This window comes from Sinohyriopsis cumingii, chromosome 15 (assembly GCF_028554795.1).
Source record: "Sinohyriopsis cumingii isolate HCF-2022 chromosome 15, ASM2855479v2, whole genome shotgun sequence".
In the NCBI taxonomy this organism is placed as follows: Eukaryota; Metazoa; Mollusca; class Bivalvia; order Unionida; family Unionidae; genus Sinohyriopsis; species Sinohyriopsis cumingii.
The window spans coordinates 120,358,368-120,430,456 of record NC_142975.1 but is presented as its reverse complement, the minus strand read 5'-3'; the positions used below and the strand labels follow the sequence as shown (position 1 = coordinate 120,430,456).

The 72,089-nt window shown below is 36.2% G+C and overlaps 1 protein-coding gene and 1 long non-coding RNA gene across 2 annotated transcripts; one reads left to right on the top strand and one right to left on the bottom strand.

Moving 5' to 3' along the window:
- Positions 1-15,122: 15,122 nt before the first annotated feature.
- On the bottom strand, positions 15,123-19,944 carry LOC149782602 (uncharacterized). The gene is made up of 2 exons (XR_016414413.1): positions 18,311-19,944; positions 15,123-18,205 (listed from the first exon to the last, which is right to left on the bottom strand). It is a non-coding gene; the product is annotated as an uncharacterized LOC149782602 (long non-coding RNA).
- A 15,194-nt stretch (positions 19,945-35,138) lies between these two features.
- On the top strand, positions 35,139-60,687 carry LOC149782601 (translocon-associated protein subunit alpha-like). Its single transcript, XM_089934079.1, has 9 exons — positions 35,139-35,331; positions 39,517-39,659; positions 41,880-41,970; positions 43,225-43,352; positions 46,701-46,832; positions 48,811-48,890; positions 55,687-55,765; positions 56,476-56,581; positions 57,030-60,687. The coding sequence occupies exons 1-9, from the start codon at positions 35,253-35,255 to the stop codon at positions 57,107-57,109; spliced, it is 918 nt and encodes a 305-aa protein (XP_089790205.1). The 5' UTR covers positions 35,139-35,252; the 3' UTR covers positions 57,110-60,687.
- The last annotated feature ends 11,402 nt before the right edge of the window (positions 60,688-72,089 follow it).

Here is a 72,089-nt window from a genome sequence, read left to right as displayed (position 1 = left end):
GCTAACCATTGAGCCACCACAACTCTGGATATGAGTACCGTCTTACATGGAGATCTGAAGGAGACCATTAAGCGGTCATTTTCGGTTGACCTTGTGGTTCACCAAATCACAACTTTCAAATTTCTCAAAGTGAAATTCATCATTCAGAACAAACTGTTACAAACATTAAACTCTACCTAACACAAATTTGCAGAACTTTACCTAATAGGCTACTAAAAAATAACTCAACTGTGAATTCCAAAAGTTATAAAATTATGAACATTTATCAGTGTCTGTCAGATCTCCATGTAGCAGCCGTGCAGACATTTTGTCAAAATCAAGTTCTCAACAGATAAGTTAATTAAAAAGTTTACTTGTCCATATAGAAGATCCACAGCTCTGTATCTTCATAGCTAAAAAAAATAGTGGATCACAGGACAGTTAAAATGTTTACATTTAATAAACTGCACCATTTAAATGCATGCAGTATGATCTGTGACATGTAAAACATATTGGATATTTCAACTTGTGTTATTCTGTACTGTTATGGACAGGAGTCTACAAAACTAACAATACTGCATTCTTGGTTTATAAATGTTGAATGGGTACTAGCATCTGAAAAGACAGATATGAATTTAGCTCCAGATATTTAATCATTGACATTAGATATAATGTTTATGAAATCTATGCATGCAGTTCTGTTGATGTGTTCAGTTCCAAGTTCAACTCCATTTTTTATTTGAACCATACAAAGAATTCATGGTGGACAAAGATTTTCTCTGCTTTGCTTTGGTCTATGCTGTGTTCAATAGCTTCTTGTAATGCTTGGTTTGGCTCACACTGATCTTATTGACCACACTGTCTTATTCCCTCACAACTTCTTTTTTCTCAGATTTCGCCTTTTCATTATAAAACTGTAACAGACATAATACTGTGCTTTGTACATTCCTGGTGTGTTGAGGGGAATCTCTTACAAACATACATTATGCAAGATTCAATTGTTTAATCTTTGTTGGAGTTGAGACAAGGAAACCCCTGCAGATTAGGGATCTTTGAACTCCCTTTTCATTTTTCTTTTTTTATCATATTCCGGCCATAGTCACGTTTAGTTTTAGCCTGTTTTGTTGGTTGTTCATTCAACTTTATAGCATTTAACCCCAGATTTATAAGAAAATTATCCATCCAGATACATTTCTGTGAAAATTCATCATAATGGTTTTAAAGAGTTCAGTGATTGGTTCAAAGCAACAGATTCCTTAGGGAAGACCTATCCTCCATCCAATTAAATTTGTTCTGATGTAACCATTAAAAGATACCAACTAAACCAATGAAGTCTTTCTTCTTCCATTGGTTGTATCAATAAAAGCTACTGATGGCTTCAGTCCTAATTGATAAATTTCAGCATATGTTATGTAAATATACAATGCACTCACTTGGTATTCACTGGTAAGAATGAATGGCAATTATATAAACATTGCTCAGACAGAACCGAACTACTGCCCTTTCAAGTTAGAGGCCAAAATTGACTTGTCCACAGAGAGGTAATCTTGCAAAAGTTGCTCCTATGTGAGAAACAATACTGACAATGGATTTCTGTACCTCTGTGAAGGACTGCATAGATCTGTTTTTAATCAGATTATCATCTACTCACCCTAATAAAATGTTTTTCTTTTGCAAAATATGATACTACCTCTCAATTCATGCATGTGGCATTCACATTACAATGAAATGTTCACATTACCTATACAAATGTGATCTCTAACTCCCAACTCCTCCTCCCCTGGGGCCTTAATCCAGACCTCTAACTCCCAACTCCCCTGGGGCCTTAATCCAGAATCTGAAAACTAATTTACCATCTATTCACCATACATAAATATGATCAACGTCTCTCAAAAAGTGGCGATGGAAATCAAGCTAAAAGGACAATAGTGACAGACAGACAGATGGATGCACACAACTAATAATAATCATACAAAAGTGTGGATAAAATAATGTCCCATAGAAAAACATATGAAGGACAAAACTAAATTTAATACTGTAGATTGATATATAAACATATAAAAAGATGATCACCAATTCACTTAACAACTTTAAAGTCAAAGTGGATAATTTTAAAAAAGTTTCACTTCTTAATTTCATCAACAAAAAGAAACTACCTTGGCAGAAATCCCCATGCTAAGGTTATTACATAAACCTTTGCATTCCAAACCTATTTTAAAGGACACCTGTCCATATAAGACAAATTTTATGGCACGCCATCAGTGTCCTTTTACAGGCTATTTTCAGCAGTGTACCAGTTAATCGACTCCTGAAAAGAGTCTTTGATGAACTAATTACCTGTACGACATCCAAACATCGTCAGATCATGCATGATCAATTATTATTGATCTCTTTTTTACACTTCTGTCGTGTAACCTATCACAACACCATTATGTGTCCTGATTTTTCATTCAGACCGAACAGCTCATTGTGATGATTGCATAATAGGGCTATATACAAAGTTTGTAAGGACCTATTTTGGTATAGAATCCCATTTCTACAAGAAAATGATTCAACTGATAAAACAACTTCATTGATTTTACATTGACGTGAAGCAAGGAAAATATTTTTAGCTGGGATCCAATTAGTTTTATGACCCAATACAAAGATTGGTTTGGATGCTCCTTTCCATAGTAGATCTTCTAGGCTGATCTCTAAAGTGTGATTGATGTTAATAATAGACACATGTGGGCGGATGTGGTACAGAGAATTGATTGCATGTATTATCACATCTATTACACTATTTACGCAAACATTAAGTATGCTGATCGACTGCCTAGTAACCCTGTCCAAATATAGAAAACTACGTAATACTATTCACAAAATTGTTTGATACAGGAAACTGCTTGTGGAAGCATGCACATTAAACTCCTCAATAAACTCTTCTGGACTCTCCAATTTCCAGAATTAAATTTAACGATGAAGAAACGTAACCACTTTAAAACTTTAAGGGACAGAAATAGTTACTAGATCTTATGGTGTGTCCTTGTAGGTATTACAGTGCTATTGGTAGATGTAATAGGAACAACACATTAATATTGTGACAATAATGCCAAGCAGACTCAGTACAGCTGCAGTAGCAAGTTAAAGTTGAGGTCATATCATTTTCATGTAATAGTCAAATATGGTAGGATGATCTGAACTATAATGCATTAGAGTTAATAATGGTAGTAACAGAAGTGGTAGTATTAGTAGCAGTAGTAGTGACAGTGATAGTAGTAGTAGTAGTAACAGTGGTAGTGGTAGTAGGGTAGTATTTGTGGTAGTAACAGTGGTATTTGTGATAACTTCAACGTTTTGTACCTTTGGATAAGAAAGCATTCTGCCAGTCATGGTCTTTTTCTGCCCCCACCGACATGAAAATCATATAATTGTAAATCATATTTTCACAGATGTATTCCCATTAAGGTTCAAACACTGATAAGCTCAAGTACAAATACTAATAAAACACTACTGCTCCTACTAATATGGCAAACTGTAACCCCTCCAACATTTTCCAACTTTGAATAAAAAATTATTTAAAGCACCTCTGTACAAATGAAAGACTCAATAAATAGCATATTAGCATATAAATACTTCCCTTATAGGTCACCTACTTTTTCATAAACTAATCTACAATTGATAATTGTAAAGTACAACTGATGACTGATATTCTCAGCGACATAAAAAAACACCAACATCTCCAACATTTTATAACTCAGGATAAGAGACCATCTGTGGTTATTTCTGTACACATACACCTCATCCCCAACTTAATAAATGTCACGTTTTTACACCTCATAAAGCTCAGCACTTGTTAAGATCCAAAGCTATATTCAAGGCAAATGTAACATAACATCCATGATTGTCTGCATCATTTTCTGTTCATCAACAAGAACATAAGAGTGTCACTCTCAAATGATATAAAACAAATGTACAATATGGTGGATAAGGAACACAATCACTGAGATGCTATTTGTTAAAATAGAAATTACTTGTTGGAGGTTCAAATGTTTCAAATTTCCAGTTTGAAAATAAAAAAGGATGCATTATGTCTCTAAGTACTGGGGAAGGGTCACAACGAAGTTAAGGTTTTGAATGGGTTAATTACTTCAATTTATACAGCCAAGAACAAGATGTCTGATGCTACTGTTAATATATATCTCAAAACATGTCAACATCAGATAGAGGGGCCCTGAGTGGCCGAGTGGTCTAAAGCGCTTTCCGTTACGGATCACTGCCATCTCACCTCTATCTGCGTAGGTTCAAGTCTCGGATTCAGCCAATGTAAGCAACGTTCCCTCTAAGCTGCGCGCGCGCGCGTGGCCATGTAGTTGCTCAGGCATCCCCACGCAGCTGATTTGTTCTCCGCACAGCAGATCAAAATTATCAAATATTCAATCCAACATTGATACTCAAGTCACCGTAATGCTAGCACAATGCAGCAAGCATAGCGTGCACATCTACCATTTGCTTAGAGGGAATGTTGAATGTGGGTATGTGAGAAAGCTTGCCAGTAGCTTCTCGTGGGTCGGTGGTTCTTTCCGGGGTTTTCCCGGGTTCTTCCTCCACCATTAATACTGGCCGCCATGTATAGCCTATCGTGTGCTGAAAAATGGCATCAAACCCTACAACAACAGTCAACATCAGATAGAGACCAGAACATTTTCTAGCACAGTAACTAGAGAAAAACTAAACATACATGGTCCAAACAAAACATACAAACCAGAGAATGTAATTTATCTCATCACATGTAAGATCTGTAGCCTTCAGTATGTCAGAGAAACTAAAAAGCTATACAAAAGGATCAACCTTCACAGATCTGATTGGATGACAAAGAAACTGTACAGAAGCCGGGTCGCAGAACCCTTCTCCTCCCCATGCCACACGTTCAATGATATAACACTTATTGCAGTTGCTCACAACCCCAACTGGAGTTCCAAAACCAGGAAAGAAAAGAATCTTACTGGATATGCCACCTTAGAACATTGAAGCCAAGCAGTTTAAACCAAGAAGACTGGAAAAAGACAGCCATGCACAAATAAAATTATCTTTTGCAGCTGACACATTTTCTTTTAAATAATTCTCTAAATTTGCCTAATAACCTATTGTTACTATTACAACATTGAAATATCCGGGATATAATTTGACCTTAAATAAATTTACATAAAACAAAAGATGCCATTATGACTATTGATTTCTAGTTCAATAAAAATATTTTCCAACATCTGCACCAAGTTGATATAAACAAGTTGAAAAATAATATATTTAAAGGTTTAATTCCTGTAGAAACAGCCATTTAAAGTTTTGCAAACACAACGGTTTTTGTGTTTTATTTGTTTGCCTTGTCGATGTTTTATATTTGCCTTTGAATAAGACTCGTTGAGTCAAGAGCCCTTTGGCTAATTAGATACTAGTTTAGAACTGTTCTTTGTCAGCTTATTGCATATCTATCTATCTATAGAATATTAGAACCAGTAAGGGACCGTCCATAAATGACATCACGCACCTGGGGGGAGGAATTTGTTCAGAAAATGTGTGACGATGGGGGGGGGGGGGAGGGATTGGTAAAAAATCGGCCAAAATCATGTGATGTCATTTATGGATAGCCCCTAAGGCATACAAAGATCAAGTGACATTAGGTAGCAGGGGCCAGTTCCATGAACTGGCTCCTGGCAAATTTCTTAACTTAAGGCTATGGTGTAACTTTTTCAGCTCTTTATTGTTTAATAATTAATGATATGGGTATATTTGTAAACTAGGGTTTTCGAACTTGTGTTATTCTTGAAACTGATGTCAGGCATGAAATACCAATAGTCAGCTAGGAAAAAAAAGATCGAGCTTCCCATTGCAGTTAACATGTGCATTTCAGGCAAGTAGAATTTCTCAAAAACTATTTTCAATTGCATCAGCCTGTTTAGTACACATTGTTTTACAAAATTATTGTCTAGGAAAAGGGCTTGTGTTTGCAATGGTGTCAAAAATGTCCTTCGGCCATGAAAATTGTAGATATAAATGTGGGGGTGGGGTGCATAAACTTCTTTTGCTATGAACCGCCACTGACCTTTCTAGTCAAGTGGATAATATTTTTATACTTAATGTTTTATATAGGTATGCAAAAATATGGACCCTTTTGACCTCAACTGTGTATTTCATTAAAAAAATTCTTATACTAGGCAAGTGATTGAGGCATTAAATTTGTGCATAAAAACTGACCCCTGTCACTTAAGCAAAGTGCTATCAAGATATTGTCTTAGCCAATTAGTCTCGAATGTGAGCTGTGAGAATGAAAACCAGGAACCAGTTCTGAAAGTGAGCTGTGAGAATGACAACCAGGAACCAGTCCTGAATGAGAATGACAACCAGGAGCCAGTCTTGAAAGTGAACTGTGAGAATGACAACACTGACAACATTAAGGTACCAGTCAATAGCATGATGTATGCCAAAGAGACCAAGATCTCAACTCAAGGCATTCGCTAAGCACTAACTGCAGGTATTTTCCCCAACCTAAATCTGCCTCAGCAACCACCTACTCCCCCCCCCCCATGCTCCTATTAGGGAAGAAACCTAAAAGTCGTTACTCTAAAGTCTTTACCAATCACTTCCGATTTTGTAGAATGCAAACCACTTCCAATTTTGTAGAATGCCAACCAATTTCAATTTCGTAGAATGCAAACCACTTCCAATTTTGTAGAATGCCAAAACACTTCCAATTTTGAAGAATGCCAAAATGCTTCCAACTTTGAAGAATGCCAACCACTACCCATTTTGCAGACTGTCAACCACTTCCAATTTTCAAGAACGCCAAACACTTCCAATTTTGTAGAATGCCATGCCATTGGCCAGCATTCCTGCTGCAATAACTTTGAAACAACTGGTCCTGCAAATGATTCACTGGTCCTCTTGCACAATTAGGTTTAGGTATGTTATGAACTAGAGTCATTAATAAGAACTCAACTGTACTTATAAAAACAAAGTAATTAAAATTACAATAGAAAAATTAGTTTGTACCTAAAATTCAAAAATGTTCCAGTGACACACTACTATTTCACAACCAATCAATTAAATGCAAATTTGAGATAAATGACTGGTCCTTGTTCATTTTATGTTTATACACGAAAGCTCAGAAAATGGTGAATATTGGTAATGGAGGGTGCTTTTCACAAATTGTACTGGTTCTGAATGAATTCATCTGAACAGTTTTAAAACTGACAAAGTTGTAAAATTACTTGTCATATGAAACAACATTCCTCATCAATCAATAGGCTTCCATATATGTCCAACTGAAAGCTGGTTAAATAAATAAATAAATAAATTTAAAATAATAATAATAATGATAATAATAACAATAATAACTACTTTATTTAAACTGGGTGACACATTTAGTTCCATGAAACTAGTCCTCCCATGTTACCCCAAATAGTCTTCACATGGCTGTATCTAGCTTTTGTAATATAAAAACCTATGTTTAGTTGATAGATATGGTCTTATCTTGCTTAAAAACCCAGACAAGAGTTCACTTTTATAACATTTGATTTGAATATGTTCATTCCATTACAGAATGTTGTCAACCATCACTCCAAGGATTTTGTCACAGTTAGCCACTGCAGATAAATTTTATTCAACTTAAGATTCAAATGGTTAATTTCCAAATTTGCACTCTTTTCTTGGGTAGTAATCATTGTTTAATTTCATGCCATTTTCCTTACACCAGGAATCTTTCTAAGCGCAACTGTCTGAAAGAAGACCCGAAGGTCTGTTTTTACTGTTTGAAATACAGCAGTGATGTCATCTGCATTTAGGTCGGTAGATGAAATACAGTTGCCTATTTTGAGTGGCAGATCATTTATAAAATGAGAAAGAGGAATGGGCCAAGGATTGATCTCTGTGGTACTCCACATGTAACCAGGTCTTTAGATAAACTGCCATTTTTATGTTGATGCTGTTTCCTAATTAGATATTATGCAAATCAATCAATCATCGAACTGTCACACTGATAAATGTTCAGTTCATCCATAAGAATATCATGATGAACAACACCAAAAGCTTTCCTAGCATCGACTACAATGGATCCAAATGGTTTTCCTTGATCTACGGCAATAACCCATCTATCATGGAGACCAAGGCTACCTCACAAGAGTGGTTTTCCTTGGAACACTCATTGGCTTTGGTGAATTATGTCATAAGTTTTAGGTACACCAAAACATTTTTTCAATTAGTATAGACAGTGTTGGCAAGATAGATATGGGTCTGTAGTTACTGACATCTTCTTTGTAGCCTGATTTGTGAATTTCTTTGTTCACTGTGATTGGAATTTACAATGGATTCCATAATAATTAATTCTGGAAGCTATATTGCCAAAATAGTCAAAGAAAATATATTCAACATGCTCATCAATAATGTGGCCTTCCTGGTGAGTTTTCGGATTTTGGATGACTTGTGGAATATTTACCTGCACTTAGTTTGTTAAAAACTTTCCACATAGAATTATTACTGAAATATTTTTTTCTAATCTAAGTGATACTACAAGGCATTTCTTGTATGATCTATTGATCATTTACTTTATTTTATTTCTCCATGTTTTGCAATGAGCTTGTTGAGCAATCGATTTTGAAATAATCATGGGTTTCACAGTGTCCAGAATAACAGGAGTTAACAAATCAGGTTGGAAGTCCTTTTTTACTACACGTGTTTACAAAAGGTATGTATTTACCTAAAACTTATTTAAAAAGCTGGTCCTTATATCATGAGCATCATCCACATCCCAAAATAAAGATGCTACACTCCAAGGAACATTTTCTGAAATTTGATTTCATTATAATACTTACACGACTCATACGAGTTTGAATTCATTATAATACTTTTAGGACTCATATGAGTTTGATTTCATTATAACACTTATATGACTCGTATGAGTTTGAATTTTAAAGCTGTTGTTAACTCAAGATTTTCTGGTTAGAAAAATAGGAAAGTGATTACCAAAGACCTATCCAAGGAACATGTATTAGTTTCACATTACAATAAGACCTATCCAAGGAATATGTATTTGTTTCACATTACAATAAGACCTATCTAAGGAACATGTAACAGTATTTGTTTCACATTACAATAAGACCACTTTCCCATACAAGTCTACCCCTTCCTTATTTGGATTTTACAATATATGCCAGCACAATATTTATAGGTTACTGCATTTGTAAGGAAAAATATGAACGAGTTTTTCGGATGGAATACTGCATGACCTTGGGAGTGCAGGATATCCATCTGACAAAACGAGTTCATATTTTCCCAAACAAATGCAGTAACCTTTTTATTATATGCTCATTTTCTTATTCTACCTAAGGCTTAATTATATAAACAAAACACGCTACAAGAAACAAAGTAAATGAATGTATGCCGTATTCCAAACTAAATACACAGCACAGATTCATCATTACACAACATTATTAATGCACATGTAACTCCGAACAGATAAATTTGAACTTGTCGAGCACTAAAAAAAGTTTCGCAAGAAAATGGTATTTTGGCCTACTTAAAATTGCAACTTGGAGCCATATTGTGAATGAATGCGCATTGCAACAAGTTTTCCATTTGATCTGGAATGAATAGATTTTGGTATTTTTGTTGATTCTACAAACGTTCGTGATTATGGACTGGATTAATCTGTGCAAATTGTATATGAAATACATCGGACTGAAGCAGCAATTTTGGGAGAAGTGTGTTGACATCTGCAAGTGTGTTTCTTCTGTCAATGACTTCTTGAAATCATAATATGGGAAAAATATGAAGTCTTTAAATTGCAATTATCAAAAAGACGCTATTGAATTTAATGTTTATTTCATTTTGAGTGCAGTAAGGAGGATGTAATTGCACTTGGAATATATTTGAAATTACAGCACAATTTTGAAATGTATAATCAAGCTAGAGAATTCATGACACAGCTCATGTAATTCGGATTTGCAGAACTAAGAAAGTACATTTTGAGGAAATTCAGGATGTAAAACTAAGTATATTTTTGCCAATCTTATTACCAGCTAAAGAAGACATGTTTATGCCTTGTCATTTGCATGTTATTTGTAAGGACCCTGTCTGGTGTCTACTGTATAGCTAGCCTAAATCTGAAACATTGTATCAAAAAAGGTAATGTGGAATGTGCCAAAGCAGCTAGTATGTGGCAGTCCATGAAACATCTGCTTTAGTTCATTCAGAAACAAATTTCATCAACCAAAACATAAAGCACCTACTACATGAGTGTACATGACTTGTCTACAAATCAAAAGTGCTGGCATCTGCATCCATTGTTTGTTTACAATAGAAAGTAGTTCCTTTATGCACATGAATGCAATATGAAGGTGTGCAATATCGTAAAATACTGAACGATTTTGACAGTGTAAACAGATGAAAAAATGAGCATATAATAATGCTGTTTACTTAACAAGGAAATATGGAATGCAAAGCAAAAAAGATGAAAAATTACCAGTAATTGCAATAGTTTTATCAGTACATGCAAGAATCAAATGTGACTCTGGTTACCATGCCAAGCTCATGACCAAAAGGGTGCAGGTTCAAATCCCACCATTTGATCGGCCTGGGTTGGCTTACCAATGGGGTGTCCTTGGTAAGGCACCTTTCACAAGGATGCCTAGGAATGAAAATATCTGTACTGCTGTACTAAAATGTCAGCCAAGAGAATAACAAGTTGACTTCCCAGTGGGTCTGATGTGAAATTAACAGGCTCTGGACCCTTAGGCTGTCAGTAATTGTTCACCCTGGCAGCACTTGTAATTTTCAGATGTAATAAAAGTATATCTTGATTAACTCCCCAAGTTGGGGTCTCTAATTAGTAACTAATTAATACTGACATATATTTGGTTCAAGCTAGTGAAATAGAGCTGGAGGGAGGAGGAAAAGAATCTTCTGCCTGGTGATGTGTCTGGCTTAACTACATGAATCATTATATTAATGAAGACATTTACAGAGTCAAGAGACCATGACCTTTAAGTGCTACTACACAAGTATGATACAATAATTTGCTGTCACTTTTTATAAGCCATATATAGGTTAACTATTCCTTGTTGAGTCAGTGCATTGAAATAACTGAGCTTTTCCTGATGTAGATAACAACCAAATGTCCTTATTTATTACTGTATCTATTTTCCAGGAAATATATGTCACTATCAGAACCCACTTTGCTGTTTATCTACCTGTCCTGTTGAAAATATCTTCACATAAGGCAATGAACATTTAAGTGTTGGGGAGGGGACTGCAATTTTTTAACTGGTGTTTTTTTATTCTACTAAATAATATTTTTCCTGGGTTAGGGGCCTTGGGTGGCAGAGTTTTCTAAAGTGCTTGCTCTTACCAATCAATGCCATTTGACCGCTGTGGGTTCAAGACTCAGACTCAGCCAATATGAGTATATGAGATATTAAACAAGTGTCTGCTTATACTAGTTTGACTTAAAGTTCTGCTCACATTTTGTAAAAATAATAAAAAGGTTTAGATTGGAAATGGAATCTGTACTTCAAATTGGCCTAGGAGCCTAACAGCATGTGCATACACCATAAAAAAAACAAAATAATTACATATTTATAATGTTACATTAGGCTGCAATAGTAAATTATAAATAATTTCATATTCATGTTATAACAAGCTTCATAGTAAATTAAAAAAAATTACAAATTTACAATGTTACATTTGACTTTAAGATAATTAAAAATAATAACATATTATTAAACCTTACATTAGGCTTTCTAATAATTTAATATAATTACATATTCATAATGTTATTATAGGCTTCAGTGTAAATTAAAAATAATTACATATTTATGATGTTACATTAGGCTTTAAGTTAATTAACAATAATCACACCTCTATAATGTTACATTTGGCTTTATGGTAAAATCAAAATAATTATGCATTTATAATGTTACATTAAGCTTTATAGCAAATTAAAAATAATTACACATTTATCATGTTGCATTAAGCAGAGCTAATTTGTTAAAAAACCTGTTTAAAAACATAAATATATAAGTTTAATTACCAACATTGAGCAAATTCCACTCTAAAATGCAGTCTGCAATTTTACATACTGACAATCAGCTCAGATATGTGCAGATCTTGCTCACAATCAAATTCATGCATTAGATTATGCAATACTATTTTAAAAAATCATATAAATACATTTACTAAAGAAATCATATAAATACATTTACTAAAGAAAATCATATAAATATATTTCTAAAGAAATCATATAAATACATTTACTAGAGAGATGATAAGCTTAGCCAATCAGACATAAGAGCACCCCATTAATACGCATCAATCTTGCTCCTTATTAAACTTGCTACAGATCATGATGAGAAGTTCACATTCCAAGTTTTATCAAAATTAGATCAGAAATATTTCCTCCAGAGTGGTAAAATTCAGCCAATCAGCTCCTTGATCACATTACTAATATAGGTAGATATCATGCAACATCAAACTTGTCTCAGATCTCTATAACTCAAAACAAAAGCAAAAGAAATGAATCCCCATAAGTCTTTGTAACACCAAATTACATGATTTGCAAGTACAACTGGTGAAGATATATATTGTCTGAGAAGACCCATAACTCTGTTGGCATGGGCCTCTACTGGGAGAAAAGAACTTCAGGAATAAAAGACCATTTCTTCCTTTCAACCATCTATAAATTCTTCAGCAATAATAAGATTTTCAAATTACCATATATACTCGCATAAAAGCCGAATAATTTAGGGGAAAATAAAGGCCTGGAAAAACGGGGGAGGTTGGCTTATCTGCGGGCCAATGTCTAAACTTGACAGTTTTGGTCTTTTTGTTGACTAATGTAATGGCTGTAAATCTTGGGACATGAAACAATATTTTTTTCCGTGTCCTAAGACATATGCATGTAAAAAAGTAACTTTCGGTGACCTGACAATTATTAAACTGTTATAAAGTACTATGATGGATTCTGTTATTATTTTGCATGTGCATATTTTCTTATTTCTCCAACACAAAGTTAAATAATGGTAAATACAGACTTTATAATTTCACGGGCTGGTTGAGTTTACCATGGAGACCATGTAAACTATAATGTACAGTACTTACACAATGCAAGGCATCATTTAAACCCTTACTTATTCCCGAACATATTAGATGCAGATTTTACTTTATCCATTATTTCGACCAAATTACATTCTTCCAGATAACATTTCAGCTAGTCCTTAATAGCTGTTTCATTTACATTGAATCACATGCTCATGAGTTACTCATTTTCAATGATATAAGTGATCCTACAAAATGAGTTTCTTTTAAAAAAAGGTACGCACGTTTAATTGTACAAGGCACATAGCCATCGTAATTTACATATTCACAAAGACTGGTAATAATAAAGTCAAAAATTCTCATACAGATCAACTAAGATCAACATGAATCAGTTTTAGTTTTGTTTTGGCTGAACAAACATCATAACTTTCCACACAATGGAAAGCTTGATGTTTCAGCGTCTCCTATGTTGATAGTCGGCAAATTTGTCTTTCATTTTGCAACGGCAGTACAGGCCAGTTAATCATTAAAACCCTGAAACTGGATTGTGATACGAGGGAATTTTGACCGGTAACTATACCAGTACACTGATGTAAATTTTTGCCTTTTATTCCATAATATTAGCACAATTACCGTGGTTTTGTAAAACTGGGTGTAAGGCATACCTATGAACTTTTCAAAAGCCAAGTAGAGAGACTGAATTAAAAAAAATAGAGTGGGACCTAAAATCGGGAAGTTTTTCGTAGCATTTTTAAAGCATTGTTTTCACAAAATATTGATCAATCTTCCTGGTCCAATATGCATGAAATTCGCAAAAAGGCTCGCCATTTCTCCCTGTGACATGCCCTATTTTCCCCCAGGACGTGCCTATTTTCATATTCTGGTCAGTGTGGCCAAATTGTACAATAGCTAAAGATTAGTCTCTAATAAACAAACAAGAAAGCCAGCATGACTAATTAAAAGTTAATCCTTATCCATGCAACTATTTTGTTAAAATGATTGGCCCTCTGCCATAATTTAAAAAAAACACGTTCTACACTATTGTGTGTTATGCAAGCACCAGTAATTGCTTGGCAAATAAAGGATTCCCAATTCTGTTGAACTAAAGGTTCCAAAATTGCCAGCCTCATGGTACCGCACATGTGGCAACTATTTTCCCCTATTTGTAGATCCGACCATATTCCCTTATTATCAACTTGCAAAGCATTTGGTATTGCTTATTATAAAACATGTAGTCTGAATTAGTTTTTTAGGACACATTTGCTGTGTGGTAAGTATTTTCATTTCTACGGTATACAAATGCCAGGTGCTGACTCGTGTATGTTTCTTTTGTGGGAATGGCGCTATAGCATATGGAGTTACAGCATTTGTAATGATCATTCTTGGGATTAAAATTAATTGTGGACGATTTTCTTGTTGTGGTTTACGTTTTTGTTCTGGTTTATTCTTTTTATTTTTTTATTATTGTAGATGTAAAAAAATCATTCATTTATGTGAATAATGTTTAAACATAATATTCTATTTAGTGAAAAAAAGCGAATTCTTTTTAGTAATTATTTTGTCACAACAATAATTCACAGGTGATACAACAGAACATGTAGGACTTTCTTCTTTAAAAGAAATGAAAATCGAAGTCATAATGCAATAGTCATGAGTTCTCTGCAAAAATCGAAGATATGAAACCGGGAGGTAGGCGTGGAGCGACCCCAAAATCTAGAGTTTTTCCCCTCTCTGGCATGAAAGTTGACAGGTATGGTGTAAGGTCGCTTACATCAAAGCAAACTACAAATCAGCTTTTAGGGTATGTGCTTCAAACCGTATTTTTTGTTTGTTGTGTTGTCATACTGGGATTACATTTTAATGAGTTAGGTATTTACAATTTCAAAGCAAAGTAAAAACGTATTTACCGGTGCACTGATATAAAATGTCCAATGAAATAATGCATAAACAATAATCGAGTCAAAAGGTAAAGGTAGTGTTACAGCAACTTCCGATTGCTAAATTCTTGTCATCGTAAGATCAAATTATACACAAATCTAGATTAGGCAGAAACAATAAGAAAACAGAAATTAAATAAATTACTTTTTCAAAGAAGTTTATACCATTTCATTTTAATAATCATGCACGCCAACATCAAGATAAGTACACATGTAAATTTTTAAAATATAAGTTTGCTTAAATATATGCATTTAAAACTTACCTCATGCATCTTGAGATGTCTCGGAGTTGTAGGTCGATTTATATGCAGGTCATGCACTTTTTAGTGTTTATACCTGTTCAGTTTGGGGGTCAGCGTATATGCGAATGGGCTTATACACGAGTATATACAGTAGCTGCTGTGGTACACATACTGGATGCCAACTTGGCACCATTTTGATTTAGGACAAAGCAGACACGACGACCAGAAGTCTTTTAGTCAAAACCCTCATGGTACAATGATGATCCATTCATAGGGAATCGTGCCACCAAGATTTCTAAGAATGTCGACATGGCAGCAATATTGGAGTTATGACTGGCACCATTTTCATTCAAGACTTGGTAAAGACCCCATTGTAATGATCACCCATTCAAGTGGAGACTTAAAAACAATACTTAAAAGTCAGTTATTGCTTCAGCCATAATGAATATAAGCTGCCACAATCCCTTAATGAGTGCAAAATAACAGGAACATTTCCAATAGTAAGTATATCCTGGAAACACTTAAAATGCAGGAACTCTGAGGGGAAAACCCAAAACCCACCACTGGTTTTTCAACCCCACAAAGTCCCTTCCCCCTCCCTAATCATTAATGCCCCTACCCCCCAAATGATGTATCAGGATGCAGCCCTCATCCATGGAATAAAATCCATAAGCTGCCTGACTTTTGATCTGACTTTTTTTCTCTTCTACACAAAGACAAAGAAATAATTTTATTTCTGAAAGCCCTAGACTGTGCAACATTGCACATAAATTTTAAGAGAAAAATATTAAAAACCCACCATATACCTTTATGATTGAGCACTAGTTAAACAGACAGCCTTTGTTATCAAAATCACAAAACTGAACAACAAAGTAAACATTTCAGGTACACAATCTGGCCGTAACATAGGTGGCTATTGTTTCAATTAAAAATTAGCACAGCCACTTTCTTTTAAAGGCATTTTGGGGTCGGGTTGAGTATCACTGAGGTCAGATTCAAGAAACAGCAAGAAATAAGATACATGTGATGTTTCTTGCAGAAACAAAATAATTTCTGTCTATGATGGAAAATGTCTAAGCATGTAACAACAATGTAACTTTGAAATAAAAGCAATTTAAAAAACACAAAATCATTTATACATAAACACAAATTTCAAAGTTTAAGTACAGCATAATCATTTCAGTCAAGATGTAGGAGATTTATATGCAAACCACGAGATAAGGAGTTTAAATACTTATCCAAAACACTCCCTCCCAATCAAAGCAGTTGTATGTCTGTATTGATTTATAGTACAAGCAAGAAGTTCTTCTCATACTGTAGATTCATCTTTTAATGACCTTTAAGATCAACACATTCACAATCTTTGAAAATATTATCTGAATTTTCATCACCTTGTGAAGTCAGAACTTAATCGTACCTTTCATTTATCACTAGACAGAATTTTTATCCAGCAGGTTCAGAGCTTTAAACAAAGTAGCTGTCAATCCAATTAAACTCCATGCTACTAGAAGAAAGATCAATGCTCCATCAAGCTTGAATGTAACAATCAAACAAACTATTCAACAAGACACTGGAGAATTACATAAACCTTGTCATGTTTAACAAGACTGGTGGAAATTGGAATGAATTTATTTACTATTTATATTATCTACATTAATAAATCCAGCATAAATATGATGAAACCAATGAAAGTCAAATACACTGCAATAAAATACTTTATAACATGATATATCTAAGAACAAGAGACCACAGTGGAACTGATATTGCTTACATGAATAATTTACACATGTCAACTTGTGAATGCAAACTCACACACAGTGAAACTAGTGGAGAAAGAAAACTAAAAGCACGTAGCTACTACATTGTCTATTAAAACTGGTGTCGTTGTCTTCTTTCCCAGACTATATATAAATGATCCCTTTCTCTGCATAAATAGAACATGTCATTTTTACTACCAGCGATGTCACTAGGACCTGATCCTTAATCTAAGGGTACAACATTTATGTGTGGTTGCTGTAAAGAAGACAAAGTGGTCTATGCATATATGTTCAGGCAACAGAAAACAAAAATTGTATACAATTAGGCACTTGTCTTGCTTTGCTCTTGTAGGTTATAATGGCAGCATAAATTCTTTCTCAATTTCTTCTTGTAAAATAAAACCAATTAAAAATTATTACTGTATGCAACTTTTTAATCCAATAAGTCTCTCTGTCTTCTAGTAATTCAAATGGATGAACAGAACAAATGAATTCAGTTGGTTTCCATGGGCATTGTATATAATGCCGAACCTAGTATATATAATTACAAAAAGAGTGCATATAATGTCATGGTCACAGCATATGTCATGGACACTATGTATAATGTCATGGTCACTACATATATTGTCATGGTCACTGCATATAATGCCCAACCGACCACATATAATGAAAAAAACACCGCATACGACAAAACCTACTGCATATAATGTCATGATCACTGCATATAATGCCATGGTCACTGTATATAATGTTAAGGTCACTACATATAATGTCATGGTCACTACATATTGTCATGGGCACTGCATATAATGCCCAACCTACTGCAAATAATGACAAAACCATTGCATATAATGACCAACTACTGCATATAATGACCAACTACTGCATATAATCACAAAACCACTGCATATAATACCCAACCAACTGCATATAAAAACAACCACTACATATAATGCCCAACCAACTGCATATAAAAAAACCACTACATATAATGTCCAAACTATTGCATGTAATGACAAAACCTCTGCATATAATGCCCAGCCTACTGCATACAATCACAAACCCATTGCATATAATGCCCCACCTACGGCATATGACAAAAACACTGCATATAATGTCATTGTCACTGCATTTAATGCCCAACCTACTGCATATAATGAAAAAGCCACTGCATATAATACCCAACCTACTGCATATGACAAAACCACTGCATATAATGCCCAACCTACTGCATTTAATGCCCAACTTACTGTAAACAATGCCAAACCTATTGCATATAATATCAAAACCACTGCATATGATGATAAAACCACTGCATATAATGCCCAACATACTGCATATAATGACAAAATGACTGCATATGACACATCCACTGCATATAATGCCCAACCAATTGCACATAACAGGGTTCATACAGGTTGTTGTTGTTGTTGTTGTGGGGTTTAACGCCATTTTTCAGCACACGATAGGCTATGCATGGCGGCCAGTATTAATGGTGGAGGAAGAACCCGGGAAAACTCCGGGAAGAACCACCGACCCACGAGAAGCTACTGGCAAGCTTTCTCACATACCCACATTGGCCGAATTCTAGACTCGAACCCACGCAGACAGAGGTGAGATGACAGTGATCCGTAACGGAGAGCGCTTTAGACCACTCTGCCACTCGGGGCCCCAGTTCAAACAGGTAAAATATGACAAAATTCAAGTCACCATAGATAACTACATTTGGAACAACCTTCAGAATGACTTGTTGCTCATGGAATTGCATTTTCCTCTCCCAATAAAGTTCATTAACAAATGTACAATAAACAAGAAGTCAAATTAACAAAAAGTTTATTATCAAGTTCTTCTTCTGTACTTAATTTATCTTCAGCTCCCTTATCCTAGCATCCAGCTTATTGCAAAGACCTTCATAAATTCCAAGTTTCTCCTCAGCTCTTTTTCTATTAGCATTGGCCTGTACAAGATGTTGCCACTTAGTGCCTTTTCTGCTTTTAAAGACAGTTCATCTGCTTTCTTCACAAGTTCATAATCTAATCTGGCCTGCCTTTTTCTTCTTTTCAGATCTTCATTGTCATCAAGAGCATGCATTCTTTTCCTCTTCACACACTCACACTGCTTCTTTTCCCTCTCCTTCTCTAAATAAGTTTCATACTTCTGTCTTGCTGAAGCTGCACTTAGAAGAAGCTGACTGGTGATTGGAACATTCAGTACTCCTCCCACATTTCTAACATATTCACATATGATCCTTTGTGCAACTATGCTTTGCCCCTTTAAATTTTCACACTCTTCTTTCTTGTTCACAAAAAAGCCACACTCTACTGTTGCTCATCCATGGGAGAGGGTCAACAGGAGTGTAACAATCTCCAGCAGCTTCCCATACCTAGCATCTGACATGTGCTCCACAAAAAAATTAGTCCAGTCTGTCCTTGTATCGATCAAAGCCTATAAACTTATCATTACCAATAACAATTATACTGTCAAGAAAGTCATTATATTGTTGCAGGATGACTTCACCATCAAGCACATTGAATCTTTTTGTTGCAATAATCAACTTCATAAGTTTCTTAAATTTGTCCCTGCTGAGATTTGTTATGTCTGGCCATTTGCCTTGGACACAAGGATACCATATTTCTGAGCAAAGAATAAGTTATTGGGGATTTCACAGTAAACTTTTTCAACACTTCAATCACAAATGCCATACATTCCATTCTGAACTCCATTACTTCCTTTTCACTCGTGGTTGCACTTATGAACTTTTCTTCAGCTAGTAAACCATGTTCACCTTCTTGTATGTCACAAGATTGGTCTTCTCTAAATCTATCCTTTGCAACTTTTCTGGTGTGGTTGCCTGGTCCAAAACTTCAGGCTTGACAACTTTCTGCATCAAGCATTTGATGACTGTAGTCAAGTCATCCACCATAAAAGGCACCATGGGCTTGTCTGTTTGGTAGTTAGCCAGGAAAGGCTGCAATATGGATGAATTACCTCCCTTGATAAGAATTAATCCAAGAAGAGTAATTTTTCTTAGGAGAAAGCCAAGTGTACAAGAACTCTTGACATACATCAAATCAAATCACTTTATTTCAATAATGCAGACCTCTAACCCATAACACAAAATTCTATTTATGATAAACACAATTGGAAAGCTGCATTTTCTTTAATAAAGTTTGGATATAAATTCTGGATCTACTTCTACATTTATTTCTACACTTATTTCTGAATAGTAACATTTTCATTCAGATTGAGATAAAAGAGTCTATCTCCAAGCAAATGATCGGTACAAGTAGTGTGATAAATTATACAATCAAACTATATCACTGCTAACCATAGCAAGATGATTTTTTTTAATGCTTGGTTGTACGTAATATGCATCTTTTAGATAAGTTCTTTTATTAATATTATATTCTGGGCAAATGCAAACAAAATCCTCTATTATATTTCTTCTCCTGCACAGTTCACAAAATCTTAATGCTCCATCAAATATATTTCCCTTCTTCCTGTTTGAATCATTAGTGTATGGCTTGAACACATTAGTTGCACTAAATGTTATCTTAAAATTAAAAGGGATACTGAATGAGAGGTATTTCGCACATTGTAGCAGGGATTTATACCAACTACAGTGGTAACATTTTGAGGAATTAGTAACAGGCCCTGACCACATTTAATGTTTCTAATCCTTTGTGTGAACTCCAAATAAAATCTTTTTACATCACCAACATCTTGTATTATACATAAGTATCCAAGCCCATATTGAAAAAAGCGTAATATTGAGCATATCTCAAATATTCGTAGCCCATGTGACTCTACCAACTTTGTCTAACTTTTCAACATAATATATGGATATTTATCATCTGATTATTTTAATCCAATATTTTAAACATCTTACCATATATAGAGAGGGAACATACCACATTCTCCTCCCTTCATACAAAAAAATCTAAGAGTAATTTTTCTTAGACAAAAGAATGTCAGACACAGTAAAACTCTTGATACACTATTTACATAATGCAGTTTTTACATCCAATATTTTAAAGTGATCTTTCATTCAACTTGGACTGCAAGATTACCATGGCTGACTTTTTATCCACTTGCCCTGTGTTGGATGGCGCTCAACTTTGCTAGTCAAGGTTTCGATATGACAACCCTATCTACACCTTGGTGGATCAAACAAATATATTGGTGCTTTGTCCTAGTGACATCAATTGGATTTTATGACCTGACTCCATAAGTATGTAATGCCAACAAACCAAAAGCATGGTGCATTGTGCATCAGCCAAAAATGGCAGAGGCAATTAACTTAAAGGAAACTTCGCAAGTTTAACATCAAAAGTATGACAATGTACCAGAGTGAAGCCATTACAGGTGTATCTGAGTGAAAAGTATTTGTGCAAACATGGACCGGCAGTGGAAAATTGCTTCTTTATCAGTCCATTCGGGCCAAGTGGTCTAAAGCGCTCACCGTTACGGATCACTGCCATCTCACCTCTGCCGGGTTCAGCCTATGTGGGTAGCTTCTCTTGGGTCAGTGGTTCTTTTCAGGGTTTTCCCAGGTTCTTCCTCCACCATTAATGATGGCCACCATGTATAGCCTATCTTGTGCTGACAAATGGTGTAAACCCCACAACAACAACAACAATTGTGTGCTCCTCTTGTCTTGATCATGTAGGAACAGTGTTCCAATTTGAACAAGGTAATTTTGATTGAATGCAACATCCAATGAAATTCACAGACCCGAAGCACAGAAATATTGACTCGATACGCCAAAAAATAAATAGGGTTAAAATATTGGTACCTTGGCTAGCAAAGATGGACAATGCTCTGTGCAGTATCAATGACCTCAATGATTTGTCCAGCTATGAAGTCATGAAATAACATAAAGAACCCAATATTTCTCATCAGACTTACTGTGAATATGACCTTATGAGTGGTTTCTTTATTGTCTAAATTATAAATTTAATTTAGGGCTAAACAGACATCATAAAATGTCTTCTGTTATAAAACCAATGTCAAACTGAATCTCCATTAAATATTTTCAAATGGGTTTATGATGGCCATACCGGTTATCAAAGTGGCACCATTTTGCTTTCAAACCAACCAGACCATTGGATTAATGTGTATAAGGTAATCTCCAAGAAGTTTAGGAGTAGTGATAAGAATTTTATGCTAATGGATGGACAACAGGCCATACCATAAACTCATCTATTCCTTGACCAGATGAGCTAAAAAAAACAAACAACCCAAAAAGCAGAACTTCAGTCATTTTGTAATAAGCCCACTGCCTCAAAGTGCTGTCAACACACAAAAGCACATTTTCATTCATCTTGCTTTCAAAATTTTAAATGTTCAAATATTGAAATTATCTATTTATGTTGACATTGATCCTAGTATTAATATAAAGCACTCCCTCACAACAGGGCCATTAATCAGAACCCATTTCCTATTATATGGCAGATATGTTCATGCTGACGATATTAATATTTATATAAAGAACCCTCTCACAACAAGGTCTTTATAGTCTGAATATACCTCCCCATTTGTTTTTGCACCCTCTACGAATTTAATGAACAAAATGCATAATGATATATTTAAAAAAATAGCAGAACTTAGCCAGTTCATTCATTATTTTTTCAAACCTAATTATGACCAGGAGGGCCCCAACACTTGTCATCATCTGCATGTTTCATACCAAATGGAAGTTTTCTGTGTAAAAGATGAGCTTGCTGACTGGTCATTTCCAGTTCACAGAGAAGTCCAATTTTAGCAAAGGTGTGTGTGTGTGTATATATATATATATGTATATATATATATATATATATATATATATATATATATATATATATATATATATATATATATATATATATGTCCACATTTTTAGAAGCTATAAAACTATTTCAGAAAGAAAAACAATAATTAGTGACTTTTAACAAGGAGAAAAAACTCTGAAAGCTAAGTTTTACAATGAACTGCATTATCTGGGCTGTTGAACTGAAACTAGGCTTCAAAATTATTCAACTGGCTTGGACTATCATTCCGGAGTAATGAAGCAAGGGGAGACTTCCAAAACACAGGTATTACATATTTTACATATTTATCTCCCAATCAGCACAAGATCTAGTCAATAACTTTCATACCTTTGCTGGATTTTACACTGACAAAAAATAAGAAATACTTCCCAACCAAATATTTTACCCATTATAATAACCAACGACCAAATAGCAATATTTCACCCATCATAAGTAAAAAATACGCAAATAACAATCATTTTACTTAAGAGCTCAGCTATTCAATATCTTACCTTATGTAACTGCTTTTCTTCAACCATGAAAGTGATTCGACCATGAAGGTGATCAACTCCTGGTTCAAAAATGGAATTTAACTGGCAGGGGTCATTCAGTATACTCTGGTGCCAGAGCTCCTGCAAAGAAATCAATGGCAACATTTTATTAGGAATAAAATATTCTAAAGCAACGGAAAATATAACATTTTAAACAGAATCCTACTTATTGCAGATGTATTGTAATCATGTCTCTTCAACTCTTAGTCCATCCATGATTCTCTCATTCCTTCAGTTCTTCCTGTAATCTAATTAAATCTACATCAAGTGAGAGACCATATATTGCTGCAGTAGTTGTACTACACCTATGACAATGATTATAATAGTATGCTGTAGTAGTTGTATTACACCTATGACAATGACTATAATAGTATGATGTAGTAGTTTTAATACACCTATGACAATGACTATAATACTATGCTGTTGTAGCTGTATTACACCTATGACAATGACTATAATAGTATGCTGTAATAGCTGTAATACACCTATGACAATGATTATAATAGTATGTTGAAGTAGTTGTATTACACCTATGACAATGACTATAATAGTATGCTGTAGTAGCAATACACCTATGACAATGACTATAATAGTATGCTGTAGTAGCTGTACTAGACCTATGACAATGACTATAATAGTATGCTGTAGTAGCTGTAATACACCTATGACAATGACTATAATAGTATGCTGTAGTAGCTGTATTACACCTATGACAATGACTATAATAGTATGCTGTAGTAGCTGTAATACACCTATGACAATGATTATAATAGTATGTTGAAGTAGTTGTATTACACCTATGACAATGACTATAATAGTATGCTGTAGTAGCAATACACCTATGACAATGACTATAATAATATGCTGTAGTAGCTGTAATACACCTATGACAATGACAATAATAGTATGCTGTTGTAGCTGTATTACACCTATGACAATGACTATAATAGTATGCTGTAGTAGCTGTAATACACCTATGACAATGATTATAATAGTATGTTGAAGTAGTTGTATTACACCTATGACAATGACTATAATAGTATGCTGTAGTAGCAATACACCTATGACAATGACTATAATACTATGCTGTTGTAGCTGTTTTACACCTATGACAATGACTATAATTGCATGATGTAGTAGTTGTACTACACCTATGACAAGACTATAATAGTATGCTGTAGTAGCAATACACCTATGACAATGACTATAATAGTATGCTGTAGCTGTATTACACCTATGACAGTAACTATAATAGTATGCTGTTGTAGCTGTATTACACCTATGACAATAACTATAATTGCATGATGTAGTTGTACTACACCTATGACAATGACTATAATAGCATGCTGTAGTAGCTGTAATACACCTATGACAATGACTATAATAGTATGCTGTAGTAGCTGTATTACACCTATGACAGTGACTATAATTGCATGATGTAGTAGCTGTATTACACCTATGACAATGACTATAATTGTATGCTGTTGTAGCTGTATTACACCTATGACAATGACTATAATTGCATGTTGTTGCTGTTGTTGTTGTTGTTGTGGGGTTCAATGCCATTTTTCAGCACACGATAGGCTATACATGGCAGCCAGTATTATTGGTGGAGGAAGAACCCGGGAAAGAACCACCGACCCACGAGAAGCTACTGGCAAGCTTTCTCACATACCCACATTGGCTGAATCTGAGACTCGAACTGGCGCAGACAGAGGTGAGATGGCAGTGATCCGTAACAGAGAGCGCTTTGGACCACTTGGGGCCCCCAATTGCATGATGTAGTAGTTGTACTACACCTATGACAATGACTATAATAGTATGCTGTTGTAGCTGTATTACACCTATGACATTGACTATAATTGCATGATGTAGCAGCTGTAATACACTTATGACAATGACTATAATAGTATGCAATTGTAGCTGTATTACACCTATGACAATGACTATAATAGTATGCTGTTGTAGCTGTATTACACCTATGACAATGACTATAATTGCATGATGTAGTAGTTGTACTACACCTATGACAATGACTATAATAGTATGCTGTAGTAGCTGTAATACATCTATGACTATAACAGTATGCTGTAGTTGTAATACACCTATGACAGTGACTATAATAGTATGCTGTAGTAGCTGTAATACACCTATGACAATGACTATAATAGTATTCTCCATGTGATTTGGATCTTTTAACCAAGCTTTAACAATTTTTCGGTCATATCGCTAAGATGTCTGCAGTGTAGCAGTTTATAGTGATGCCTAGCGCTGGAGCATCATGTCGCAGACATGTAGTATGATGTCCCATCCTGTCACATTATCCTGACACCAGGCCATACAGTCCTAGCACTAACCTCTTAATGCTGAGCGCCAAGCGAGGCAACTGTTAGTACCATTTTTGTAAGTCTTTGGTATGACTCGGACAGATATCAAACCCATAACTTCCCGCATCCAAGGCAGACACTCCAACCACTAGGCCACCGGAGTAGTCTACACTGTAGGAGTTGTAGTACACTTATCATACACTGTAGGAGTTGTAATACACTTATCATACACTCTATGAGTCATATTACACTTATCATACACTGTAGGAGTTGTAGTACACTTATCATACCCTTTTGGAGTTGTAGTACACTTATCATACACTCTGTGAGTCATAGTACACTTATCATACCCTCTACGAGTTATAGTACACTTATCATACCCTGTAGGAGTTGTAGTACACTTATCATACACTATGAGTCACGGTACACTTATCATACACTGTAGGAATTGTAGTACACCTTAACTGTAGCACACTTCAAAACAGATTTTTTTTAAAACATATTTTACAACATGATTTTCAAGTAGAGATACATGTAGATAAAATTTTCTACTTGCAAGTCCATCAATAGCTCTGATGATTATTGACGCTTCAGGCACTTGCAAGTCTGTCATTAGTGTTAATGATTTTTCACATGTCAGGCACTTGAAAGTCTGTCATTAGTACTGACGATTTTTCATGCCAGCATTTGCAAGTCCATCATTAACAATGAATATTTTTCATGCATCATTCGTTGTTTATTTGTCACACAATATACACAATTTTACACAAATATTATTTGAGGTTTCTAATACTTGCACAAGTTCTTGGTGATTAAACTTCAAAGTTTTCTCTATCAGGACAGCAATTAAAATTCACAATTTGGAGTTCTTTAAAGGTCACCTGCCACCTATATTGTACAAACGTGTGATATTATTACAAACAAAACGCATTGGTTATGTAAGCACACCATAAAAATGTTTAATTAGACTTAAAACTCCGCTTTATAAAATGAAAAAATGATTCGGCAATCTCCGTAAACAATCGGTAGTTTCCGTGTGCCAAAACCGGATATGATGTACATTTATCTCTTCTATTCAACCTAGCCGTTCAAGTGCTTAATTTCCCCACGTAAATGTCTATGTGATATAGCGTACAATCGTGCTTTTGTACTGCAAATATGGTGCACTGTGTTGCATACGGATGTAACCAAAATAATGATGATGGGGAAAAGGCATTCTTTCTTTTTCCGAAAAATCATGTTTACCAGAAAAAAGTGTATTTAATCTGTGGGATCGAATAGGGGAGGGATGGGAAAGTTGTATCATTTATGCCAGATTATGGTGAATTTGGCCCGAAGACAATTCGGCCCATCTCGAAATACAATTTGGCCAAACTTAACAATAGTTTGTATGTTCATTTTCTTCAACAAAAGAGTAGATTCAATGTAAGATAGGTTTTAGGGGGGAAAAACTAAATTTAAACAAACTATTTTGATATGCTTTGAAAGAAAATAATCATACTTCGTAACGTACATATTTATGAGAGAAAACACAAACTGACATATCTTGCTTGTTCTAATTAAAATATTTATATACATTTTTTATGCTAACAAATATACGCATCTGCACAACGACGTTCTCAGTTTAAGTCTTCCTGTCAAATTATCAATAATCATTTATAAACCAAAAATACATAACAGATAATATTCTACATAATGCGTATAGATTTTGCAAAGGGTATTGTACAAGAGATATTATAACAAATATACTTAAGTTTAGGCTTCACGTTGTAACACAGCTGCATACAATACAAACTAGATTATACACGAGAGAGAGAGAGGGACAGAGAGAGAGAGAGAGAAGGGGGAAGAATAATGTTGAGCATTTTGTCAGTATTTAGTTGCTGCAATATGAAGCTCTTACCAGTTAATTGTATTGTTTGGTTTTTTTTGTTTCAAGTTTTCTTAGTGTTTATGCGAGTAAATTGAAAGCTTGTCATTACTTGTCAATATTGTCAATCATATTTCCTCCATTATTCCGTACAAATTAGAAAGGAAACAATTTTGTGTTTAATTTGTGCCCCCCCCCCACACACACACACACACACTCACGGTACAAAATAAATTGATAAACATACCCTTGTTTGAAAATAAAATGAAAGAAATTAATATTGCATTGTTATCATATATTCCTTCTGTTTTCATTATGCGAAAATTATTTTTTTTAAATATATGTCCACGATCTCCGTATTTGTAGCGGGTGCCAGCTTGCGTATGCATCCTTAGTGTAGTGTGTATCGCTTATGTCAAAAAACAAAATCGCAAATGAGATGAAAGTATCACCTGATTGCTTGAAGGCACCTGCCATTTACGCATGACAAGTTACTTATTGCAAACTGACCCAGATTGTATTCTATCCAGGTTAACTATAAGTCCGTATCTCGCAAACAAACCACCAAAAAAGAATCATTATTTTAAAATACATTCAATGTGAGTGCAAATGATAAAGTATTATTAAAGCAAGTTATTATTGTGTATAATATTTGCCCTGCAAAACATGAATTATGATTACATATGGCAAACAAATATAAGCCCGGGTGATAAACACAGCTGGCATGGAGCAATAAACTCATTGTTTGAACTTACCGACAGGATATCAAATACATAGGTTATTTTATTACAAATGCAAACCAACCCCGGAAAATTCACTTTGGTATCTTTTAGTGTGCCGATTTTTTCTTCTGAAACTGGCTGACAAAAGGAAGTCAAATTTGGTTCCTTTGGATTCTTTAAGTGTGCCGATTTCTTTCATCATTTTTTATATAAAGTCTGCCGACACAGGGAAGCCAGGATTGATTAATTTTACCTGTATTAACAGGAATTTTCGAAATAAATTGAAACATGGAACAGTTTTGAAAGCGACACGATCTAGTGCGTCTTGCACGCACACCAATATAAGGCTGAACAGTAAATTAGTTTTCATTAGTTTCATCTAAAATATTCCCTATCCGTAGTTTATAGTTTTATTTTTCAACAACAAGAAGCATGTACTTCGTCTTGTAGGGATAAATGTACGTCATTTCCAGTTGCGTCCTCTATAGGTGGGAAATCGTAACTAAGGGGAAGTAACAGCGTTGTATACTTATATTTCGAGTAATTAAATTATTATTTCTTCTTTACCCTTGATAATTTTTTATTTATTTTTGTGCGAGTATAACTATTTTTAATCATGTAATGAAAATCTGATATAAATAGGAAAATGTTGGAGGATGGCCGGTGACCTTTAAACTATCTATCTATACATTACCTGGCCTAGGCCAATTGCCTATATTCTGCTGTCATATGCCTATAGCCTATATACTGCTGGCCTCAAATTCTCTGATTATAAGCATTAACCTTCAGTTTTTCTAATAATAATAATAATAATAATGAGGACTTTGTATAGCGCATAATCTTTAGAAGCTCTAAGCGCTTTACAACATTAGACAAAGCCTATAAGATAAAAAACATATAATGATATGATTAAACACAAACAGCATGAAATTAGAAAACATTTAAAAAAGATGCTGAGAATGTTTAAGGTAGGAAATATTATTAGGTCTTTAAGTTTGTTCTTGCAGTCGAAATAAGTGAGTTTTGAGAGTACTCTTGAATGTGATCACTGTGTCTTTGTGTCTAAGTTCAGTGGGCAATTCATTCCACGTTGCTGGGCCTGGTATGCAAAAGAACGCTGTCCATATGACTTCGTTTTCATAGTGGGAATAATGAGTATACAGTTGTCAGAAGAGGAGTGTAAGTATCTTGCTGGTCTGTACACATGGGTGAGGTCGGATAGGTATGTTGGACTAGAGTCCGACAGTGAAACCTAGCACAGAGAACAAATTTTGTGTTTGATTCTGGATTGAATGGATAGCCAGTGTAGGATACAGAGCAGTGGCGAGGTGTGCTCTGATCGTGGTACTCTAAGTATGATCCAAGCAGCTGTGTTTTTAACTTTTTGAAATTTCAGGAGCAGATATTGAGATGAACCAGACAGAATTGAGTTACAATAGTCCAGTCTTGAAAGTACTAATGAACATACAAGTGTTTTAGTGGCATCAACTGAAAGATATTTGCGAACTGAGCTGATGCGTCTCAGCTCAAGATATGCAGCCTTACTTATGTTCATGACATGTTAGTGCAATGTGAGAGTACTGTCCAGAGTAACACCTAGGTTTTGTACTGATTGTGTGAATTTAATGTTGGTGCTGCTGATATTTATTGTTTGAGGTAAAGGATGTGAATGAGAAAGTCTTTGTGTTGTGATCAGAATGGCCTCAGTTTTATCATCATTCATCTGCAGCTTGTTACATGTCATCCATGATTTCACATCAGAAATGCACCTCTCTACACCTTGGATGGTAGCATCAACTTCAGTTGGGTGGCTAGATTTGTATATTTGGGTGTCATCAGCGTACAGTTGGTGAGACACTGGATGAAGATGTTCTATGACACTTGAGAGCAACTGAGTGTACAGAATGAAGAGAACAGGTCCAAGAACATACCCCTGTGGAACACCACAACATAGATTAACTGGGCTGGAGTGTATTCCATTTGCAGATGCATTTTGTGTCCTGTTGACCAAGTAGGACTTGAACTACAGTAAGGCTGTATCATGAATGCCAAATACATGCTGGAGACGGTGAAGTAATATATCATGGTCTATTGTGTCAAATGCTGCAGACAAATCAAGGTGGGTGACAGTTTATATCAATAATGCCTTAGTCATATATGCATTTGTGGCAATTTGACGCTAATTTGACTACAACGAAAATCTTCATATTTATGTCCATGTCTGCATCTATGGCAATTTGACACTAATTTGATTACCAGGACAATCTTCATATTCATGTATATTTTTCTGGACCATACCATTAGTTAAAGCTGATGCTGTTGTTGTTTCTGGCTTAAAGCCATTTTTCAGCAAACAATAGGCTACATGGCAGCCAATAAAACTGGTATAGTAAGAACCTGGGAAAACACGAGGAATATCCATCGACCCATGGGAAGCTACTGGCAAGCTTTCTCACAAACCCACATGGCTGAGCCCAAGACGCACGTGGACAGAGGTAACAAACTGAGATTTACTAGCTAAATATTTACCAGAGTTGGACAAAGCTTTTACTATATCTGTGTAAAATCCATTAATCTGTTTCAAATGCACCTGATTACTACAACCATGATCATTACACACTGCAATACAATATGGGATCTCTGTCATGTTTAATGAGAATGCAAATGTTTGAATATAATTCAGTTTTTCATCTGAAGAAGCTTTAAAAATTAATAATTTAAAAAATGCTTCATTTACTACACTGTCTTCCATATTGATTCAAAATCTATCAACTTTAACTATGCTAATTTTGAAAGTTCTTTTAAATGTTTTTGACAAACATGCTATAATAAAACATGGACACAAATATTCAACCTGTATGAACAGAGAACCAATGAAAGCTACCGATGTTATACATATGTTATAAAACCCACAGTCAGGTCATGACAATAAAAACCACACCGTACAGGTCATGAAAAGTACAGGATAACTATAAGAGGCATACATCTGGTAAACAAATTAAAGAATAAGCCTCTGAGAACATGCATTTTAAAAAGATATATGATGGGCACTAAATCTAGGAACTTCTGTTCAACTATTAAGCCATATTCTTTTTACTAAATCATAAATGTTTAATGGTCAAGGTAAGATCATTCTCACTGAAGGTACAAAAACTGTAGACAAAGCCAGAGAAATATGCGAAATCTTCAATATTTTTTACATAAATGTGGCATTAGGTAGGGATGTTCCTTTGGACCCTTTAACCCATCAGATATCAAGGCTATTAAAGACAAGGGTATAATTTTTTACATTAACCATACAGAAGTAATACAATTATAAGAAGCTGAATTCTAAAAGCTGCTGGACAGGGTCAAATTCGTGTTGAACTGTTAAAAGCTGGGGCAGTAATCCTTGTCGGCCATATTACAGATCTAATAAACAAAACCTAACAGTAAAATACTTTTCCTGATGGCCTGAAGGAAGCTCAAGTAGTTCCATTTTTCAAAAAGAACAATCCTCTTGATAAATGTAACTATTGACTTGTCAGCATTCTACCCATCAGGTAATCAAACTTTCATAAATCAACCGAGACCCAGTCAGAGATCTTGCTAGGATTTTAAAACAAGGAGTACAGGACTCCCAGTTTGGTAAAAATAGGAGTCCCACCATCAAAAGTTACAGTCCCTTCTTTCCTACAGAATCAACACAGATGTGAGTGCATCTATTTTTAGATGGAGAGGTTTCTGCCATTATTTCCAGTTAGGCCTACTGGTTCACTTACAGTTTCAAACTAATTTTATGATGAAATAGTATAAAAGAGGCAGTTAATATATATCCAGATCACCGATTCTGATCTTAAAAAACAAGTTCGTATGTTTTATCATCAAAGGATATCATGCAGGAAATTGATAGTTGCTACCTTACTCAAAAAATGTTTAATGGTCAATCAGCTATCAAAACATATGCTTGTGAACGGGCAAGAGTTTGTTTGTCAGTGTAATTGATATCAAAACTAGGCCTAGCTACTGATGTCTACATGAATACATTTCACTACAACACTAGAACTAACCGGGCTAAGGTGAAGGGCATTTAAAAAATAGTATGGTCAGTCATTGTACCTCTTAAATAGCTCTTTTCATCCATCAGAGTGATACTGAATTTTGTCAATCCAAGTAAGGATTTATTCCAAACACTAAGCTAGACATCCCACACTTTCTTACACTTAGCTGCTGTCCTATCCGAACTTTCAATTCTAGCAGCTCTAGTACTCTTCTGAATCTCGTTACAATCTTCGTAAGTTTGCTGTTTAACCCCAAAATACTTATCCAAATTTATGAATGGCATTTTATCAAAGTCTCAACATGTCTTGATTCTCGTGCACTATTTATTCCGATACATTCGGAAATGAACACAACAATGAAAGCTAAAGTTGTTTATTTGATGTATTTTTATAGACGACCACATGTACATCTCTGGGTCTTTCTGACTCGGAATTCAATCACTGTAAATATCAGTACATTTTCCCACCTGGCTGCCAGTCAAAGCCTTTGAACTGGCCGTTCAGCTATTGCATCATGTTCTTTTTAATGTACTCTTATAATGGCAACATGTATGTACATCAAGGGGTCTTTCAGTCACTGAATTCTGTCATTGTAAATATCAGCACAGATAATCGATCAACACATTTTCCCACAAAGCAGGTGGCTGAAGCAGGACTGGCAAGTCTTTGAATTTTGCTGCACACCTATTACATGTGTATGGAGGACTCTCGCCTCAGTGATTTTCTGCGTCCCAGATCAAAAATTGGCGTCCAAATACGCGTAATTAAGCGTTTCCGAGATCTCTACCAGTTAATTCAAAGTTTTAGATAATTTTTAACAAACTTGTGGGTACTTTTTGCAAAGATCATAGATGCCAGACCACTCTGTAATGTTTACTTTAAGACTGGAGGAAGGCTCTTCATAAAAACAAATATATAGCTGCAATTCTCACGGATTTATCCAAAGATTTTGACAGTCTCCCTCATGATATTTTCATCTGCAAGTTAAGTTCTATTGTATGTCAGATGATTCAGTGGCGTGAGCGCTTTAGACCACTCGGCCACTCAGGGCCCACCATTACTCTTTAATGTTTTTATCAATGATATCTATTTTATTACCTATGGCTCTTTAAATAACTATGTAGATGACAACACTTTGTCCTTTTCCTCACCAGATTTTGACACTCAGATCAACCCACTTGAAACAGAGTTCAACATTTTGATTTAATATTCACTGTGAACAAAATGCAAGCCAACTCTGAAACGTTTCAAGCACTAGTTGTGGATAAAATGACATTTAGAATGAAGCATAAACAGTGCTATAAGAAACTATAAAGAAATTAACAATCTGCTAGGAATTGGCATCAAATGTCAACTGCAATTTGATTCATGTGCAAAAAAATCTCAGTAAGAAAGCTTCAAGGCAACTATATCAATTGAATCATATTGGTCAGACTTCGGATTATGGCTCTAGAGACATTAAAACATTCTGAATATGCTTGTTCCCAAATGTTTCGGTGATTTAACATAATATATACAATTTTAGCTATTCATATATTTTAGAGCTCCCATGAACTAAAACCTCAAAATATGGCAAAAAAACTTTAAGAAATTCAGCTACATTCTAGGAACAATCAACTGTAATTCAATCTGATCATTAATTTTATCTCGAACTAGTAAAGACTGTCAATGTAATATCAGCAAATAATACACACATCCACCCCCAGCCATGAATACAACAGCTAATGTTTGTGTTACAGTTCTGTTTTATGTCCTTGTCTTGTGTATTAGCAAGTGCCTCCACTCTTACCTCCTTTCCTTTTATGTAAGACAAAAAATGCATCACAGCATTCTCTGAGCAATAATTTGGTGCCTCTGTGTTTAATTTATATTTTAATTTTTACCAATAATTGTTTGTTTAGTTTTTTTTTGGGGGGGGGGCTGAAATTATCTAAATTGTGGTTTTTATTTTTCCAAACAATAAATTCACTTTAAGTCACTTCTTTTTAAATGCTCTGCTTGTTAATTTCAAGTAAGGCACCAAGTTTTTCAGGTTATACCTATGTATGGTGTTTACCTATCTCTTTCAAATCATGCTTGTTTGAATGACTCTACTGTATTGTATTTAATGTTGGTAAAACATTCATTAGAGCTTATGGCATGTCTTAAATCATGCTGATCTTAAACAAAACTTATATTGTACTGTACATGCAATGCATGTATCTAGAAAAGGTTTACTGGATTCTATTTGCAGCTATTGCCTTTTATTTAAACAATGTTACCCAATAAGTTTACACCGTGATCAGTGGAAAGTACATCACGGGCACTTTTACGTTAAACTTTATTCAAAGAAATCTGAACATATGCACGGACTTGACAAGAGGAGTGCCTTTCTAGCTTTCCTGGAAGAACGGGTTACTTGTTTTGCAGGGAAACAATTAAACGTCTAACTGAGGTTACAACTAATGCGTCAGATTTAACGAACAGCCACCAGTAAAATCATCAGCTGTTTGGACCGCTCACCCCCACCCCTCACTGTCAACTGCACTCCCCTGTCTGTTCTTTTTCTTCTTCTCACTAACATGCATCGTAAAAAAAAAAGCGATCACAACTTTGACTTCACTTAAAACAATATGAATGGAACTATATCTATCCCTGTGCATAACATGTACTTGTATTCTCTTACTACTTACATGGCACACGTTATACCCTTAAAAAAAAAAATGTTGACCCGGGAAACCACCTTACAGCAGTCACTTCCCCTGTGAATTTTGACAGCTTGATTTGTTACAGGAAACATTATTGGTTGATATTATTTTAATGGATAGTTTTGACCAATCAAAGTTGGTTTTGTATTTTGTGACCTTCATATAGCCTCGAATTGAATGCGTGTTCTCTTCCCGTTCGGCTGGAAGTACAAAACTGATCTGTACTTGTAAACGAACTGCAATCGTAGTCATCGTTTGGTATCTTAAGACATTTGGTAAAGTTTTAATGATGACATCGATTCTTGGAAGATTTATACTTTTATTGTTGTTGGTTTTGCCGGCAACAATTCTTCTGGTACAAAATGGTAAGATAATTTCTGACGCCGGTTGGAGTTGGTAGGGTTGTTTACATTCGACGTGGCAACTTGATGCTGTTGTTAATTGCACTTTCGCTATCTTCACGTGTTTTTTAAAAGTAATTTTTGACAGATTCTAGTTTACTTTTACTGAGAGAATAAGCATTGAAAGACCACATAATATCAATACGGATAATTATTTGAAATTTTGTCATTTGTAACCTGCAACAGCTGTTATGGCTGCTAGTCACAGATTACTTCTTCATCTTCTAAACACAGGTACTCAACGTGAACTTGATGTTGGGGGGGGGGGGGAACAATTATCTGAAGGAAAACAATGATACAGAATGACAAGAAATACCTCAGATTACCCCCATGACCCGTTCTGCCATAGGACCCTCTCGTAAATGCAATAATTGTTCGCCGATTTGGACGTTGGGACAACAGCTGTCTAGAAGTGCCGTTTTGCATTCAGATAGTCTTGGATTTGACCATTGACCGAAAGGTAAGATCCAAACAAACTTGAGTGTGCAGTTCAGCGCTAAAATACAAGCAGGCGATAGCAAGAAAGAAATGGACAATTTTATTGTGCTATGGTAAAATTAGATTAGTAGCATAGATACTGCTAATTAAATGTTAAATTGTGTTCATTATTTTATTTGTACTCAAGTTTGTTCGGATCTTAACTTTTGGTCAATGGTGAAATCCAAGACAACGAATGCAGAATGGCACTTCTAAATGGCTGTTGTCCCAGCGTCCAAATCTGTGAACAATTGTTGCATTTTCTCCATGTCACAAACTGAACGAAATGTGTCGAGCTGTTTTGAAAATTGAACTATTCTTGATTACAACTGGCTTAAATTGGAAATTAGCAGAAGTAAGTAGGGTAAACTAGCAGTGTTGGAACTAGTGAGGGGTGCCGACTGGTGTCCTGCCTTGTGTTATATTGTTACAGGTTAGAACCCCCATCCCTTGATTCAAGGACGGATACTCCAAATTTTCCTTGTAATGAGCCCCTGTGGTCATGGGTGGAACCAGGTATTTGGAAGTTACATACCTTCTCTCATATAGTATGATAGAGAGGGTCCTGTGTAAGAACAGGTCATAAGGGTAATCTGAGGTATTTTTGTCACTCTGTATGATTTTTTTTTCCCTTAACGATTTTTATTAATTTTTTTCTCAACATCAAGCTTGTGTCAAGCACCTGTGTTCTGAACCTTAGTGATCTGTTTTGATTGTGAAAGCTATTTAGACAAGTTGAAATCAGAAGCTCCTTACCTATTGACATGAAGCAATATAGTTTGCAATTTTCTGAATTGCTGTGGAATGGCATTGTGTTTGGTCAACAGCCTGCATTGTAAGATGTCAACCTATCCTACAATGTAAGACATGTCACGTTATTTATATTTTAGTGCTACATCTTACTGCCCAAATAACAGCCTTGTATATAGAGTGTTCAATTTCGGTTGACATCAGAATGAGTAGTCAAAGTTTCAGGAACATCTTGCACACTTTACATCCCATATTGACACTCCTCAAATTTATGTGTAATTAATATTGTTACTGTGCTGTCTTTATTCTGATGGAATAGCAAATGGATGCATTTTCATGTTCTGTTGAAATTTCAATTTGTTGGTGTTGACTTGTGCCAAAGTATGTTCAAGTATGTGTGTTGGTATATTTTTCTTAAACGAAACAATGCTTCCTGTTCCAATAGGCACTATAGATATATAGTTTTATTCATTTTATTAAAGAATTATACTTAAGCCGATTTCTGCATTCTCGGCTTCCATTGCTTTCCAGCTAACGGAATTGTAGGCTGATGAAACTTGAAAATAGGTCCATGTGCTTGTGTGAAAATTTGAATTTATTAGGAAAAGGACATCAAAATAAGTAAAGTCTGACCAATACATTATAATTTTAATTTGTAGACAAGCACTGATGTTGGATGCCAAATGTGAGATATTTTGAGAATTTGATTTTCATTACAATGTCAGTCGACATCAAAACATGCTATACATCGCCATCATTTAGGCAGTAAGACCTCTATGCCCAAAACATAGATATCACGGCCAAGGTCTTACATTGTAGGACTCGATGTCAACCCTGATATTTATTTTAGGGTCGCTGTTTTAACTGCCTAAATAATGGAGCTCTGTAGGGTGTTCAGAAGTTGACATTGGAATGAGAAGTAAATTTTCACGAATATGTTGCACACTTGGCAGCCCATATGGAGGCTTTTCTACAAATTTGTCATTGATTTAGACAAACATTACTTGCATGCTTTGTTTTCATTTACATTTAATTTCTCACAAGCAAATGTGCAAGCTTTCAGGTTCCATTGACCTACATTTCAGTTGGCTGGAATTCATTGGGAGCATGGAATGCAGAAAATAGATTAACCCATTTTATCCTGAGTACGACTGGTCGTAATACCTTATTCTATCCTTAATGCGCCTGCAGTCGTAGTATCCCATTTTATCCTGAATACGACTACGTTCGTACTCTACTACGTATGTGTGTAGCGTCTCTATAAACACGTGTTATACATCACATATATGTGTACTTCTTCACCTACACAGGAAATGGTTAAAGCACGCATGCACAGTAAAATTTTTAAAAAACGCAGTTGGAAAAGAAATTGTTGACTTGAAAATCGATCAATAAAATGATGGACGACAACTCTGATGTAAACATGGATGTTGATAGCGAGGGTTGCGACATTGAAATTGAAGATTTGGATGATTCCGATAATATTGACATAAATGATAGGTTAGAATTTAATAAAGTTGATGAAAGAGATGATGCATGGCTTCATGCTCTTTTCGACAGCGATTCAGAGAATGAAGCTGACTTTGAAAGCTTTCAAGAAAAATGGGTCCGGGATGATTTATCACTTCGGTTGCACCAAAGATTTAAATTGATCAAAGGAGCAACACCCAGGAGAAGCCGATGCAAAACATTATTTTGAGTTACTTTGGGATGATTTAATATGGAAAAAAACTTGTTGATGAAACAAATCGTTACGTTGAAAGATTTCTGGGATTTATGACAAGTTTTCGTGAGAAACTGCACGCTGAAGTACATGTTCCAGAATGTGAAGTAAACAAATTGTTCCTTGTGTCATGTTGTCCAATTTTAGTAAAAGTATTATAACTTTTGAACTAACAGTGCTAGAAACTTCAAATTTGGACCAAAATACTAGTTATTGAATTATCTTTTTTTTATTCGCTTAACATTAGAGCATTTCATTAATTTTCATGGACAAAAGATTCACTGAACATCTTGGTAAGTTTTTTAATTTGTTTTTTTTTTCTTTCTTTCAAGTCATATTTCAAAATACAGTTATGAGCATGTACATTGGTAAATGATAACAAAACATATCAATGTGTTGCAAATTTTATTACCTTTTCAGAGATATATAGTTTTATATACTTTATAAAAGAAATAACATTGTTACAACAATTTTAGTAAACATGGTGAAGGTAGTCACATATTCAGCAGCTGCTGCTGTATTATGCTCCGTTTTACCACAATGTATTTAGAATTGCTTCTTAGGAATCAGGCACTGCAGTTGAAATTGGTAAACAGGATAAAATGGGTTAAGTTGAACAAATATATATTAATAATGAAGAAAATGTTCAGATAGCTTTCTTTTTGTTTGCTCATGATACTTATCCTTTGAACCAGTTTTGGCATTCCTGGCTTCCGTCGCATTCCAGCCAACTGGAATGTAGGTTAGCATGTCTTGAAAACACGAACATATGAAAATTAGTTCCCCCGTATATATTTCTAGTTGCCCAGTAATTTACGAAGGTATATGTGTGCAAAATTACAACTTGTGTATCTTATGTGTACGTGTATGTTTAAGTTTCTTGTCTATTATCTAATTATTAGAATGTTCTGACGGTACATGTATTTGAATGTTTCAGTGAGAAAAAACAATAAAAAAGGCTTGTACCAACCTACCTATACTTTAAAAAAAATTAACCAGAATCATGCATTTTTGTATTTGGATTTGATTTGTTTGATACAAAGTCAAATTCTTTGAAAAGGCCCATGGATTTGTTCAGCATCATTAAAGCTGTATGCAAGACATAGCATACTTTAGTGGACTTTATACTAGAAATGGTAGAATGTCATTATGTAGGATATTTACTTAGTGTAGCTTTGCATTCTGATTTTTGCATAAAGAGAGGAGCCATGGCATGTTGGTATTAGGAGATGATCCTGTGGAGGGCGAGGAAGATGATGAGGCCACTGTAGAGACAGAGGATGTTGCTGATGATGAAGAGGAGGTCGAAACCCCAGCTCCTTCAGAAGCTGTCACAGAGAAGGTACAATTTAAAAATGTGTATGCAATTGAAAACATGGTATTAATATTAGTAGATAAAGATTGCAATTTTTTGTGGGATTTGTATTAGCAAAAATTGCACATACACCTCATCTGGAGGTGGCATTATGGCAACAGTAAAGAAACCCATGGCCTTGAAAATACAACTGAATTACAATTGCATTCCTTGTGATAGTTACGTGACTATTTAGGATAAATAAGAACTTTGCCAATTAACTTTTTAAGATCTTCTACGACTTTGAGCACAAGTCTGTGGTTGTTTTGTTTTGATTTTAAAACTGAATCAGATGAAACTTTAGTAAAATTGGTTAAATTGGCACATTGTAAAATTCTTGGAGGTATTTTATGTATGAAGGATTATCCAGGATGCTGAATTAAATGTAAAAGTAGACATATTTTTCATTTTTGGACACATAAAATTGACAACACCAGAGGCATTGATACACAGGTTTTTGTTGGTGAAATTGTTTTATTTGATTGTTTCTGCAAACCATCCATGTATCATTCATGTGTGCAGTCTATCAAAAACAAGGTTAACGTGATTTTAATGGCATTGGCATAGGTTCAATCTTGCCCCACACAAAAAACAATTACTGATGTATAATAATTTATCAAAAGACAAATTATGTGCACACATTTTGACATTCTGATAAGCATTATTTGAAACGCTTTGAATAAATCAGTTTAAAAATCCTTGCACAATTTATGAAACTCTTGTCATTTAATGTGTCAAGACCTGGAATTATTTTGTATGTTGCTGGAATATGCACTGCCATGTTCATGATGATAAAATCATCCAAGTTGTGTTCAGAGATAAACAGTACCTTGTGTTTTTTCAAGTGATTATCATATGTATACTATTTCATTTGTAGCTTTACACAATTTCTTTGGTACCAAGTGCAGTGCTGTATATAAGCATGATTCTTGTGAGAATAGCACACAGAAATTATAAGATCCTTCTTTGAAAACTGTACACCAAAGTGACAGGGATTTAGAGAATGGAACATTTCACTGAAATCAGTAGAACATTATTAGCTTTATGTACTTGGTCTTAGCTTCATAAAACTTGTTTAAAAAGGTGCATTATAAATTGAAAAGGTTTATATGAATGATGTACAAGAGAAGATCACTTATTTATTCATTGAATCGATGTTGGAGAGCAAATATATTGTTCATAAAGGCATTTCTCTTTCTCTCTCACACCCCACCCCCACCCCTCCATTGCCTGGCAGCAGGACATAGCCCCTTAATTTATACCAAGTGCTGCCTTAAATTGTGCAACTCCACCTTCACATTACCAGACTTTGCGCTGAATTAAACAATGATAAACGTTGTTCTTAATTATCAGAATTATCTGAAACGGACTGCACTGCCAAGAAAGACCACTTCGGTGGCCCAAGTGGTTAGAGCAGCCATCTTCGATGCGGGAGGTTGCGGGTTTGAACCTCAGCCAGGTCATACATTGTAATTCTATTAATAAGCGCCTTTTGAACCATTTTAAAAATTGGGCCCTTTGCAGTAATGCTCATATCTTAAGGTCCTAGTTCTTAAAATGTTTTAGACCGCTCTGGTGGCCTAAATGGTTAGAGCATCTGCATGGGAGGTTGCAGATTCAGACTCTGGCCGAGTCTTACCAAAGACTGATGAAAATGGTCCTAGCAGCAGCCTTGCTTGGTACTTGGCATTAGAATGTTAATGTTGGGACTGGTTGACCTGGTGTCAGGATAATGCGACTGGGTGGGACATGATGTTGCATGTCTGCAGCATGATGACCCAGCGCTAGACATCACTATAAACTGCCATACTGCAGACATTGTAGCAGTATGACTGGAATTTTCTTAAAGCTACATTGAAAATCCAACTCACACACTCTGCCAAGAAAGTGACAAGTCAAGACTTTAATCCCACTAATAACAAAAGAACATAACCACTTAATTTTTCATATTCTAATTCCACTTGTTTATTGTTGGGGAAAAAATCCAATATAAATTATGAAATAATCCAACATATTGTATTTGCACATATCCAAATCAATAAAATTAGAAGTTATTAGTTGCTACTTTACCATCATGATAGAGAGAAAAAATGAGTAATGAATAGGGAAGCACCCACCTATGTTGAGGTCTACTATTCACTGATAAAATGACTCAAATTTTTATGCAGTCTGACCTTTTGGTTTGATGCCGATTTTTTTTTTTTGTAGGCAGAAGAAGATGCTGAAGAGGAACCCCAGATTAAACCCTCGGAGCATGTGGATGCAGTCATACTTTTCACAAAACCACCAGTTTCCTCAGGTAATGGCAAATGAAAGTCATTTACTTCCCCTGAATTCAACTTGTAGTGCCACCAGAAAGCCTAGTTCATAGGCCTAATGATTTTGGCAGTAGAATACTCAAAAGATCTTTTGTTATTCCAAGAAAATGGGTTTTGCAGAACATTAATTCTAATGTTTATTGATCAAACAGGGATAGTTTGCACTTGCTATGATGGAGAAATCTTCTAGGGTCTAGAGGAGTTATTGGGCGTACATATCAAAATAAGACTGGCTTCTGGACAAGTTTAGTTTTATACCATATACCTTGCCCAAAGATCCAAGTCCTTAAGATCCGTGTGTCATCAGTCTTGAAAGTCAACCATTACCCATTACTGCTATTAAACAATCATTTATGATACTTATGGGAGACATGGCTTTTGTGTTTCGCATCAGTAAGTTCTGAAATTCTGGCATCATTTTTAGTGCCTGTTGCTTTGTGATTTTATGTCTGAACATACCAGCCCATTATACTTTTAGTTTTGCTTTAATTTCAAAATACAAATGCTCCAATAGCACTGGCAGTCATAATATGAAATGTTACACCTCTGTCACGTATCCATGCGATTCTCAATACAAAGTCTGCAATATGATATCTTTCAAGGTCTGTTGATGGGTGGATGTAGTCATTTTTTTGTGTTGACATGCTGAGTGTATTTCCAATATGCAGATTAGGTTTATTATCTGTTCCTATGTAATTATCATCTTCAACCGGGGGGGGGGGGGGTACTTCCAAACAGACAGCCTGTAAGTTGAGGGATTTTTGTTGCATGCAGTTTCAGTCTACTCCATTTTGATCCGATGCATGACTCTACCTGGTTGCTATGCACTTTGTTTTGCTTGGCATAAATGTGTTTGAAAACATATAATTAACAACTTCGTGTCTTCATTGAATTTGTGAGCCACTATTGGATCGTCTTCAAAATAGAAGAAACTGCAATTTCCTAGTGCGAGTAAACAGGTATCTAGAACAGATCGATTATGGGATCAGAAACGATTAACAACCAAAACCATTACATTGAAGTTCATGCCTTTGCAAAACATCTGCTGCGACATACATTTGTTTCGATGAGTGAAAAGGGAACTTATTGACAATACCCACTCCCCTTCTAGAAATTGACCAGGTTGCAAGTGGAGGCTCTTACATTATTATTGTGTGGACAAAATTTAGATTTGTCTATACTGGTCACTTTAAAAACCTTCAGGCAGAATACATGCAACTTCTATCTTCTTGTAGATTTGCCAGCTGGACTTCCTGTGAGATTCCTGGTGTCCTTTAAGAACAATGGAGAGAAGGATTTCACTGTGGAAACCTTGGAGGCTTCATTCCGCTACCCTCAGGACTTCAGCTATTATATTCAAAATGTAAGTTCTGCTGCCTTCTATTTGCTTTCCCATTGGACACCTTTGGTTATGAGATGAGAAGAGCTGTGTAGGAGCTTTAAAGCATGTATATTCTTCCACACATGATAAAAGTCAGCACAATTTTGACAGTTGCCTACATCTGAAAACTGTTTTATCAATAGTTTTTGATGCAGTGATTTCACTGACAGTTTAGCTCATGGGCGAATACACGAGATTGTGCAAGTTACCAGCTTAAGTTGTGACCATTAATGTCTTGACTTTTCTAGACACTTGCCACATTAAATGGAAAGTATGTAAGCCTGGTCTTCCCCTTTGAAGACTGCATTTATGTCCTCTCCAACATGTTTGTACAGTAAACAAAATCATCTTTGGCTTCTCATAATTACCTGAGCCTAGTTATAACTGTAGATGAACTAGTTTTAAAAGATTGTTGATGACATTAGTTCGAGCTAGAAATTTTAAATGAGAAGATGATTGAGAGGGGTGTTATTCAAACCAAAGTGACATTATTTCTTCATACAAAGCATGATTCTCTTGATATTGTGGTGTTAACACTGTTTTATTTTTGTATAAAAGATTTTTACATGCACCTTATCAGCACTTTGTTTTGAGTATTTCCTTGGGAAATAAATCAATCTTGACAAATAGCATGGGAGATTAGCAGCTGGTCACAGGTTTTCTAATTCATCATTTACTAAAACTGATGTAGCACTGGCATCATTTGTTATTGCCACAGCTATTAGATGCTGAAAAACCTTCAGGCAACTTCTAAAAAGCCTCAAAAAAGAATTTGACCCAATTGAAAAGAAGTCATAGAGGCATATAGCATATATGACATAAATGATGCCATCAGATATGGCTGCTGCAACTGAAAAACAGAAGGACCTGTAAACAACTTCACGATGACTACAAAACAGATTCTTATACAAGAGGTCAGAAAGCAAAAAAGTGCATTTTACTTTGTTACGTTAAAAAAATCTTGATGAATTGTTCTCTAAACAAAATTTGTTGCTGCCATTTAATTTGTACAGTTGGCGCCATGTGATTATTTTTGTGCAAGTTACCAGCTTAAGTCGTGACCATTAATGTCTTGGCTTTTCTAGAGACTTGCTACATTGAATGGAAAGAATGTAAGAATTGTCTTCCTCTGTGAAGACTGAATTTATGTCCTCTCCGACATGTTTGAAGACTAAACAAAAATGCTCTTTATCAACTTTGTCCACCTTTATCTTTCAGATTCCCTAGGGAAATTAAAATATCTTGAGGAGTACTTAGGGAGACTAACAGCTGGTAATGCATCATTTACTAAAAATGATGAAGCTCTGTCATGAGCTATTGCCACGAGAGGTCTTCTAAAAAGCTTCTAAACAGAATTTAGCAAAAGAAGAACTCTAGTTTATACAAATGATGCCCATCTACCATCAAGTATGGCTGCTGCCACCAAAAAAGTAGAACAACTTCACAAAACATTTTCATACAGTTGGTCAGAAAGCATAAGGTGCATTTTACATTGTAACCTAAGAAAATCGTTGATGAATTGTTCTCGGACAAAATTTGATGCTGCCATTTAATTTGTACAGTTGGCACCATGTGATCATTTTTGTGCAAGTTACCAGCTTAAGTCTTGACTTTTCTAGAGACTTGCTACATTAAATGGAAAGAATGCAAGAATTGTCTTCCTCTGAAGACTGAATTTATGTCCTCTCCAACATGTTTGAAGACTAAACAAAAGGCTCTTTAGCTTCTCATAATTACCCGAGTACCGTTTTAGCTGTATGTGAACTCCTTTTTTGAAGCCTTGTCAATGACATTAGTTCAGTGTTTCTCAAACTTTTTTGTCTTGCGGTGCACCAAAAAGGTCTAAAGATTTTCATGGCACACCTGAAAAGATTTAACAATTTTTGTGGTGAAGAACTTATTTATTTTTTACATATATATTTCATTTTAAATTTAACATGAAGGATGTGCCTGCTTTCGAGAGCAAATCAGATTGAAGTGTGGCTCCAAAGTCAACAAACAAACACGCATTTCATCGTCGATTTTAAGAAGTCTCTCTTTTTCGATTTGATTTCAGTCCATGCTGGAAATCCAAACTCACAAAACCACGAAGACACAAATGGCAGAATTACGTTGATTGCTTTTGAACTGATTGCAGGATATGACTTCTTGATTGAGATCCAAACTCATCCAGGCTCTTTTCGGGAAATGTTGACTGAAAATATTCATCGTTTTTTAAATCAATGAGCTCTTCTTCTTCTTCGGTTGTAAGATTTGTAGTGTCATTGTTTCTGAATGATCGATCACCCATCCATATTCATCGCTTACATGTGATGGGAAGTAATTCTGCAGTGCCGATTGTAGGTCTCTCAGTGTGTCCAGAATTTCGGGGGTGATTTTCTTGTTTGAATGAGATTTGTTGACAGTAGAAAAGCAGTCGAGGACTCCCTTCGAGACCTTACTTTGCCACAGCGACAACTTTTCATCAAATGACATTGTATAATGGGCTGCATGTATTTATTATTAGACTAATAATTAGAGCGATCGAGTTCTCCCGAGATCTCGCGTTACGAAAGGAACCAATGAATGACAGACTGACCGAGATTGCGTTTTTTTATGTTACTTTTTTAACTTTTGCGACATTGATTTTCCATTTAATTTTTCGATATGTTCAAAGTTTCAAAATGCTAGCAATTTTAAATATTTTTCAAAACTCTTGCGGCACACAGTTTGAGAATCACTGCATTAGTTCCAGGTAGACCTTTTAAATGAGAACAGCAGCTCAGTAGGTGAATTGAATAGAAACCATCATATGCATAGGTTTTAGTTAGGGAAATATAACACAAGGATGAACTGTTTGGGACCGGAACAAGGCTTTTCAAGTTCCTGTCAACGAAATCATTTAGTTTATGACCAGGATAATTGTGACAGTTACTTTATATAAGGCACAGATTTTTGTCTTCTTACCCCTTTTAGGACTAAAACCACAAGAACATTGCAAATGTTCATAATGTTCTTTGCAATATCATGGAGTGCACTCATGTGCCTGTGCCTATCTCACATAGCCAAATGTTTTGTGCTAATGGAATGAGAGAATGAGCATTCCATAGAACTTGTACAAAAGGATGCAGATGAAAATATGGGTCTAAAAATCCTAACTGCCATCTGCTTTAGAGTGATGCAACGAATATTTGTGGAGCTTGTTACCTAGAGGTGTATAATGTTTGTTTTCCATTGTCGTAATGTAGTAATGCCTTGTATATACTTTTTACACTGTTATAATGTAATAATGCTTTGTATATACATTTTTTACATTGTCCTAATGGAATAATGCCTTGCTTATACCTTCAGTACACAACAGTTCAGTACCACCAGGTTGTTGAATCCAAGCGAGAAGCTACGTTTGCTTATGGGTTCACGCCTAGTGAGTCCTATAACAATCGTCCATTTGGCTTGACAATCCTGCTCAACTACAAGGATTCGGTAAGAAGAATATGTTCCTTTTTTTTACCTACATTCATGATTTTACATACAATAGTGTCTTTGTTTATTCCACTTAAAGGGAATGGGTTTGTTTTTTTGGTTTTTTTAAATATTCTAACAATGTATTTTCATGTTACTTCATTGACTAGATGACAAGATTCGTCTTTCATTTGGAATAGCCTTCAAAACATTGAGGAGACATATCACTTTTTCAAGAGAATTGGTGGGTTGGCACAGGCATCATCAAGCTTGCATCCAACTTTGTTTCTATGACATGTATCGGTTACTTCCATTAGATTTAAAGCTGGAGGGTGAGTTGCCAAAGTGCTTTTGGGGGGTGTCCCAAACATGGATACAGGGGTTTTTCTTAAGTAGGCAGGTAAATCTCACCTGTCTCTCGGCTGATCTATGTGAGTCTTTATTTCAGAGTGTACTACTTTCAGCATAGATAACTAGGTTATCTACAAGGATGATGCATAGTTGCTGCATTTTTCTGACACTTGTATATACAGTAATGAGACTTGAGTGTATTCATCTTCATGGGCACTATTCACAATTGGCAAAATAGGTCCCTTTTTTTTTTTTTTTTTTTTGCTGGACTTTTAGCTCACCTGGCCATACTATTATGTCCAATGTGCCACATCTGTTTGTAGTAGTTGTTTTCTTCTTTGCAAAGTCAATCCATTTTGCTAGGAGCACTCAGGCATCAGAGGCCTTTTTAGTTCTTTGATGTGATCGAATATGGCCTCAATTTTTTGCAAATTAAATTTGAAACCACTAAACAGAAATTGACCACATTTTTAAAAAAAAAAACGTTCTGGAATAAAGATGTTGGAATGTTATTTTTCAGATCATGCCAAGCTATGACAAGACTGAAATTTTTAAATGCTTAATTTACTACTTCTTGAAACCACTAATGAAGAATGTGTACAATCCATAATCAAACATTTACAATAAATAGCAAAACTTTCTTAAAAATTACTGAGCAAAATTGGACCAAATTTTACTTTATTTTTTATCTTGGTACAGCATTATGGGGATAGAAGGGTTTTTTTTCTTCGTATTGACATTAATTTTTTCAACTACGCATGTAATGAAACTTAATTTTCAACATGCAGTTCATTTGTCAGAATAAAATGATTCTGCTGTTGTTTTTAACTAGGACTGGTGGTTTTTTGTGGCAAGTTTAGAACTAGTCTGTTACTTGTGACTTGCAGATGGCTATTAATCTTGTACAAGAGTGCCAAAGTGTTAAAGACTTCTAATTTTAAGATACATGAAACTTTTCTCAATTTTACATTGCATATACTATAATGTATCACCTTCAGGTGCTGCTACCAGTATCTGTTCTAGATACTTTTTGTGGCACTACATTGTACAAGTCCTAATGAATTATTCATCAAATAGATTGGACTTTGCAGCAATGGTACATCTTTCAATGTTGTACATTGTCACAGAAAATATTGCAGTGTCAATACATTTTGATGAACCATCATACTTCTAGCAAAATGTAAAGTCAGTTTTATAGTGATGCCTTTTGAAACATTTTGATCCTTTTGTTATTATTGTCCCAAAACAGTATCTTCAGTAGTACGCATAAAATAAAATGTCTAATTGACAACATGGATAAAGAATGGATATTGTTTAGTAGAGATTATAGAAATGTTAGTGATCATTAATGAAAAATATTAAATTTTACAAATATAAAGGCATGAAATCACAGGATTGTTGATGGATATAGTTTAACTTTAGGGAGACTTGTAGATTAGAATAGTTCAGTTTTTATCAAGTCATGTCTATGAATAACAAAATGTCCCTTTTCCTACTGCAGGAAGTATAGCCTTGTAATTAGTGTTCTGAAAGTTTTTACTACTAATATTCATTTGTACATGGGGTTTGACATGCAGGCCTTTGTCTTCATGCTATTAAAAATGAGAAGCCACTCTCTCATGTAATTAATTATTACTACTCTTTATAGGATGGCAATGTGTTCCAGAATGCCGTTTTTAACGAGACTGTCAATGTTGTGGAATCAGATGAGGGTCTGGATGGAGAAACGTAAGTTGGCAGCTATTTGGGATTCATAATTTAGGTTGTGTTTGGTGATGGTTGATGTTTTCATTTGAAAAAGGTTTCAGTGACCTATTTGCAGCCATCTTTGCAAAAATTTAAACCATTTATCATCGCTTGTGTCAACATCTTTGTTTCTATAATAAAAACAAAACAAGAAGCATCCAAAATGTATTAATCTGGAAAACTGCTGTTCATGAATTCTTTTTACGAGTCGTACAATAATTGAATCCTTTTGTGCGTTATTCTTTATGATGTATCAGTCTAGATATGATGGGGTGTGCACATCTGACAATTAATAGCTGGTAGTCCAGTAAAGAATGGGTTTCAACCACAGTGAGGCATTTCAGGATGAATGTCAAATTAAGGTGGTGTGGCATACATGCCAACTATTAATGCTTTTGGCGTAATCATTGCACTTTTTCCACTAAATTGCACCTTACACCTAAATGTATTCGGATTACACGTTTTTGGAATATCCGTTTCCAAAAAAATCAATTTGTTTTCTCATTTGTATTAACATCCCATTAATCCCACAGGCAGTATTCTAAAAAGAATGGCTTCTGTGTAACTACGACATAAGAGTATGCTTGTCCGTAGACTTGGATGCCCTTTCCTAATAGTATTATGTAATATTTATAGCAGCTGCCCTATTTCCAAGAAACATGCTGGTGTTGTATACGAAAGCTTTAAGCAGTAATTGATGTTTAAAGTCCAGAGGGATTTTGTAGATATGCTTATTGAATTTTTATCATGTGATATGTTGATTACTCTTTTTCTGCTCAGATTACTCTTTTTGTCCACTTGGATTACACTTTTTCCTTGCCAGGGGTTGGCATGTATGGAGTGGTGGAACAAGGTGACAATTGTTAACCAGCCTAACTAGTTTGAACCTTTTATTCTGGTGATATGTGCACCTAGTTAAATCATTTAAACCAAGGCTGAGTTAGGCTTTGTGTTAAAATGGTAAATTTATTAATTGGCCCTTGGTGCTTGAAAATACATGTACATGTAGTGTGACTGCATTTTTAAAAAATCCATATCACAAGTTGTCTGAAAGCTGCAAGTTCCAGCATAGCTCTGACCTGTTTTGTCTCAGCTTTTCTTGATGCTTGCAACAGAAAATGGAAGGTGTTGGAATATTTTCATTGGTCATAAAGAATGTTTTTTCCTTCCTGCAGATGCAATACATTGATGTGTGGATGGTTCAGTAATTTTTTTTTGTTGTATATTCTCAGCTGTTATTTGACGTAAATATTTGACATCACTATATTATTTCCTGCTCTGCCTCTGTTTGGCATGTTGTTAGTAACAGACAAGCAAGCCACAATGATCATAATTATAATATGGCCACCACAGTGGCCATCCTGAAAAAGTAGCTACTTTTCTAAATAGATGGTCATGTATATGTAAGAATTCTTGTGATGTCTACATGAAAATGGTGATCTGATCAATATGGCTGCCACAGCAGCCATTTTGGAAATGTTTCTGTTGCTGTTATTCACTAAATGTTTTTATTGCTGCTGTTCACTAAAAGACCCAATAGAGAAGAGGTAGTCTTTGCAAGAATTCAAATTGGTCATACTCACATACCCACTCCCATATACTAAATGGTGAAGACCCACCAGAGTGCGTTACTTGCAGTGAACCATTCACTGTTAAGCACATTATGGCGGATTGTTTCGACCTGCAACCTATTCAAGATCAGTACTACATTGTGCATGACATGAAGCAACTTTCTGATACAATAAACGTAAGTTGTATTCTAGAATTCTTAAAAGAAGTAAATATTTATTCTAAAATATAACTTTTATGCCATCAGGTTGAGACGTTTTATGTAATGTATGTACCGTCCTTTACATTTAGTACCTTTTAATCCGTCATCATTTAGATACACCGTTTACATTCCCTGTTGATCGGGAAGCTTTATTACCGTTTCCGTCTTGTTGTTTTACATTCAACTCTTTGGTTTTATATCGCTGATCGCTACGAAACCTTTTACTGCTTTTAAGACATCATTGTCTGGTTATTATTTGATAAGAATGGTACTAATCTGACGTCCAGTGTGGCAGTCATCTTGAAAATCTTGTTGTTTCTACAACTATCAACTTGGCTTTTTCGCTAAAAGACCTGTTTTGATGTCTAGTTGGTCCATAATAAAAATTGTGCAAATATGATGTCCAGTATGGCTGCCACAATGGCCATATTGAAAATTTGTTATTGGTTGTCCTGCTTGAAATCTCCTGTCATCGTGAGGTTTTCCCTACAAGACGTGTGATGTTTAATTGGTTCTTAATGAAAATGTTGAGAGTGACTGAAATGAGAAATGGTTTCCATGCAAAACTTTTCAACCATGTATCTTGACCAAAGTTTGTGGTTGACTCTCATATCTATGATGTGAGAGAAGCCCATCAACTTTGTTTCAGAGGTCAAGGTCCTTGCAAGAAGAATTTTTTGCATAACAACTTAAAAACTTAGCCAGTTTTTGAAAGTGCTTGCAATATGGAAGAGACCTATTGATTGTGGGATTGACTATCAAGGTTATTGTGACTGAAAGAAAGATGGGTTCTGATCAAGCTCCTTGGAAAATATCAGTTTCTCCTGAATGGATGGTCATACACGTTTGTTGTTGCTACTTCTTCAAAACTTCTGGTAGAATTGCCATTAAATTTTACATACACATTCATCTCATTGACTACTTCAGTAGTTCCCAACTTCCACATCATGACCCAAATCAGGGTCATGAGGATGTTCAAAATGGTCACCAGGATTCTTTTTTAATTTTTTTTACTGTTGCATAACTTGCCAGAATGCTAAAATAGTGTCATGAGGCTCAGAAAAACTTTAAGGTTTGCAGCCGAATGAGGATGGGAACCAATGATCTGCTTGGTCCTAAACAAAAATCTTGTTATGGATACTCTTTAACACATTAACCTCTGGAGCGTTTTGTCATTTTCGCCTGAAAATCGAGTAGGAAAGACATTTCTGAATAGATTCAAAAACACCAAAATCCCCGGTCATCTTTCAATAACATACTGCCTAGTTGTGTTAGAAACATCGTTTTTCATTGGCTATTTGACTCGCACATGAGCAGATGGGTAAAAGTTGGAGCTACAATTATCCTGAGTAATTTTTCTTAAAGCTGCAAGTTACAGCAAAGCTCAGACGTGTTTTGTCTTAGCTTTTCTTGAGGCTTGCAACAGAAAGTGGAAGGTGTTTGAACAGGTTCCTTTATCATAAAGAATCTGTTTTTTTTTTCTTCCTGCAGATGCAGTACATTGTGTGGATGGTTCAGTATTTCTTTTATATTTTCACTGAATATATTTTTTTGTGCATATATTTGTTGACACGATCCAAACGCTCAGTGGATTAGTTTCATCTAGTAGACGTTTGTTTCACAGGCAGCAGGATAGCCATATTTTTTTTATATGGAAGGTATGAAGATCAGTCTAGCATCACAAGAGGCCAACATGATGGCGTTAAAGCATAGCCACTGAGCGGATGGCTAGCAAACATAAACGTTGTTAAATCGAGTTATGCCTGCATAAGTCAATATGAAAATTATTTTCTCAGAAGTAGTGAGTATTAAAATTGTTATGTCTTTAATTTGCTGAAAGGCTATAAAACTAATGCTATGATGAAATTTGAGCTGGTTCTAGCAATTTTGATTGCTAGACGCACAAGCACACAGAATCTCTCAACCATACATTTCAAATATTGTAGAAAAAATATTAAATGAAAGTCATTTACTTGTTGTACCGTATTTACCGTATATGTTGGGACACCATAAATTAATTTTAAAAGTAATTTTTTTGTGCACTGTATGTTCTGGGACACATCGGTTTTTTTCGAGTTGTGGGACACCATTTAATTCATTCGAAAATTACATGTCGGAAATTGCACTCCAACTGAAATTTTATCTTTAAAAAATATAAAACTGTATACTTGACATAAAACTCTTCAATCCACTGCAGCGGCATCTCATCAACACAACCCTTCTTCTGCACACATACAATCTATTCTTTTGGTACATGACTATATTTTTAGCTTTCTCAAACCGTGAAAAAATGTTAGAGACAACACACCACCTGAAGTGGAAACTGCAAGGTCAAAAGTCAGATGTTTTCAAATCTGCACAAGTCTTGCTAATTCTCACACTTTTGACGCCCATCTTATAGTCAGTCCATCCAGGAATGCGATCAAAGTACACTAGAGTTTTATCCATGTTAATGATCATATTGTCGGCGAAATGATCTATTCATCACGTGATTTTATTTTGCTCCAAATCTTCTGGATGATGCTGGGTCATCGATGTTCGCGAACGAAGCATTATATTGTAAACTTTAAAAACTGTTCCATTATTTCACTTTATTTTAAAAAATGTCGTGAATACTGGTGAAAAGAAACCCAAATTAGCTTCCATATCTCGGCCGTCTTTGTTTATTCAAAGCTAAAATATAAAAAATCGGCACAAGTAAAAGAATCCAAGTCGGCTTCTGAGGTCAGCTTGCTTTGCAATAAAATAATCTTTGTATTGATATCCTTTTAAAAAAAATTCGGCTTCCGAGCCCAAAGTCGGCTTCCGACATCGGCTTTGTGATAAAAATAACCTTTGTCTTTGATGTCCTGTCGGTAAGTTCAAAGAAGAAGTTTACTGTTGGCTGCCAGCTATGTTTATTTACCACCAGGGCTTCTATGTGCATGGCATTTTTTGTAGTAATTATTACAAAGGTGCACTGATGTCTGCGGATAAATAGTAATGATACTTTTGTAACCCGCGCCGGCGAAAAGAATTTCACTTGTACTCAAGTGAATGTGTTTTTAAATAATGATTTTTTTTTGCGAGATACTGTCATACAGTAGACCTGGATAAAAATTATTTTTGGCTATTTTGACCTAACACCGTGCCATGCGTGAATGGCAGTTGTCTTCAATATATCGGTTGATTATTTCCCTCTCGTTTGCGAATTTAATGACATCTGTGCACAAAGCACTATATTGCGTCAAAATTTGTTCCATTGTTTCAAATTTTTTTCAAATTCCCGTGAATATAATTGAAAAGGAACCCAAGTTTGCTTCCATATCTCGGCCGTCTTTGTATATTAAACAAAAAAAAAATATATATAAAAATCGGCTCACTTCACAAAATCCAGTCAGCTTCCGATGTCGGCTTGCTTTGCAATAAAATAACTTTTGTATTGATATCCTTTGCCAAAAAATAACAAAGTAACCAATGTCGGCTTCTGAGATCGGCTTGCTTTGTAATAAAAATCACCTTTTGTCTTTGATGTCCTGTCGGTAGGTTCAAAGAAGGAGTTAACTGATTGCTGCCAGTCGTGTTTATTCACCACCAGGGCTTCTGTGTTCGATGTGTTTGGCATCTGTGGTTACAATTAATACAAAGTATCATTGACGTCTGCGGGTAAATAGTAAGGATAATTTTGTAACCCAGGCTGGTGAAAAGATTGTCAATTACACTTAAGTGAATGTGTTTTCAAATGATCATTTTTATTTGCGACATACTGTCATACAGTAGACCTGGATATAATTCAGTCTTGATTATTTTGCACCCAACACCGTGTCATGCGTGAATGGCGTCTTCAAGATAACGGTTGACTATTTCCCTCTTGTTTGCGATTTTGTTGGCTTCAGTTTTCAGTCGGACAACATGTTCAAACTTTGGAGCACAACCACACACAATTGATGCATGCTACAGTATGGAATCCTACGCTTACGGATTTCATGGAAATATTTTATTCTTAAATGCTTATGTTGAAAAAAGGAATAAATGATAACAACACAAGGTTAGTTTCTTTCTTTTTATTATCAGTTTAACGTTTTATTTATCTATTTTATTGCAACGTACATTGGGGTGGGGGGAAACACAAATGCAATACAATTTTATTTCGTTTCTTAAGTCTTGGGACATATGACCAATGTGAAAAAATGTTCACCATAAGTTCTGGGACAGGAAAAAATAATTATTTTATCGTGTCCCAACATATGCGGTAAATACGGTAATAAAAATACAAAAACGAAGGAACACAAATTCTCTATTTATTCCGCAACCAACTTCCGGAGTTTTGTTGTATCATGTGACTACCATCGACATGTCACTGCATTAAAAAGCTACAAATGTCATGAGTAATTTTTCTTAAAGCTGCAAGTTACAGCAAAGCTCTGACGTGTTTTGTCTTAGCTCTTCTTGAGGCTTGCAACAGAAAGTGGAAGGTGTTTGAACAGGTTCATTTATCATAAAGAATCTGTTTTTTTCTTCCTACAGATGCAGTACATTGTGTGGATAGTTCAGTATTTCATTTATATTTTCATTGAATACATTTTTTTGTGCATATCCAAATTTATTAAATTTGGTCACATCAGCCTCCTGTAATAGCGAAAAAATGTGCAAATCTCTAAAGTGAGATACAGAAAAATTGTAATATATAAGTGGTCGCTTTCTTTTTTATTTGTCCTTGTACATAATCAGTTCCCTTGATACTCGGGTGTGTAGAAAAAATCCTTTTATGCCATTCCATGTCATAAGAGGGAACAAGAAGGAGAATCAAGGTGTTGCTGTGCTCTTAAATAGGTACCAAGCTGTTTCCAAGTTGAACTTTGCAAATCTGTTTATATTTTAAAATTGCTGGATGATGCCAGTATCAAAACTTTGGATTACAGATCAGAAGCTTTTAAAATGTCTTGCAACCAAAATGCAAGCTGTTACTGACCATAGGTCAAATTTAATGGTAATATTTTCTCTATTCCAACTTTTTCACTCTTTCAGGTTCTTCCTCTACCTCTTCCTCGTGGCAGTAGTGGTTCTCTTGATAGTGGGTGCTCAGCAGCTGCTGACAGGTTTTGGGGTGAGTCTTTTTAAATATATTTTTTATATACAAGAAAAGGGAAAAAAATAAAAATGTCCTATTCAACATGAACAGAAGTTTCTCATGTCACTAGGCCTATCTAAACAGATTTGTAAATCAGTCAGTAAATGTAATGGACCAGTCTGATAATAAAATAAGTGAATAGTCCAAAAATAAATGTCTGAGAAAATGGGTCTTGAATGCCTACTATCTGCCTCAAAATATTGGCGTTACATTATCAAACCGTAAATACAGCATTACATTTAGCGAAGTGTATCCTTACCACTCTGAACACTGGGAGAGACATGCTTATTACTTCCTGTCTTGTTAAATAATGAAAATGAAAAATACTTAGATAATCCAATCTGCAAATATTCAGTGTCTTTAAATTCGGGGTTTATAGCAGTCTTGACTGTCACAAAAATTGGTGAATTCACAGCATACCAGTGGACCTGGTATATATGTACCAATAATGGATTTTAACTATAATAGGTGTGACATAAAAGCAATTGATCAGGATTTTTGTTTTTACAAATCTACCACTGAGAAAATGACAAAATTTGAATATATTGCTTCTGTCTTACTGTTGCTCAAATTCTTTGCTTAAGAAATTTACATATGCAAGAGTCAGTATTTATGTTGAACTGAATGGTATAATATACTGATAAATTGTCAGATCCAGTCTTGAGTTCAGATTATAACTTTTCCAGCGCAAGCACTTGCCCAAGTCGAGACAGCCCAAAGTGGAGATGGGGACACAAAATACAGATGTAGACTACAGTTGGCTCCCCCAAGAGACACTCCAACAGGAATTAAGTAAGTTCTTAAAACAAGTTGCTTCTCTTTCACACACTGAAAGATTGCACTTAAAGATTACAGCCTTCTTTGTCAAGATCTGAGAAAGTTGTAGCTAGAAGTCAGACACAGATAATGGCATTTCTGACACACACAGGAGATATTTTAATAGGAACTTGACTTGTAGAAACAGATAGAGCAACAAAACTAAACACACACAGAGATGCTTTATAACTCTAAGAGATGTGTCAGAAATTAACATCACTCAGTGTCAGATGTATGTAACATACATGTATATACACATAACTATTGTTCCCTACCTCCCTCAATGCACGCTTCAACTGGTAATTGGTAAGATCACTCATGCACTTACAAGAGCTTGTAAGCTTCTATCCCAGTTTGAAGATTTTAAAGAGATGTATACTTTATATAACTCTTTACTGAATTTATATTGTAAAATTTTTTCCAGACCGCACCCCAAAGCAGTCCCCAAAGCAATCACCACGCAAGCGTCGAAGCAAGCGGACCAGCGGGTCTGGCGAAGAGTAAAAACGTTCTGTGAAGAAGAGATAGAATTGAAGATTCTATGTTTTCCTGTAGCAAGACACTATTGTAGTTTTACCAACCCAAAATATTTAATTAAATTATTCACAAGGAAGCATGTAGTACCGTTGGCTTGATGTCCAGTAATAAATATTAGTTAATCATTCTTTAAGGAGCAGCTGCCTTGACTTGTCTTTCACAATATAAGTTATTTGTGATTGATGTTGATAAGGTACAGAGGCTCACATCTTCATAAGGATATAGTTTTTACCACGCACCCTGTGAATCTAGGATGAAGGGAAAATTACCATACCACATTCTAAGGTGAGGAATGACATCACCTAACTTGCCACCACAGATGCTGCATGCAGTTCTGTAAATTGCAACAGACTGCCAACATGTTATAGTGCCAGCTAGGTTAGCTAGTAATGAAAGGCATCTTTGCTGGACTCGTTCAGAATGTCTGAAAAGACTGACATTTTATTACAATTGTTTTCAACAAATTGAATTTCTACCTGCAACATTTTTGATCAGATGTTCATAAATTGTTTCTTTACCTGAAGAAAAACTTTCAGAAGAAATCCCTCTTTAGGAAAGTGCAACTCTATGAAAACAGCGGTCGCATTCACTTTATTTGATTCACTGGAATATCATTTTCCACAATACAGTGATATAAAAAGTATATTCTTTTATTATTTGTCCCATTAGACCAGCTTGTTTCAATAACTAACCTGGGCATAATGTGTTTGTGTAGATGCTTATACACATCACATTTTTAAACATGGAAGGGTAGGATATGTCTCAAAATAGACTGGCTTGTAAATTGTAGGATATGTTAAAAGATGTGTTGGACTCTGTGATACGATAAATTCCACATCCCATACCACAGGGAATGATTGATGACTGATTACAATAGTTTTAAATTTTTGTTATTGTACTAATAAGCAGGTTGTTTAATGTTTTGGTATCAAGATGTGTCTGAGTTAAATTTATGTCTTGAGTTGAATGTGGTGGTATTTTGTTTAAAATTCTTAAATACCGGTGTTGATGTTTAAAAGAAAAAATATTTTTTACTATTATAATTTAGATATTGGCACCAAGTCATAACCAAAATTTCATTATAGTTGCTCTCCATTCCATTCCACGAGTTTTGTTTTGTTTGCAGGTTTCACGTCATAAGATTTCTTTTAGGTTGATTACACATTTAATACTTTTTGAGAACCGCCTTATTTTTAGTTCACTTGGCTGTATGGCCAAACGAGATTATGACATCTCCCAGATGCTAGCCATTCTAGATTTTGTAGTTTTATTATAAATTTTATGTTTCTTTGCCACATTTTTAATTATATTATCCTGTGTGGACACGTAAAGAAAACTTGTCACAGCTATGATAGACTGGTACACCGAATATAGATTCTTAATGTAATTTTTTTTTAAAAACTGGATATGTGTAACAAGTAACCCATTGATTCTGCTGTAAATATGTGAAAAATGGTGTTGTTTGGGTAAAAGGAAAGATGTTAACGGTTCGTGAGAAAAATTAAGGTTTGATTTCAATCTTTTTGGTTCAGAATGTGGATTATTCTTGTAGGACCCTAATTGTCACAGTGTACAGGCATGTTTATATCCCATAGGAAGATGTCATTTATTACTGTTAATGAATATGTTGCTTGTAGATTCTGACAAAATTTGTGCTTATTCCTGACGAGCATGATCATGGGTTGGCATTTCAATAATATCATATAGGCATTTGCTGTTTATGTCAACCAAATTTGAGGCCACTATATTTGCAGCTCTGTATCTTTACATATTTAGAATTTTTGCTTTAATCAGCAACATGTTGCCAGTATTTATTACTGTTAATGAATATTGTGAACTCACACACTATTATTCCTATGCAGTAAATGTGAATTAAGCAAGGTCCTGCTTTTAAAAAAAGACTTCTATCATAATTGATGTTTATTAAATGTGGATGTGACAAAAGACGTGGATGTTATAATACTCTGAATATGCAACAGTTGATTTATTAGTGAACATAACAATAAACATATGAAGGTTTATAGGATTAAACCCACCTTTGTCAAAAAATGGTCACAGTTTAAGCTTATTGTAAATTGTTTTTTTCAGAATTTTATGGAACATATTTAATTTTCAATCATTCACATCTCTTCCTATCTGAATAAATGTATTGGAATTTCCCTTACAAAACTGTCCAGAGGTGTCAGTTGCTACACAAATCATTTTTTTGTAAATGGGGTTTATGGCCATTACGGTAACCGTAAAAAAGAGAATTATTAAATAACAAAAATCTTTGTAGAGTAATGCTGTACAAATGTCAAAAGTGTTGGTAGGTAATACTGATGTTTTGGGAGGTTGAAAGTACTGCAGGTTAACATGAATGTATCAGTACTTTGAGATATTATTCATGATCCTTTGTACTGTTGTAATCATGATGCTTTAAATAAGATTTATAATATGTTTGCTCAACAAATAAATTTCTGCACTCAAGTATTTACATTTGAAACAACATTTTAAGGCTTTGTGATTTCCTATTAAAACGGCTACTGATATCCAAGGGAGATAAATATTAGATATAGTAATTTACCAATATTTAAGTTGCTTCCCTTGACAAAATTATTTCTTGTAACGTCATTAGATTTTGTTACAACTATTGGCAATTCCACAAAGTTTGTTGCTGTATTTGTTAAGAGTCAAAAAATAATGCTATGAGTATTGAGAGGGATACAGTTCCACCAAGACAAGGTTACTCTCTTTAAGCATGTCTCAAATAGCTGGAAGAATCTGAAATAAATATATTACTAGAAAAGAACTGTTTGGAAGATTTCAGCCATATTTTGTTTGGGAGTCCAAAATGCTTTTAGGATTTGAGTAAAATCTAGTTTCCCTTATAGAACTGCACCAAAGAGTAGCTTTAGAAACTGATTGCCAATGGAAATCTAGTTTGGCATGAAGAGCACAAATAGCAAGGCAATATTTCTTTAACATCATAAGTATTAAGGCCTGGTCTTATATTTGTTCAGCAGACAATTTTATATTGTAAAAACTGTACATGGATTTTTGAAACAAGGCATTGATTTATCTTTTCTCCGTTTCTGGGCATGATCTTGCAATGCTGATGTCTTCACTGGTGTTGGAATCATATCATTGTTGAAGTATTTTTGCAAGCCAGTATTTAAGTTTGTCACTTTATGGTGACCAACAGTAAGGTGCTAGGCATAGGCAAGAAGAAAAAGCAACTAGTGTTCCACAGAACCCTTTTCCACCTTTCTAATTGTTGTTGCATCTTTGTCATAATCTAGTCATAGGTGGTGGATTTAATTATACAAATACACTTCAAGTTGATATTTACAGACATTTGTTTTAAATATTCCTTTACCATTATTGTTTTGTGTCATGAAATGAAGAGGAAAAATGTGCCCCATTTATGTGGTTGGTTTGACTTCATGCAGTGACGATTATAAAGCATCTTTTTGATTGAAAGATATGACCTGTGAAATATGATTTATGCAAATTCAATATCATATTGGTTTTTTCTCTTAATAAAACATCGAAATTCATTATAATTTGCAGTTCTGGTGCAAGTATTTATTTTTATATGCCTACCAAACAGCATAGTCGGCTGCATTGTGGTGTTGTCCATTAGTCACTTGTTACCAATTTTCTTTCTACACAATAACTTTGATAGTCTGGCATCAGTAATTGCCAGTCTTTGTGGATGGTTTGCAAATGGGGTAAGGAAGATTTGTCCTAAGTTGACAGGTCATGGTAACTGAATGAAGAAAATTTGTTTCAACAATAACTTGTCTATCTACAGTTTAGAGCTGGGTACCATGAAGAATTTTGTACCATAGTATTTCTGCACATACTGCAATACATACCAGTTTACTGCAGTTATATTAGGGACCAAGCATTTAATTTTCTGGGACAGGGGCCTTGCACTATTCTAAAAACGAAGTCTCTCCGTGATTTGGTGGGGAAAATGTCTTGCTCAGACGTATAGATAAATAACACATCATATCCATTACTTGGAGAAAGAGAATTAAAAAAGTTTTTTTTTAAATGTCTCCATGCAAAAAAATAACATTTGCCCCCTCGCCCTGAAACAGTTAATATCTATGTGTATGTTGATTGCTTTATAAAATTTAATCAAAATAGCTAAAGTGAATTTGATTAAGCTTGCACTATATCTGACCCCTGAAGAAATGTCTGCATTCGAGAGCATGTTGATAAAAATGGGAAGCTGTTGGCACTTGCTGAAGCCTAGCAGTACTTTTGGTAACATCGGCAGGGAAACTCTGGTTTGTATACCAACACATGTGAATGGTATTTATGAGAGAGTGCCAGTGAACATAAAACACTGAACAAGTCAGAAATTATTAGAAATAGCACAACTAGTTCAAACACAACAACCTCTCTTCTGAGAGGATTTGCAGCCTTGCAAAGGACTGCTTGTCCTTAACACGTCAACAAAAAGTGATTTATTGTTGGTTTTCATTTTTTTTTTTTTTTAAATATCAGGATTTGGCATACATGACGTGTTAAAATGAAGTTATGGGGTTATGAGTATAATTTTGTATCTAATATTTCCGATTTGTGACAAATTAACCTATTTTGTAAAATATACAATTTGTGAATTCTCTTTTTAGGTAAAATGAAAACGTGCTTTTAATAGTATTCAATTAGTAACAAGACTTCTCTTGTATTTTGGTACATTGCTTACTTACGGATTCTACCATAGTATGTAACACCAGAAATAAATACCACAATAAACTGGTAATATCACGCACCCCTACTGCATTTACCAAATATTGTCGATGACTTGTACACAAGATGAGGAAGAACCTTGTGGACTGTAGGATCAAAAGGTGAGAGTGACTAAATGAGAAATGGTTTCCATGCAAAACTTTTCAACCATGTATCTTGACCAAAGTTTGTGGTTGACTATATGTATGATGTGAGACAAGCCCATTAACTTTGTGTCAGAGGTCAAGGTCCTTGCAAGAAGAATTTTTTGCATAGCAACTTAACACATTAACCTCTGGAGGTTTTTGCCTGAAAATCGAGTAGAAAACACATTTTGAAAGCTATTTCTGAATAGACTCAAAAACACCAAATCCCCGGTCATCTTTCAATAACATACTGCCTAGTTGTGTTAGAAACATCATTTTTCGTTGGCTTTGACTCGCGCATGGGCAGAAGGGTAAAGGTTGGACTTCTGGGGGGTTTTTTTTGCTAAATGGAGCCATTATTTTTGTATGGAGACCACTCTTTGTTCCAAATGCCCATCTTATCCTGCCTTTTGCAAAGACTCATCTGTCTGTTTGCAGATCATACCGGTTTGCCTGAGATCTGAGACCTAAAAGTGTAAAATCTGGACACAAAATGTGATTCCTACAACGGGCGAATTTTGCGTTTAAAAAAAAGTCTGGTCCAAAAAATGAGGTTTATCGATCTGTATTTTGTAGTGCAACTATATATTCCAGATTATTTGGTATCATTGTAGAGTTACATCTGTCTACCTTTATATAATACCACCCACTTTAGTGTATCATGCATAACCATGACGCTACAGAGCTCGGCAGTAGGCTACTACCTCCTGCCCCGTAAAGTCGTGTAGGGGTTAATGTGTTAAAAACTTAACCAGTTTTTGAAAGTGCTTGCAATATGGAAGAGACCTATTGATTGTGGGATTGACTATCAAGGTTATTGTGACTGAAAGAAAGATGGGTTCTGATCAAGCTCCTTGACCAGTCTTTGGATATCTTGCCCTTGTAATAAAGAAATAGTAGATTTGGGGTTTAAGGGTCAGAAGTCATAGTCATAGCAAGTTGAAAAAGAACAATGGTTTCTGCACATAAATTTTAGTTCCAGACAACATACCTTGACCAAAGGTGGAGGCCATTGAGACCCCAAATCAGATATAAAAATCAACCATGCCTGCATAGAGGATTATCAAACAGGGGGCTGTATGTAATCTGCTATTCAGGATGCACTTGTTCCGGTTTGCCATTCTACCAGGGAAAAGATTTGATTTGTTTGCAATTGGGAAAGGCCATCGAAGTTTGCAACTGCTGATTGAAGTATGGGGAAAACCTGAAATTTTCGACCGCCACTTCATCAGTATGTAATCGAGTTGTAACTGAACAGATCGGGATGAAAAATAAGTCTCTGTGTGATTGGGAAAAGCCCTTCATATTTCCACGATTTTAATCCAAGGCAGGGAAAACCTAGGAATTTTCGGCTACTAATTGGTCACAATGTAAATATGTAATTGATTCGTATCTGGTTATATCGAAACTTAACATTTGTCGCGTTCTTATGGGAATTTTTGGATCTCTTGTGTAAGTTAACATACCGTTGCTCTACGGATCATTTGGGTGTTTGTCCTAAACATTTGTATAGTTGAACCTAGTGCTCTGGCACCTTGACTGGTCCAATCCACTTGTTAACCTCCCTTTTTTCTTTTCTTTCTTCAATGTTGGTGTTATGGAAACCAGTAAATGGCATGAAAAAATGTAAAAGAAAGATTGGAAAACATTAGAAAAGCACTATTTGGTTCATTAGAAAAGAAGTCGACTGATATATTTCACACTAAACCATGTGACTCGAAGCATATTTTGGCAATGGATCTTGGGCTTTGTGTTGAATTTAAGTAATTCAAAGCACAAAATGTGTATTGATCATGAATGTTATCAAAACAGTCGCACAAAAAATCGTTATAACCAAACACGTACAAGTCGCACAACTGTCTGCTCGATAATCAACTTTTACACAAACCACAAATGTTGCAGAATAAAAATACTTGCCTGGTCCATGTGGGGGTGGTATGGTAACATTTTGCCGGAACAGGCCCTAAAAGCAACTTTCGCTTCATCTTGTATTGATTTCACGACGTTTCCCCTTCCCCATTTCTTTCAATACAATTCATAAAACATCTATGTTGAACTTTTTGTGAATTTTCCTTTCAGAGAGGAAGATGGAATGCATAGAAAAAGTGTTATGTTCTGCAGTCAGTTTTGGAGCTAATCTGATGATCATAAAAGAAATTACGTTGTTTTTTCCCCTTCGGAATTCATATGTACCGAGTGGTTTAAAGCATACGCCTTGACCAGTCACTGCCATCTCGCATCTGTCAGTGGGGGTTCGAGACTCACTGCCAACGTTGGCATGAGAAGAAGCTTGCCAGTAGCTTACCGTGGGTCGGTGGTTCTTATGGTGGCTTTCCCTGGTTATTCCTTCACACACCACTTGTACTGACTGCCGTTTATAGCCTGTCGTGTTCTGATAACGACGTTGAACCCACAGCCGAATTCCTGCCGAAAATGAACACAGCCATGGGAAAATAGTGAAAATTAATATTGTGTAGTCCATTCAGATTCTGAAGCAAATTTTGATTCTGTGGACATTTCCAGGTCAATTACTACATAATAAAAAAAAGTGTATATAATTGTATCCCATGTTTCATCACACAAGACATTAAAATGAGCCGTTTGATATGGAAACGGTTGCAGACTTTGGAATGTACCGTATTTTCGTGGTTGTCGTTATGTTCTGCAACGACTAGTAGAGCAGTTAGTACTAATATTTGTACCCTTACTCCTACCTCGTGGACAAATCAAGTTGAGGCTACAACATCGTAGCTAGTAGAGCAGTATAAATGTTGCTATTTTTTAAACTCTTAATGGTATTTCATGGTTGGGTTTTTATTTTTATTTTATATTTTTTTATCATCTGACAAACAGTAGTTTAAAGAATTTGCTGGAGAAAGATTTCATCGAACCAAGTAAAAGTGGAGTTCACCTTGTATTCTAGTCCCGAAACCAGATAAGAGGGTACTGATTACAGAAAAGTAACTCGCTAAGACAGGTTCATTTCCAGTTCCTATAATCGTTGACCACTGACGGGACTGGAAATGCCAAATGTTGGACCGTTTATGGAGATTTAGGCAAATTCCACCTCTGGAGAAGGTAAATGAAAAGTGAGTAGACGAACTTTACCAATACTGTTAAAAAAAATCATTGCATTTAGGATAAAGGGTTCCCCAAGAGCTTTCCAACATTTGATGAACCGCCTCAGATGCGGGAGGTCGTGGGTTCGATCACCAGCCTAGTCGTACCAAAGACTTACAAAAATGGTACAAACAGCCGCCTCACTTGGCGCTCAGCGTTTAGTTAGTATTAGGACTGGTCAGCCAAATGTCGGGGATAATGTGACTGGGTGGGACATCATGCTACATGTCTGCAGCATAACGCCCCAGTGCTAGACATCACTATAAACTGTCACACTCGAGACATCTTTACGATATGACTGAATTTTTTTTAAAGCTACCTTAAAAATCTAAATCACACACACAAATTAAGTTGTAACTCCAACTGACACAACAACACTTTCTAGTATAAAGTAAAAGTCCAGACTGAGAAAAATCTCTATAAACAGTGATTACACATTAACTCGAAATTCCCAGATGAGGGCCAACTTTACAGAAACATCGAGAAGTATTTATGCACGTAGTCCCAGTATGACCTTGACAAAAACCAATCATTTTACTCTAAGAATAGGATAAAAATAAATCATTGTTTACTTCTCTCGGTGATTTCTAAATAAAGGTAGGGAACTAGGTCAGCTTTTAGGTGTTTACAACTGAAGAGTGAAGTCAAACTATTTTCTGATAAAATATCTGTTCCTAGTAACAAAAACTACGTTATCTTGACTAATGAAATTTAAAATAAAAAGGTTTTTGAAACTTTACAAACAATTAAATTAAATAAAATATTAATTAAATAAAATTTACATAACTATGCGACCAGGAGCTAAACAAAAATATCTTATTTAATTGATGTCTGCTGAATTTCAAAACGGTATGTGAGACATGGCGAGACGTACGGGCAAACTTATCTAACCTATTTGAAAAAGAAGAAGGATAAAGTCATGTTTCGGGGGGAAAATAGTGGAGCGTGTCGACTTCACGATATGAAGCCTTTCCAAATGGAATTGCTGACTTCCAGATTAAAAATAAAATTACCAGCTACTAACTGAGAACATATATTATGTGCTAATGTCCAGAAAGACGAAGGAAAAAACGGACGAACGAAAGAAATGGTGGACACGAGACCATGTGTGATAGAAGGGTTGAAAAACAAACAATAAAATAACCTCTGGATTTTGGATTAGATCGTCAATACGGATGTCATTTGTATCATCATTGGCGATTCAGTCTCGAAAGACCATGCGAATAGCGCCCTTGGGGTGTTGTCTGTCTCTGTTGGCATCGTCTGCTGTGGCTGTGCAGGCCTATACGTGAGTGACAGTCCCTACTGCAGTTGGCGCAGACATACTGGGAAGTCTGCGTTACTGTGGTTGCTGTTGCGTTCTTCTTTCTCTTACGTTTCTCTGCCGCCAACTGGCCTCTCCTCGCATCAGCGACTGATATGCCATTGTTTACCATCAGTCTCCAGGTGCCTCGGTCCTCAGCCAGCTCTTCCTAGCCATCGGGTGAAATGTTGCATGCCTTCATGTCCCTCTTGCACACATCTTTGAAACGGAGTGAGGGGCGTCCGACTCTTCTCATGCCAGTGGCCAGCTGTCCATATAAGATGTCCTTTGGCATCCTTCCATCCTCCATGCGTCGGACGTGACCCAGCCATCGAAGGCGGCGTTTAATTAGCAGGGAGTACATGCTGGGGGTACTTGCACGCTGCAGGATCTCGCTGTGTGGAACACGGTCTTGCCAGCTGATTTTCAGGATGCGTTTTAGGCACCGTATATGGAAGGAGTTGAGCCAGCGTTCTTGCCTCATGTAGGTACTCCACGTCTCACTTCCATATAGAAGGGTGCTGAGAACGCAGGCCTGGTAGACTCGGACCTTGGTGTGCTCTGTCAGAGCGTTGTTTTCCCAAACCCTCTTTGTTAATCGAGCCATGATGGTGTTTGCCTTTCCAAACCTTCTGTCCAGCTCCACATCAATCGAGAGTGTGTTGCTGATGGTTGACCCCAGGTAGGTAAAGTTGTTGACTGCTTCCAGGGTGACACCGTTAATTTTGATTGAAGGGGCAATGGTGGTATCTTGCACGCTGACATTTGTTTTTATCAAGCTGATTGTGAGACCAAACTGCGTGCAGGCAACAGCAAAACGGTCTCCCAGTCTCTGGAGGGCTTCCTCGGTGTGGGCCACAAGAGCTGCGTCATCTGCAAAAAGCATCTCCCTGATGAGCACATCTCTCACTTTGGTCTTTGAGCGCAGTCGTGCCAGGTTGAACAGCCTCCCATCGGACCTGGTGTGTAGATATATGCCATCCGTGGACATGTCGAAGGCATAGGACAGGAGCAGGGAGAAGAAGATCCCAAAAAGTGTTGGTGCCAGCACGCAGCCCTGCGTCACACCACTGTTAATTGGGAAGGAAGTTGAGGATGATCCATCATACAGGACTGTTCCCTTCATATCTGCATGGAAAGAGATTATCATGCTGAGGAGTTTTGGGGGGCAACCGATCTTACTCAGAAGTTCAAAAAGGCCCTTCCTGCTGACCAAGTCAAAGGCCTTGGTGAGGTCAATGAACATCATGTAGAGTGGTTGACCTTGCTCTCTGCTCTTCTCTTGGAGTTGTCGTAGGGAGAAGATCATGTCTGTCGTCGACCTGCCTGCTCTGAAGCCGCACTGTGATTCCAGGTACACACGGTCTGCCAGCAACTGCAGCCTGTTGAGTATGATGCGGGCGAACACTTTACCAACAATACTCAAGAGCGAGATCCCTCTGTAATTATTACAGTCACTGCGGTCGCCCTTGTTTTTGTAAAGGGTCACAATTGTGGCATCACGCATGTCTTGGGGGACTACTCCTTCCTCCCAGCAGCGGCAAAGTAGCTCGTGCAGTGGTTTAATCAATGCTGGTTTTCCACGTTTGATAGCTTCGGGCGGGATGCTGTCACTACCTGGTGCTTTGTCATTTGGAAGGCAGTCGATTGCTTTGCTGAGCTCCTCTAAGGTTGGCACTTTGTCGAGCTCTTCCATGGTGGGCAGATTCTTTGTGCTGCTGAGGGCTGCATCAGTGACTGATGTTTCTCGGGAGTATAGTTCTGAGTAGTGCTCCACCCATCTGGCCATCTGTTGCCCACGGTCTGTGATCTTCTCTCCCATCAGGGATTTCAGGGGAGCGACCCCTTTCACTGTAGGGCCTAGAGCCTTCTTGATGCCACTGTACATGCCTTGGATGTGTCCGGACTCGGCACTGCGCTGGATCCCTTCACACAGTTGTTGCCAGTACTCGTTCGCACACTGTCTAGCAATCCGTTGGGTGTTACTTCGGGCACTTCTGAGAGCAGCAAGCGTCCGTTCATTAGGGCATTTTTTGTAAGCTATGAAGGCTTTTCGTTTCTCCTCGATTTGTGGTTCCATCCTTGATAGGTGTACATTGAACCAGTCCTGGCTGGGTCGTTCCTTCTTGCCAAACGTTGACATAGCCGTACTGTAGATGGCACCCTTCATGGCATTCCACTTGGCTGTAGCGTCATACTCAGGCAGGTCCTGAAGAGCCTTGTTCAGGGCAGACACAGACTCCTCCACCTTGGCAGGGACTGACATCTGTGCAGTGTTTATGCGAGGACGTCCTTTTGGTTTTGAGCGGTGTAGCGCGTGTGGCTGTAGTCGCACTCTGCTGCTCACAAGGGCATGGTCGGAGTCACAGTCTGCACTGTGGTAGGTTCTGGTGGAGAGGACGCTGTTAAGGGCAGAGCGCCTGGTGATGACCAAGTCGAGTTGGTGCCAGTGATGAGATCTGGGGTGTTTCCATGACACTTTGTGTTGTGGCTTACACTTGAAGAAGGTGTTTATGATTCACAGGCCATGGTAGGTGCATAGCTCCAGCAGTCTCTGGCCGTTTTCGTTGGTCTTTCCAGTGCCATGATATCCGAGGCAGGCAGGCCATGACTCTTGGTCCGCACCTACTCTGGCATTAAAGTCACCGAGGAGGAATAGTGGTTCATTTTTGGGGCATCCTTTGATCTGTTCGTCCAGCTGCCCATAGAACTGATCCTTCACGTCTTCTGATGACGTGAGGGTTGGGGCGTAGACACTGATGATGTTGACAGGGCCTGAAGTAGTGGTGAGGCGGATTGACAAGAGACGCTCAGTGCCCCCTGTGGGAGGTTCAACCGAGGCCAGGAGATTGTTTTTGATGGCAAAGCCCACTCCGTGCTGACGGGGCTCCTCAGGTTCTCGACCCTTCCAGAAGAAGGTGTAGTTTTCCTCTCTGAGGGAGCCACTAGAGGCGAGCCTGGTTTCCTGGAGGGCAGCTATGCTGATATTTAGTCTGGTGAGTTCTCTATCGATGATGGCCGTCTTTCTGGTGTCGTCCACTTCTCTGAGGTCGTCGGAGATGCCTGTACACATGGTGCGCACATTCCAGCTTGCAAATCGAAGAGCTGGAGTCTTCTTTATTGGTTTCTTGTTTCTTTTGTCTGGTGTGGAATTAACGTCTGCTTGTCATGCTGAACAACACACTGAGCTCCAGACACCCACTGGAGCAGGCAGACGATGGCGGGTCAACACCTTATTGACCGGGGGCTGCCCGGCTTGAGGCGGGCGATAGTTGGCCAGTGGGACACGATGATCCCTCCCACCGTCAAAGCTGACCCGTGGCGCCCCTTCCCTACACCAATCGGGTGGGACTTATAACCCGTAAACTGCCAGCTTCCGTGTTGTTTCCTCACTCAGTAGCGAGACTGGAGTGTCCTCTCCAGGGCGCAAGTCTGGGCGTGGAGTATGGAGATCCTGGGCTGCCCAGACGTCAGGATCCCCTCTCGTCCTTGCTGGTGGGGTCCAAAGGAATGCTGAGCATGACATTTGGCACCAGTTTGGATGCAGGAGCTGCCGGAAGGAGGTCGTAGTCGACCCCCAGCCGCCTTAGGGGCTCCACTCCTGATTTTCTGTCTGGGTTTACTCCCGTAGCCTTTCCTTCTCCCGAAGACATCCACAAGGCAGTGGAGCCATAATGCAGTGGATGGGACTTGGTTGGTTTTGAATCAGAGTTTCCTTCTCCTAGATGAACTGCCTGACAAGGCTAACGAGCTTCATCTGCCCGGGTTTGGGGTCAGAGTTTCCCTTCTCTTAGACTGGTTGCCTGCCAAGGCTAATGAGCCCAGTCTGCCCACCCAGTTATACCGCATGGTACTCGGTCGCGCCACACAGCAGGCTCTGTTTAAAACAGGGGGCACCGCGTGAAGGTGCTGCTGTGGACACAATAGTGTAGGAGAGGCCATATGCAAGTAACCTCCCGCCCCGCAGAGCGAGACAGTGGTCCTGCGGCGATCACTACACCTGGGAAGGAGAGGCTATGAGAGACGCTTCACTTTCCTTTGGCAAGCGGGACGTCAGGCCCAGGCCACGCACCCCGTCATTTGTATAGGACATTTTTTTTTTTTTTTTTTTTTTTAAAATAATCCTATCCTATCCTGTCATTTGTATAGGATTATTTAAAAAAAATGGAATTCGCTCGAAACAATATTGATCTGAAAAGAGAAAAAATAAAGAAATACGATTAAACAAGACGTCCCAGCAAGTCTTGTATCGCTAACATGTCAGGCGACTCGTATCTTTTCATTAATAGCAGCCGACTTTTTAGTACTACTCTCACCTAAGATATTTTTAATAATTATACTATGCTAATTGCATTATCTTCCAATAACTGATATGATTTTCCAATCAGAGTAAAACAACATTATGAATATGCCTCCATATCGCTACAATTGAAAAGATCTTTTCCTTCTAGTCGATAAAGACCTCGGACGTAATTCGTCTCCGATTAGAACTATATTCCGAACTACTTTTATTTAATATAACGACAGAAAGAGACAACATTCGGAACATTCTCATCTCTTTCCGATTCGAGTCGAATAATTTCGACTCACTGAAAGAGACTCGGAGATAATCGTAGTTATACTTCAAAATGTTTGTGGCGTACGAAAATTCGGCAAGATGTGATAAGAACGGATTCTTCCAATATAATAGGTGTTGAAAATAACACTGGACTACCTTTCAGTAATCTACAAAATACCTGCAATTTTAATTTGTATTGTGATCTCAACAACTTTGTAGTGAAAACGTTCAAGAAATCGTCCGGTCTCAGTATATTTAAATGATTGATTGTGGTGATGTTAGTGATGACATATCTAGTCTTTGTAAGTTAATAAAGTTATTATGACGTATTTAGAACATCTTGTTTGAGGGCTTTTCGAAGTGGTCATTAGTACTACTCACTTTGTTTCTTTTTGGTTCTTTTTGTTTTTGTGGGTTTTTTTGGGTGGGGGTCGTGTTGTTTTGCTTTTTGTTTTTGGGGTTTTTTTGTGTGTTTTTTTTTTTTTTTTTCATTCTCGAATTATGTGGAAAAGGCCATAAATGTACCAATTCAAAGATAAGGTCACAATCTGAACATTTCAGCTTTTAATTGTCTTAACATGTCTATGTAGTGTGCTCAGCTGTAGGTGATTCACCAAACCCATCAAATGTATTCCTATAACTTCCCTGCAAGCTATTTCTCCACTTGACGGAGCGATGTTGATTGATATCACCAGTGTCAGATCTAATCAGTATAATCCCACGTGCCGAGTTTGATAAAACACGTTAAAGGCCCATATGGACGTAACAAAAGCAGCCAAGCAGAGCCATATCATCGCATTTATATGCGCCGATTTCAAATATCATCAAACTTGATATTTGATCTTTTGAGCAAAGAATACACAAGCAAGTTTAAATGGTGACGGGCAATTGTTGATAGACAACGAACGACGGACGCAAGGGTCATATCATAAGCTAACACCAGAAAGTAAATTCAAAAAAAAAAAAAAATGATCGGTCTGATTTTGAAATATATGTCGTTCACGAATGCAAAGTGATAAAAATATTCCAACACAGCTGCAAAATGCTCCTAAACAATAATATCTATACAAAATAGTATGTGACTGTATACTATGG

Bases quoted from the DNA above. Each gene is read 5' to 3' on its own strand.
- LOC149782601 (XM_089934079.1), top strand. From the start codon at position 35,253: ATGATGACATCGATTCTTGGAAGATTTATACTTTTATTGTTGTTGGTT. The intron at 41,971-43,224 runs GTAATGGCAAAT...ATCTTCTTGTAG, and splicing joins AAAACCACCAGTTTCCTCAG to ATTTGCCAGCTGGACTTCCT. The intron at 56,582-57,029 runs GTAAGTTCTTAA...AATTTTTTCCAG, and splicing joins GACACTCCAACAGGAATTAA to ACCGCACCCCAAAGCAGTCC.